Source organism: Enoplosus armatus, chromosome 16 (assembly GCF_043641665.1).
Source record: "Enoplosus armatus isolate fEnoArm2 chromosome 16, fEnoArm2.hap1, whole genome shotgun sequence".
Taxonomy (NCBI): Eukaryota; Metazoa; Chordata; class Actinopteri; order Centrarchiformes; family Enoplosidae; genus Enoplosus; species Enoplosus armatus.
In genome coordinates this window covers 2000313-2071619 of record NC_092195.1, presented here as the reverse complement: position 1 = coordinate 2071619, position 71307 = coordinate 2000313, and the positions used below count along the sequence as shown (strand labels likewise).

Here is a 71307-nt window from a genome sequence, read left to right as displayed (position 1 = left end):
GGTGGTGAATATTTTTCAGACATCATCTGATCTGAGAGTTGGGCTCAGCTTTGTGGCAGATTCACGACCCCACCCCCCAGCCGCAGCTCTGACCAGCCATGATCAGCATCCGCACTCGAACCACCACCATTATCACCATCGCAACTCTCTTGAGTTTGAGGCGCTTAGGACTCTTTTTTTTGTTTGTTTGTTTCTGTAACCAGAGCTCCTTGTCTTCCCCTCCTCTCCACACTGGCCCGAGACTTGAACCCAGATCCCCGCTGCGTCTCCTCGAGACCTTCACCGTTCTCGTCGGCTCTAAGCCTCCCTAATTCAAGCTGACATATTTTATTGCGCAGGTTTTCACCCACGGTTTGCACAAAACCACAGCCCCATCGAGCCTCCAGCGCATGAGAGTTCTCCATTCCCTCTCGGCCCCAGAAGAAATGTGTGCCTGTTTCATTACACACCAGCTACAATCGCTGAAACATTTTTCTTCTGTTGGGATTGCGAGATAGACGCGCCTCTGCCCTCTTAGGAAAATATTTACGACGCCGCGAGCACGTTGAGTGAGGGATCCTTTTGTGTGATGTTTTCTTCGTCCCTCCGTCCTCCTCCTCCCTATTTGTGGAGCGTTGAGTGGCTGAGCTGTTGGCAGCGGTGGCCGCTCGTAAAAGGTCAGGAGCAGATCTTTGGCTGCCGTGCCGGCCCGGCGTATGACCCGCCTCTTCTCTCACACTGAGGCTTTTGTTCAGCAGCTCCTTGTAGCCTTCCACTCACCCCGATCTTAACAGGCGCACCGCCGATGGTATTGGATTACCACAGTCGGCCCCTCTTCAGGGTCTTGCGGACATGCCTGTGATCACTGCAGCACCAAAAGCTCCTGAAGATTGCCCTGAACTTTGCGCCCATCATGTTGCTTGTCCTCAACCTCCAAATGTTACATTTACAGCGAGAAAAGCGGCAAATAATCAAATTTGAAAAGCTGGAAACGGAAAATAAATTAATTGATTATCTCTACCAAAAACACAAGAGGAAAAGTGTGGCTGGATTATCTGCTTTTAAAGTGGGCTACTAACGTTAGCATGCCTGGCTAACAACCTTACAGTAGCTGCATATCACTAGCTGCCTAATGCCAGCGGCACTTCCAAAGCCAAAGAGTTGGCATATGAGTCGTTAACTACATTATTATATAAAAGCTCAGGTCAAGGCTAACACATCCACTGCGTGGGAACTGGTATGCTACTATATCAGAGTTTAGGGTGACGCTAGAACTGTGGCTGGCTCTGCAGTGGATCCTGGGACGTCAATCTGACATTAGTTTGCCAAACTCATTGGTTCATTCAAATCCTCAAAGCCTTTTCGCAAACGTTAATACGAGTGCGTATAGAACCATTTGCAGATAACCGTCATATTTAACAGGTAACAAGTCATATTTAGCAAGCAATTTCAGCAATCTCGATTGGGTTTCAGGCATCTCTGTCAGCGGATGCTAGCCTGTGCCATTAGCTTCAAAGGCTATGTATTTAGGGAGTGAGCCGACTGTTTAGACCTGAATTTATCCCGAGACGAGATGTGTCTTATTTTGAGAAATTTGAACTTTTTAAACGTTTCTCCATTTAACTAAAGTAGTCAGTTAAATGTTGTTCCAATGCAAGTAGCCTTACAAGCACCTTGCATGGTTTAAATTATGAATTGAACTATATGATTTAAAGAGTAAGCCAACAACAACAACTTTCAGCTCTCGACAGTTTCCAAAACTGTGCGGACACAGTTCGGTCAGCGCTAACAAAGCACTGAGGTTTGATAAACCCGACTGAGACGCTGGATGCTGTTGTAAAGCTGCGTTTAGGAGCGTCCCTGTCTTAGACATCTTTGAAAAGGAACTGGTGAGTAAAATGTTATCGCTGATCTGAAAAGGGGATAAGAAAATAAGGTTGAAAAAGCAACTTTTCTTTCAAGTAAATGATCTGTCACCAAGCGACGTGAAAGATCTTTTAATCCCAAACGAGGAGCATCTGAAGTTATCATCATTTTTTGATATCAATGTTTATAGAGTAATAGAGTCAGTTGTCTGATTGCTTCTCGTGCCTCGGATGTCTTCGAGTACAATGGGATGGAATCTGTGCTTTTGATTTCACTCCTTTTTGTTGGAGTGGAAATTCATTCTAACTGTGGTGGTTGAAAATCTTCGTTCCCTTCTCCTCCCTTCCCATGATTCTCTGATTAGATTCCTGAAATGCAGACAGGAAAAGAATTTGGGAGGACAGAACTTCCAGCCCTGTCTGTCTCCTCCCTTTGTCTCGTGTTAACGCTTGCCTGTTTAACCCCCCCCCCCCCTTTTTTTTTTTAAAGGGAGCCATTTCCTGTACTGAAAAAAAAAGGTTTTAACTTGAAACGCGTGAAGTATGTCAGACAGCTTTTCAGAAATGGATAAACATCTGGAGATTGTGTCATTTCTTTTTTTTGCGCCTCACTCTGGCATCAGAAAGAGGATTAGAAAACAAGTACAGCGTGAAATGCATCTCTCCAGTGCACTCCCACCCACTCACCTTGGCTCTGTCTTTGTCTTTCAGGGGAATCTGGGCTGGGGAAGTCGACGCTGATCAACTCACTCTTTCTGACAGACCTGTACTCCCCTGAATACCCGGGTCCTTCGCATAGAATTAAAAAAACTGTACAGGTAATTTCTTACTTCTATATAGTGTCAGCGCTAGCCATTGGGAGCATTGACTAACTGGTGCTTTTCTATGTTCATTGCAGTCACTAATTGAATTATAATCCCATAAAGAGCCAAAAAGGCTACCCTTCACCCTGACACTGGCCGGTTAAAGTGTCAGAGCCTGGGGCTGCCGTAACACAGGTGTGCCCTAACCTCCTCCTACCCCCCCCCCCCCCCAGTGTCTCTCAGCATTGCAGCCGCCGACTTTGAAATAGTTTCTGTGTAAGATCTTGTTTTGCGAGGCTGCTCCTCCGAGCTGTTGCCACCCATGTGTTTGTGTTGCGATGGCGAAACCGGTTCATCTGCTTTGTCAAAGGCAGAGATGTGTTATCATTTCAAATTAGGCAGTGCAATTAGGTTGTTGTTCTATGTTTCAACACTTTCTTTGCATTAAGTTAAGCTTTTTATATGATTGCCTCTTTTTTAAGAAAAATATTTGTTGATTTAAATAAAGATTTATTTATAGCCTTGTTGAGTATTTTTACCCTCAAAAAACAGGACTGAGGTATTCCTGTGATCTGCACACTTGAAACTAAAGACCCACAACGTTTTGATGATTCCATCAATATGGAATTCCTAGAGATGAACCTTGGGGGAAAAAAAAAAAAAAGAAATTCACCTGGCGTCTAGTAACCATTTCCAACCCAGCGGTATTTGGATGTAAATACTGACACTAAAAAAAGCTCATGTTCACAAAGCAAAGTGTGTGTGGTTTTAAGCTATGGAGACCCAAAGTGCTAAACATTGGATAAACAGATAATTTGCGACATTATGAAATAAATAAACTTCTTAGAGAAAATATGTAATTAAACATTCAATAAACTTTTTTTTCAGATCAGCTGTCAATAATTCAATCAGCCTCTTTGTCTTGACTGACAGTTTTCAAGGAGCGAAGTATGCGCAAATTTGAATATAATGCGATGCTTCATCGACACAATCGCTCAAACCAAAAAATCTCTTTAGCTTTTTCAAATGAAATGAGCCCGCCGTCCATGTTTGTGTGTCGTCTCAGCGAGCATCAGATAATCGGGATCAAAACAAAGTTAATATGAACCGCTGGTGGAGTAAACATAGTGACACTATACGTTGGTTGCTGTGGATGTAATTGCATTTATAGTGGCAATTTAAATGTGATGGTGACGGCTTCGAGACATTTCTTTTTTTTTGGTTTAGGTACCTTGAAAAAAAAAAAAGAAGCAGCACAACATTTCATAATCATGGAGCTGGATTCTTAAAAATAAATTGGATAATTTGGATAACAATTTGATGGCTGCATGTTTTGTCTATATTCATTCATTTCATACTGTTGTGTTTATTTACTTAAATCTGAACCCTTTTGGGTCTCCATATTGAGAAGGGGTGCGTTAATACTCTCTGTGCAAATAACTGCTACGTCATATATTGTATGACCAAACTCGATGTCGATATGAAATTTCATAGTATAATTAAATACTATATCTTGTCTCAGTATATGGCGTTTAAGTATTAACTGCTCATTAATGACTGAATATAAAAAAACTGCTTTCTCTATGCAAGTCACTGCTTGTGTGTGGCTGCGGGCAAAGCTATGCTCTGTGGGGATGACTTTACACTGTCTTCTCTTTCAAAGGGTAACCCCCGAGCTGTTGGCACTGTTTGGCATAGTTAGTTATGGACCAGTTTCAGCTCTGCCCACACCTGGCATCCAAAGCAATGTGCCATAATGGTGCTAATTATGTCACCCAGCACGTTTCTCCAGGTCAGATGTCAGGCAGTGAACTGTTGAACAACAGGTATTTGGTTGCCTCACAATTACCTTAGTCAGTGAAGGGCTGTATTTAACTCAGTTAACCACCTTTGTCTCATGCGTTTGCCTTTTTAAAATAGCTAATTAATTGCACTGACACTGGTGGAGCACATGAGAGCTTACTATGAAGATGCAGTATCACTAGAGTTGTGGTCACTAAGTTTCTTTTCTTACTCTCCGCTTTAGTTACAAAGCACTCAATGCTATCACAGCTCGTGCTAACTGCTAACTGGTAGTGGTACCGAGCCGCAATGCCTTTTGGTAACGGCCAAATTGTGCCCATAACAAGAAGAAGCCAAAATTATCGAGTAATGAAAGCTTTGAAAGTGTTTGAGCCTTTTAATCAATCGGCATCCTCCTGTAGGACAAAATATGGCGGCACTTGTGGGGTCGCTCGCTCACGTTGGCAGCCCACTGTCGACAAGCTAATTTACAAGCTCAAGAAAAAAAGACAATTGACAATTAATTACAATTTTCGATATCTGTTATCTAGTCATTTCAAAGTATACCCAGCCATGCTAACTCCCCAGTCCTTGCGGAACCGATTTTCCCCTTCCTGTCTGCAATAGCAAATGTTACAGCTTCCAGGAGCCCATCATAGGTTGAGCAACTGTCGCGTTAAAACCAAGCAGCAACGGACACCAACGCTGCAGTTGAGCCAAGAACGAACCCGGAGCGGTACTGAAATGTGTGCGGCATGTGGTTCAGGCCCCCGATGTCGAGGGTTTGGCCTCACCCTCGAACGGAGCGCAGCAGCTGCATAGTTTCTCGAAGAGCGATACTGTTGGTGTTGAGGAGCTCCGACGGGCTTCTCTCTCCTGTCCCCCTCCCTGTTGCGGGGAGTTACAAGTCCTCAGGTCGGGCCTAGCGCACAGCAGATCCGCCACTGCGATGAAGAGCCTCCCTCCACCTGTTCCTTGTGATCTACTGCTTTGCTCTATAATCTCCTCTAATCCCTGGCAGCGCACGGTGGGGCTTTGTCTGCCCTCGCCCCGCTGCTGCTCCCAATTTGTTTACCTGCCTATTACACACTTGAGTGTTTGAGGACTCCTCGACGTCTCCAGCTCCAAATGAATGACTGGAGAGCCGAAATACATGCTCAAAATGCGTGTGTGGGTATCGCTTGTTGTTTACTCTCACGAAGGGCCGAGACAATGAATGTGGAGAATGGAAAGCTTCTTCTTTTTCTCCCTCCAGGAACCACAAGCTAATTGCATTTCAAATAATTGCGGCCGTCCAAGTCAGGCCAGAGAATGCAGAGGAATGCTGGGTTGTAATAGAGTCCAAAATAAAAAGAGGGAGGCGACCAGGCAGTCGGATTGAGTGGGCGCTAACTGTTTGAGGTGTTGGGCCAGGGCCCACGTCTCCGCTGCTCCTCGTCAAGAAGGCCCGGCGAGGCTGGAGAGCACACGAGGACAGGGACTTGGTGATTAGCCAGCAAAACTGCCTCGCGCACTGAGCTCAGTCTTGTCCTGCCAGCGCACAGGCATGCCTCGCTATATATATATATATATATATATATCAAGACACAAGCTCCGGCTTCTGCGGAATTTTAGAGATTAAAGATGACGCGATGAAGTAGACGTTTCACTTGAAGGACAGGGTCTGGATCGGTGGCTGTTGCTACCGATTGCAGTTTCAGTCTCGCTATGAGTAATTCGACTCCCGTTTGTGCTAGCTTTGTGTTAGCACTAGCAAAAGCCATTCTGATGATGTTTTTACTGTAATATCTTTGGCCAGGGTGCAATAGGGTTGGGTAATGTATACTATGAGACAGTATAAATTAGTTTTTATTGTCAGAATTGCATCGACGTAAAGAAGTATCCAGATTTGTTGTTGGGTATTTAATTCACTGGATCGGCCAAAAACTCCAGAAATAGTGTTTTCATTAGTTTTTCATGTTTTTTTTTCCCCCCTAATATTTACTTTATCACAGGATACCCTGGCTCACATCCGGCTGGAACTTTAGTTGCATGTCAATCCCCTTCCCTTTCTCCCCTCATTTCCTGTCTGCTATCTAATAAAGGAATAACACATGCACCTTTACTCGGTACGTCTTTTGCCACACAGTTGCTTTTGTTTTAGTGGCTGGAAAAAATGAAATCAGCCCTTTCGGCTGTAGAAATTACAGAGATATCATATATATTCAAAAAACGTGAATGTGACCCATTCTTTCATCCCGGAGCCACCAAAGTAAATATTGGACCTAACCCTAACCCAAGCCACGTATCTTTTCCCTAGCATTCTGGCAGTAAAATGCCACTTTTAAGACAGACAAACCTGTCAGATCTGGCAACACAGATATCACCTCTCGCTGCTGGTGCTGCACCGTCTGTGAATTAAAAGCTAAAACCGAAATGAGACGCGTGTTTCTTTGCTTCATAACACCGTTATCGCTATTATTTAACAGTGTGCGCCCACTTCCCCAAGGCTGACGCCCCGAAACGTCCCGGACACAGCAAAATAATCCAGAAAATCCAGGCAGAGTGGGTCATACGTGACGTTCGACATTAGCCGCGAAACTGCTCTGCGTTCAGCCTGGAAACAGGATGCAGTTAATACTGTGACCGACTGCATTCCCAAACCAAACTGGCAGATTGAAAGGTTATCTCTGACGCATTGAAACAAAAAAACATGCATTCTTAAATTTGGGCTGCAGCAAATATGCATATGAGTGTATATATATAAGACTAGTATATAAAAAACACTGTAACTGACGGCAGTATTTACGCCTTGCGTTGCTGTCCTTGTGCGACATGGCGTACCCTGGCGTTGTTGCTCCTTTTTCCCATGAGCTCACCGTCTGTGGGCAGCCCGTCTGCTTAATAGGCACGCCTGTGGCTTGACTCATCCTGTTATTCAGTAGAAGAAGAAGAGGCTGCAGGGCTCTTCAGCGTCTTCCACTCAGCAGTCCCAAAGTGTGTAGTGAGTACAGCACCTTCTCTCACCGTCCGAGACACCCAGTTTCACCCACTTATTATGTAAGTGCAACATGTTCTTATCTATATCAGCCTGTCCAGATCTGCATAGACATTTCTAGTGAGTTGACAAGCATCATGCTTTCACAGTCACATGGTTGTAAAGGTATTTAACATACTGTTGCAGTCACACAGACCCAGCATGATCCAGCGTCCCTGCAGTAGCTTTCATCAGCTGCACTCATCAGTATGTTTACTGCTGGTTTTTAAAAAGTATTTGTCAGTTGAACTTGCACTCGCAGTATGACAGTCGTTCATTGGTGGCCTAGCCTCCCAGTAGCAGCTCCAGCCAGACTGTGATAGATTCCAGTACATGACAAAAGTGTGTGTGTGTGTGTGTGTGTGTGTGTGTGTGTGGGGGGGGGGGGGTCACAGGGGTTAGGATCTGCTATAAAAGCTTTGCTGGTACCAACCAGGTGTTGTAAAAAAAAAAAAGAAAAAAAAAAAGAGGCCACACTCAATGCTGTCTGAGCTGTATAGGTCCTTTTTTCACGGCAGACATTTTGACATGTCATAGCAGGAAAAGCACAGGTGTTACTAGTGGCGTTAATAGTCAGTACATTTCATTAGGTGTCCCAGCTCCAGGATACTAGTATTAATTGGACGCCTAAATAGAACGGGGCCATCATTCATTTCTTTAGTTCCGCCTGTGCATTTATTTCTATGAGAAGTCAAAATGTATGCAGTTTAGCTTAGCTTTAGCTTTGGGTGGGTTATCTGTCTCTTTAGTATCTTATAGGCCGCTGTGGGCAGTGTTGCAGTTCAGCGAGCAGGACTGCTTTATGGATATATTAGAGTTTTATACGATTTTTGCACCAATGGTATTTCAGGTATTAAAATTCACCAAATTAGCTGAAACGGACAGTGCCGTGGTTATTTTATCCATATTAGGATATACAGTATATCGATATTGCAACATAAAACAACATATGCAATGAGAGAGAATTGTTTTAGGGCTGTACCAGAGTCAGAACTTTCCAAGTCGACTGCGAGTCACCAGTTTAGTTTACTCTGAGGCTTCTCCACTGAAGATCAGAATCACTGATGTTTAGGGGGCAGTCCCAGACTTTATCCACATCACCTAGTCCCCCAGTCTGGACAGAACTGCTTCATTTAGTCTTTCATTTAAGCTCCTATTGTACAGCTTGATCCTCGGTTGACCCTTTTTTTTTCCTCTGTTTTAGGAGGTTTGTAGAGTTGTGAGAACCTGGTTTTGGGGTTTCAGGGATGCTAGCTGCTGGTCTTGAAGTATTCAACGACCCCACTTCACGGAACTCAGTGTTCGCACTCGGGGTGAAGTCAAAGGGAGTGTTGTGGACCTGGCTTCAGTGTTTGTCAACCCCCACTCAAAGCTCTGCGTGAACGTCATACAGACGCCCACGCTGATCCAAGGCCCTTCTGGCCCTCCTGATGTGTTTCACCACACTCTTCACCTGGCTAATGGGCCAAACTAAAAATAATCAAAGTACACGTCAAATACATTTTTCCCCAAAGATGATTTCTGTCATTTCAGGTGGTTCAAATCACGTTGACGTTTGTTAAAGTGTTCATTTTTTGGGATCTGTTTGGTTTTAATTCGTAATTTGACGCTATAAAAACGGGGTGAAACGTCTTGATTGACAACTGAGATCGACTGTGGTGTGCTCGCGATTGCCCCCCCCCCTCCAATTTATTTCTACGCCTACAAATATTTTTCTACATATGTACAAGTCGAATTACTTGATGTGGAGTTCTTTCCACAGGTTTACAAATGGTGATACACAGCCACTGGCTTTGAAACATTATTCTACAAGCTTAGTATGATATCGGCCCGTATTTGAGCCCGTGCCTGAGTAGATACAGACCAGTGTGACGTACAAGTGAGCCGTCTTTGTGTTAAATAAATCAATTATTGCGAATGCTGAACAAGAAATGCCCGCAGAAAATCATGCCGTCTTCCACACCAGCGGTAGTAAACGTGAACTTTTGCTTGAATAACAACTGTTGTTCTTTCGCAGGTGGAACAGTCTAAGGTTCTGGTGAAGGAGGGAGGAGTACACCTTCTGCTCACCATCGTTGACACCCCCGGCTTCGGTGACGCAGTTGACAACAGTAACTGGTGAGCTCAGCCGCCTGTCATTGGTCAATACTAAGTTGCGCTCCTAATTGCGTCCTTGCGCCTGACATTGATGATGAGTAATGTACGGTCCTCAGCTGGCAGCCGGTCATCGACTACATCGACAGCAAGTTTGAGGATTACCTCAACGCAGAGTCCCGGGTCAACAGGCGGCAGATGCCGGACAACAGGGTGCAGTGCTGCCTGTATTTCATCGCTCCGTCTGGGCATGGGTACGTACTAAAGGTGTATTTCAAATAGGGAATTTTACACACCAACCACTTCAATAGAATACAGCAATGTAAGTTTGGCTTTGTTTCACAGATTCATTACATTACGTGGTAAACAACTGGTTTAGATTGGAAGCCGGATGATGTCGCCGGGGCTTTGAGATTGCTTGGAGGCGTTTCATGCTTAACACACCTGTTGCAGTGTTCTCCGAAACGCCATGGGGGGTGCACAAAAGAACGAGGTGTTTGAAGATTGTCATGAACAAACATGGCTGCACCCTGCACTAGCGCTTGTTGTTGCTGAGGAGGAATGTATCTGGTTTTTATCTGTTAAATGTGGTGGCAGTCCCTGTGGTCCCTCATGGAGGGGTCGAAGAGGTGCTCGTAAAGACGTACCCGCTCGGCCGGTCTAGTTTCACAGGCGTTGCCTAGTTACCAAAATTGTGAGGTGCGCGCCGTGCAAGAGTCGCAATGGCGCCATTTTTGAAGCACGGACCTTTCGTGCCAGGGACTCTGTGTCCTGATTAAATCCCGCTTTAGAGTCATTGAGGCATTCTCGAAAAGTTTTTTAAAATCATGCAAAAGTCTTGAGATCTGAGGTCTTCCTGGGCTCCCACAGCTGGCATACAATACATAACACATTACATGATTAACATAAAATATAAATATAAAAATATAAATATTCAATATAAATTAGTACATTAAAACCAATCAACACTTCGGGTACATTTACATACAATACAAATTAAAAGTCAGCATATATGGATGTAAAAAGGATTCCAATTTGTTATGGCTCTGTAATATGACAGTTTTATATGGACTTCAACGAGATATATAGTTGTGTTGATTCATCAGCTTCCAGACCAACATAGCAAATATGAGCTAGTTTAGTTGGTTTGTGACAATCAGTCAGAAATCGATCCCTTTCTGACCTCACCCCTGAGCACTCCCCCCCCCCCCCCCCCCCCCCCTCCCTGTTGACCCAGCCCACCTAAAGACACAGATATCTTCTTCAAAAATAAACATAACGGTGTGGTTCTCCTCTGTTTGAGCTGTTGCACAGAGGAACTGCCGTGCCGTGACCTTCGTCCTGGAAACGGGTCGAAAGCGATGAAGGTTCCTAGGGCGAAGGTGAAGTCGTCGCCTGACTAAAACACAGCTTCAGAAATTCCTTCTCAGCAAGCCACCGGGGGATATTGTGAAATATTCCACTTCAGCAGCAGGGACGTTGTGTACAACTGATGTGGAGTATCTGTATGTGGGCTGCTTCAGTCAGACAACTCAAACGGAAGACCCAGTCGCAGTTGAGGACGATGTCCGGACCTTTTTTGACGAAATCGAAGGCTAGGTCACAGTTCAGTATGCCGGAGGCAGGTGGCTTGACCTGGTGGTGTCTGTTGACATGAAGCAGCATCAGGTAGAAATGAACTTCCTTCACACAACGTCATTTACTCTCCCAAGACATCCTGATCGAATTGGGGGAAGACATACTGTCGGAGTCCAAATGAGATGAGCAAAGCATTGACCAGTGGCCTCAATATAAAAAGATCTTCACACCTTCACATGACATATTTCTGCTGACTTGGGCTTCCTTATTATGTCATTTCGTTCTAATTTTCTGTTTTTTAGTCGTGTTGAAATACAAATGGGAAGTAATATTTGAGGTGAAACAGAAAATCACATTTAAGTGCTGTATAGTTTTCAAGATGAGGTGAAAAAAAATCAGCTGTGTAAGAACGAGCAATATGGATATAGAACACACACTTGCGTACAAGAGGTAAGACTTGATTCTGGATATTGTTTGCAGTTGGACTAAACCAGAACTAACCACGGAATTGATTTGCTTCTCAAAGCTGAAATCGGTCTCAGAAATGACACCAAGATGTTTGGCAGCGTGTTTGCAATACTTGGCCAACTTGTTAAGCTTTTTGGATACGGCGATGGGTGAGCCTTGGGAAGCCTGTACTTTGTTCAGCTGGAGAAAGTTACCGGCCGGCCAATTCCTCATCGTGAAGACGGTCCTTTAATTCTTTGAGTCACCCGTGTTATTTGGTTTAAGCGGTGAATAGTCATGTCTACGAGGATGCGTGTATGGGGAATTTAAGAAGGGGCATAGGATGGATCCTTGAGGAGCCACACATGAGATACCAGCCAAGGAGGTTGAGAAATTGGCCTAAAAGAACCCATCAGTGACTTTCAGTATGAGGCTGTTTTTGAGGAGGTTTTCCCCTCACCTCATTGTGGAACTCGCAGGGAGAAACAAGCAGCAGAGCTGCAGATTTCAGCTGTTGTGCTTGCTCCCCTGCTGCCTCATTCTCTGCCTGTGGCCTCCTACCAGGCTACCAAGCAGGAATAACATTGGCGTAATCTGTCCTGAGCTTGCTGACCTGGAGACCCCATTCCTCCCATCTGTATCTTGGCTCTGACCGCTGCCAACACATACACACAAACACACACACACACACAGCTGGCTGCCAAACATACACACACACACACACACACACACACACACATGCTGTTGAGCCTGTTGGCCCACAGTGACCCAGTGTGTGGGTTACTGACCGCAGCCTTGTTGGCTCTCTTGGCAGAAGAAAAGCACCATATGGACCCATTCAGTTTCGACACCTGCCCTGGAGCTGTGTGTGTGTGTGTTTTAGGGTAGCACTGAAACATTAGACCAGCATTGGCCTTTTAACAAGTGTGAAATTCACAGCAAAGACTACAGGGTTGTTTGTCTAATTTTTTTTAGCCTGGTTGTGTTAATCCGGCTCTTGTGACATTTTAAACTTTTAATGAATGTATTTTTTGGTGTTGTTTTCATGTATATGGATAAGGTGCATTTCTTTCTTTGAATAAACCTTTGATAAAAAAGAAACTGCTCAGTAGTGCACAGGGGCCAGGTTTTACACAAATGAATTGTGTAAAACGGTCCTCATCTTGTTGTCAAGGACCAGGACGTGTTGACTTCAGGCTTCATACATGGCTGTGGAAAAATCAAACAGTATTGATTAGGAAACGATGTATTGGAATTCAAGTTGTTTTCTGTGTCCTCTCCCTTTTTGTCATTCAGTGCAGCCCTGTTACATGTTTGTATATCAGCAGGGTATTTTTTTTATCTGTACAGTCTCCTGTTAAGCAATCGCTACATGGTGATGGATACAGATGAAGAGTACTGAGTGGACCTCACCTTCACATACCCATATATACAGAGACAAAAAAAACAATGTGCCATTGAATGTTGGCGGTCGAGGATTGATTTAGTTATCAGTGTTCGCGTGGATTATTGTGGGAAATTGCAGTAATTATAAAACCTTACAAGACATTTTTCCATTTTTTCTGTCTTATACTCGACAGCGACAGTAAGATATTGCAGGAATTGGACACGTTTGCTAGCTCTAATGCCTCTGAATTTGCCTTGTCGTTGAAAGGTGCCGTGCAAATAAAGGGAATGTGGGCAGTGGTTGGATTTGTGTCCACTCTTGTGGTCACAAGATCTAAAATATTTGTGGGACTGAAATGCATTCTGCATCCTCTTCATTGGATTAACCCGGAAATGCTGAGTTCGAGGGCAGCCAAGCCGTGAAACATGACTGTGACGACGGCAGCTCTGTGCTCTTCTCACACCAGAGCCACACACTGACACTCCTAACCTCCACACTGTTGCCTCTCTTTGCTCCCCCCCCCCCCCCCCCCACAGACTGAAGCCCCTTGACATTGAATTCATGAAACGGTTACACGAAAAGGTAAACATCATCCCCCTCATCGCCAAAGCAGACACAATGACTCCCGAGGAGTGCCAACAGTTCAAGAAACAGGTGTGTGTGTGTGTGTGTGTCACTTCTGATTGAATGTATATATTTCTTTTCTGCTTTTTTGGTCATCTTTTGTCATGAAATAAGTGTCTGAGTGTCTTATTTTAAACTGTATTCTTTATAAATTATAATGCCGTCCAGTGCCCTCAAAACAGCCTTAATATTTTCTCAATACTGACGATGAGCCAGTGCTCATGTGATGGCTTTAATTGACACGGAACTCATTAATAAGTGCTGCCACTTGGCATTGAGCGAGATATCAAATTTCAATGCTCTCAAAATGTGTCTGTAGAAGTCTTTCCGGGGACTCAGGACTGAAAACAGCAGTGTGTTAAAAGAGAAGCATGGGACAAGGGCTGCAACCAACGATTATTTTCATTATCGATTAATCAGCCATGTATGGTCACTATTAATCGATTCATCGTCTATAAAATGTCAGAAAATTGTGAAAAATGCTCGTCACAATTTCCCAAAGTGACGCCTTCAAATAGCTTCTTTTGTCCAACCCAACAGTCCAAAACCCCAAAGACTCTTCATTTACTGTCATAAACGACAAAAAAAAAAAAAAAGCAGCAAATCCTCAACATTTAAGACGCTGGAACCAGCAAACGTTTTGCATTTTTGCTTGAAAAATGACTTATAAAATATCGATCATCAAAATAAGTTGCCAATTCATTTTTCTTTCGATCCAATAATCGAGTAATCGTTGCAGCTCTAGGTGTGACTATGACACGCAGTCCCGAAAAATCCAGTTTTAGCGACAGATCCAGGAGTTTGAAGGCTTATCAGACAGCAAAACACGGCACAGTGGCTCATAATTCTCTGAGGACGGATTTTACACAACGATATCTCATTAATTAAATCATTCAATTCAATTCAATTCAATTCAATTTTATTTATATAGCGCCAAATCACAACAAAAGTCATCTCATGACACTTTACAAAATAGAGCAGGTCTAGACCGACTCTTTACGCTATTTTTCTTTTATAAAGAAGCATTTTATGGAGCTAATTTATTCCCTTATTCTGGGAAAGATGAACTGGTGTGGGCGGAGTTGTGGTTTAGTTTTTGTTTAGTTTTTTCATCATAAAAAATAAATCATAGTCAAAGTTCTTGTACAGCTGTTTTGTGTGTCGACACAATTTAAAATGGTTACATTTCAGAAGTTTGGTTCATTTTTTTTTTATAGATAAAGATTAGTGTTTTAAAGAAAAACATGTTTATATTTCTCCAAGTTTTTGAAAACAATCCTGCTTCAGTATTGGTGCAGAAACTCAGATGTTGTGTTTGTGGCTCCCTGAGAAATCCAATCTATTTATTTAATTATACATCACAAGCCCCATAAACTCCAGTCAGAAGACTCCTCTTGTACTTTTGTGTCGTCGTGCCTTTTGCTTCCTCACCATGTTGTTTTTCAGGACCCAGTGTAAGTACAGCATCACACGCACAGATGCGGCATCAATACAGTGATGCTATCTATGTACGTGTCATGGCAGTGTTCGTGTGTGTGTGTGCGCTGAATAAACAAGGTAGCTGCCTCCTCCTGTGTGTATTGACTAACCCCCCACCCCACCCCCCTCACCCTGCTTCCTCTCTGCTGTGTTGCAGATCATGAAAGAAATCCAGGAGCACAAAATCAAAATCTACGAGTTCCCGGAGACCGATGACGAGGAGGAGATGAAGATGGTCAGGAAAATCAAGGTCTGTTCTCCTAAAGCGACCCTCCACCACATTTAAAATACAACCGCCTCCTGTGATTTACGCCATTCATACTATGTCTCCGTGTCTGTGAGGGCGCAGCCTACAGTGTATTTTTAGCCGTCGTATGTGTGTGTGTGTGAGAGAGCTATGCAACAGTTGTGTGCGTTCCCTCCCCTCTGCAGGATCGCTTACCCCTGGCTGTCGTCGGTAGCAACACCATCATCGAGGTCAACGGAAAGCGAGTGCGCGGGAGGCAGTACCCCTGGGGTGTGGCTGAAGGTAAGAGGTCGAAGATCAACTGGGCCCAGCCTGTAAATTGATCAACTAAGTGCAGTCTCACACACACACACACCAATATTTCCACTGTTTTATTGGATTATTGAGCGGGCATCATGTGTAGATGGTTTGCAAAGCTGTAACACAATCCATGTGCTCTTGTTTTGCTCTCATCCCAATATTCAGCGCACACACACACACACACACACACACACACACACACACACACTGCGATAGTAAACAAGAAAGAGATTGCATTGGCATGAGGAGCGCTGGACCAATTTATTAAAAAAAAAAAAAAAAGCTCACTTCATATTTACTGACCTAAAGACACAAAATATAAATTTCACATGCATGTAAATAAAAAAAAAATGAACTGAATGAAATATAAAGACAAATCAAGCACAAAGCATGCACAAGAAAGCTGTACAAAGGTTATACTTATTTAAAAAAGGAATGGCAATTGTATTTCAAAAATTAAATGAAACAAAAATCTAAATTGGGCCAATAATTAATTCATATGGGTTAGTTGTAGAGAATTCTTATTAAGTTCATATTTAAAGGAGGAGAAACTGGGAGCAGTCACATCAAATGTACCTTTACTGTATGAACTAACTATTCAAATAAGGAAAAACAACTTTTTATTGTTCATTTAATGTTCCTGCTGCTTCCTTAAGTAAATAAAGATAGTTCTACGTCACCAAGGTGACCAACAGTGAAACGTACTAAACAGGATTAAAGGCTTACTGGTGTTCCTTAGGGAAAAAAAAAAAAAAAAGTCGAAATGATGGCTTTATTTGCCACGTCTTTCTGCTGACGACTGTACAAACAAACCTCCATTTGTTGCGTTGTACATTTCTTCTTGATCATGAAACCAATTTTTATTAAATGGCCTGCCGTCGCCCCCTTCGCCAGGTAAAGGCGGTCTGCGTGAATGTGGAAGTCGTTCAGTCTCACTACTCTGACGTTAGTTATGGGGGTAAAAACCAGTGTGGATATGAAATTGCCATGTGGTAGTAGTAAATGAAACCCCTGCAGGGATGACGGACTTCTGTAGGCCAACCCAGAAGTTAGCTTCCATCGACAAAAAGCCAATGGCATTTTTCCATCCAGAAAATAAGCTACACCACGGTCGCATTACTTCAACTTCAACGTCACCACCACTGAGCTTAACTTTGAAGAGACTATAGATAGATATAGATATATAGACAGATAGATATAGAGTATAAACACAACAAGGCTGTGAAGGTGGACTAGTGAGTAGATAACTTTCCGTGTTTCGGCATGAAGACGTTTAATGTCCGCGACGACCTCTGTAGTCTCATTTAGCCGCTTGTTAGCAACCGTAAGACGCGTAAAAGCTTCAAAATTCACGAGTGGGGGGTATCTACTGACGTATTTTATGTCGTAGAACAAAACGTGAAAATCTCATAACCACAGACCTTATTCCAGGCATACAACCAAAAACCCACTGACTTCCAGACGAGGGAACTGGAACATGCTAACTCACTTCGGGGTTTTAGGACTCTATTCCTGCAGCACTCTCTAGTCGATTCAGAAACGTGAGGATTTAAGGGATGCATTGAACACATTCAGTCGGCCTCAAGGATACGCAACATGTTTTTGTGAGAAACACTGCCTGTAAACAGAACTGTGTTTGATCACAGGAAGATTATAAAGATTACGCCACGGGGTGCCTTTTTAATTCACGCGTATCTAATCTGTTTAACTCCTGCATGTCTGATGAAATGTCTGATAATAAAACACAATGGCAGTCCATGTAATCTTCAGTCACATTTTGTACGAACCGGCTTCTGTTTCTTCTACGCATCATGACCAAAGAACAGGAACAATTTAGAAAGAAAGAAAGAAAACACAAGCAAGCAATACTGATAATATGAAAAAAAACAAACAAAAAAAAACAAAATGGTGACATACTCAAGAAATTATAGATTTTATCTCTCCAGCACAGGATATGAGTCCTGTGTGACCTGACACAGGAAGCTGCTGTCGCACTGTGGCGAGACGACTGAAACACGACAGCACACAACCACGGCGTGACTGTGTGACTGAGCTCGGAGGTATTAACTGTAGCTGATGAATTGGAGGGGAGCGTTCCAGATCACATCGAACCTGAAACTGCCGCTAAAGAGCTGAGCGCAGTGCAGCCTAGTGGATGACTTGTGGGAGTGCTACTATGAAACTGGTTTGCCACCAGCGGGGAGTGAGTGTTGGAATACCACAAATGTTTTTGGCTCCATGTTGGCGTAAATATATACATATAGAGAGAGGGGGGGAGAGGGGGAGAGAGAGAGAGAGGGAGAGGTCCCTGAGAAGTTATGCAAGTCACTCTACCACAGCAATCCAGAGAAACCTCAGAGGACTGTGGTGAGCTTTACTAACAGCAGCCCATGATGCCACCTGCCGACAGCTTCTGGTACTACAGCCGTCCACATCGGTAGGTGCTGCTGCAGGGGTGTCTGCGGGGGCCCTGAAAAGCCTGATTGAGTCGAAAACAAATGAGCTGGAGAGCCCTAAAACCACTGAGTAAAAATCTAACTTAATGCAGCAGCAAATAATCCTAGTCAGTCAAATAAATGAAATCCTTAAGCATGAGGAGCATGCAATACATGGTGAGGATATTAAGTCATGTTGCATAGGTTAGTTAGGGGATAGATGAATGATTGAATGTGTGCTGAGACCCCAAATATAGGGAGACTACGCAAAATTAGCTAGTAAAAGACAAGTAGAAGAGTAAAATAAATCAAGTTTGAATTGATTTAATCAAGTGATTGGAGTTGAGTTAGTTTTGCCAACTAACTGGGACTTGAGGGAAAAGTCCAACGTGTTTATATTGCTTTGCTTACTTAACTTGAATTAACTCTGGATCTCCATACTTGACATTGTTTCAAAAGCAAAGGAAACTACACCTGTGTTCACTTTGGCTGCAAGGGTAAAACACCTCATTTCACTCTTGAATACACACCACATAACATAAACACATATATGCTATGCCATGTATTTGACTTTCTTTAGACCAGGAAATGAGCAAATGAAACACTTTGTTTTCACCATATTCTCATATCATCACTTATTTGTCTGTCTTGGCATTATCTCGATATTTCAAGAGACGCTTAATGCTGTAATTCAATTTAAGGAATGCTGTGGCTTATTACAACTTTGTTTTTTTTTTTCTGTAGCCTTTGGTTCTATCGGTTATGATAACTTTGCACTGTCCAAAGTGACTGCTGAATGTTGCAACGTTCAGTAAGGCAAGAAATGCGAGCAGTCGCACAATCAGACAGGTTACAAACGTGCTCGCATACGGGCTCTTTCGTTTTAAGTTTTACCTCCAAATATAGTGGTCTAGATGATCTGGCCACACTGTTGGTTTGTCTGATCATGTGACCGCCTGTGTTTGTTGGCCCAATCTGACCAATTTTTAGCAGCGTCGCCACATTCCGACCAACTTGTATATAAAGTATAGCTTTTCCTTAATATGCTGATATGATGTCTTAAAAACCATTTGCTATATTGTCTGTTGCGTTCATGTGCCACAAAGTCACTGATCTCTTTGTCTTGTTTTTTTTTCACAGTGGAAAACGGCGAGCACTGTGATTTTACAATCCTCCGGAACATGCTCATCAGGTGGGCAAAAGCACAGCAATCTCGTCTTCAGTGCAGGAAAAGTCGTGTCAGGGCTGTGTTACTCACTAGTCCGTCAGAAGCTCTGTCAAAAATTGCCGTGTTTATCCAGTTTTAAGCCACATTTTTTTTACATCCTGGTTGTTTTTATCTATATGTTTTAACATGGTCAAAAAATGTAGTAGTTGGATGTTCGGTTCAGTTTGTATTCTTAAGTTTTATGGATTTGCTGTTAGCATAACCCGGCTTGTTTTCTAGCCAACGGGGACAGCTGATAATGCATAAGGATATTGCATATTTTAAGCAAAATAAGCTTATTGGTGCTTGCAGTGACAGTAAATGTGCTGTTTTACCACACCCTCGTTCGCCAGGACCCACATGCAGGACCTGAAGGATGTGACAAACAACGTTCACTATGAAAACTACCGTAGCAGGAAACTTGCCGCGGTCACCTACAACGGTGTGGACAACAACAAGAACAAGGGACAGCTAACCAAGTAAGATCCTCCGCACAGTAGGCGCTGAAATGAACTTTAGCGGCTCGTTCACTGTGTAAACACGCAGGAAAACTACAGTTCAGAGGCCAAAGTCTGCGGCGACTGACCTGCGGATTAAAGTCGGCAAGCTGTCACTTCAGCAGTCCAAACCTTTAAAGCCATTCCTGGCCCAAACAAGGCAGCACTAACCCCCCCCCCCCCCACTAACTGGCCACCAGTGTCAGTTCTAATGTGTCTTAATCCGATGGCACTAACCGTGGCACCATCTGACTCCTAATCCACCGGCCGCAGTAATCACCAGCACACATCTCACAAGCTAATGCATGGTTCATGGCAGCATGCTAAGTGTCTGTGCGTTTGTTTGTTTGTTTGTTTGTTTGTTTTTAGACCTGAGACGGCAGACGGCATGTAAGTGTTGACTTCACTTCTCCTTTCCAAAGAATGCATTTTCACTGTCCATTCTCATTTTCCCTGCCTCATAGGATTTCTTTTTCACCTGCAATGCTTTACAATGCTTGATTGAATTAAACATTAAATGTAGTGAACCTGGGCTTCTACAGGACCTCTGTAGTATATCCAATCACTGTCATCCTCTAAGAGCCTATTAGCAATTGTGCAGCTACTGTACTAACTAATGGTTAACTACTACACAACCTTCCGGCTAATTCATCTCCCATATTTATGCCGCGTTCCTGTCATGTTGTATAAACTGTAATTATGAAGTGGGGGAGGAAAAATGTTCACGTCCACCTCCTAGTTGTCATTTCGATGTCTACGATAGCTTCGATATCCCCCGCAGCTACAGGAACTACAGAGATGTCAACAAAGTGCTCGCAGAAATGGCAGCACCATTTCTCGCAGTTATAGCTAAACAAAATCCACTAATACAAACAACTGAGATTCACTTGTTAACTAAGTTACTAACTGGAGCTACATTTTGCTTCATTTTCGTTTATCTGACTACAAGGCTAACCCTCTTGACAAAAAGGCCCAGTGGCTTTGAACTTAATGCTAATATTTGTATGCTAACACAACCACTATTGCAACGGTGGCATACTAATGTTTAGAAAGTATGATACTTAGTGTGTCTCTTCCTGTCTCACTAATTATAGATTATCCTTTTAGCATGTTAACTTTGGCTAATTAGAGCTAAACACAAAGTGAGGCTAATGGGAATATCATTCTTTGAGCCATTCTACTAATAATAACGAGGTTCATTTGTTTTAGTGGAACCGTAAACTGTGCCACCATTAGCCCTCACCTCTGCACAGCTAACGTGAGCAAATGCAGCTAGCTAACTTGCCAAAAGGCTAATTTTGCATAAACAACAATGTAAAATATGCTTCTAGCCTCTGTTAACATCGCTAATGACCTCCAATATGGCGCCTGTTCTTCTGGGAAGCCCCTGTAACCCCCCAGCCGCAGCCCTCGCTGGAAGCCGTCTATTACAGAGGGCTCCCAGGGAAGGCGAGCAAAGCCGGACCTTTCCCCTCCTTCCCTCATCCTGCCCCTTCTCCCTTTTCATCACTCTGCAGTCACAAAGACCGTTTTAAAAGTACTGCTTAACACATGACAAGTAATGTTCACCTGGGATGTCACAGACGTGTCGCCATCCACGTCCCCCGCCACTGTGTGCTGTCTGTATGAACTCTGGCTTGTGTCTCCAGGAGTCCCCTAGCCCAGATGGAGGAGGAGCGGCGGGAGCACGTGTCAAAGATGAAGAAGATGGAGCAAGAAATGGAGCAAGTGTTCGAGATGAAGGTGAAGGAGAAGCTCCAGAAGCTCAGGGACTCTGAGGCCGAGGTAAACCAATGAAGGTGGTTTCATTTTTTTGGTTCCTTTGCAAATGCTTGGTTACCCTCTGACTGTACTTCCGTGGCCCTGCAGCTCCAGAGGCGCCACGAGCAAATGAGAAAGAACCTGGAGGCCCAGCACAAAGAGCTGGAAGAGAAACGTCGCCAACACGAGGAGGAGAAGGCCAGCTGGGAGGCCCAGCAGAGGATTCTGGAGCAGCAGAAACTAGACGCCTCCAGGTAAACACACCGCCACGTATTTTGTGTCCCAAAGTATTTTCTGTAGTAATCCATGGAGTGTCACAGTGCGCATCTGTTGCAGGTCTGGAAAGGCTTTAGACAGACGATCTTGCGTGGACAAAATGCTCAAGTTGTCAGTCAACGGCAGCACTAAAGAACTGTGTCCCGTATCCCAGTCATGAGCCTTTAGCGTGAGCTGTGAGCTAAAAGCGTCCCTGTACTACACCTTTTAAGATCATCCTGTAAAGAAAAAGTGTTTAATGATGATATATATATATATATATATATATATATATATAATTAAAGAACACCTTGAGGCTACAAAACAAATTGCATTAAATGCCTTGCGTGTGCACTAGTGGAACAACACACCACCAAACCACAGAGCCCTGGTGCTATGATGCTGATTTCCCTCGTTGGTCTTGGGTCTGAATAAGTACCTTTCACATAAAGTCCCGGCCTCAGTCCGACTAGGTTGGAGCTGGTAATCTGAACCGCATGCTGTTAGATACACAGAGGGACACTGTATTACATTTATATCTCGTCAACCCTCGTGCAAATTGAAAGAGCAAAGTTGTGGAGGAGTTTCTTCTCCGATCAGTCTGTAAAAATCTATTTTTTTTTGACTGCTCTTCTGTCCTCTCATTTTCACAGGACCTTGGAAAAGAACAAAAAGAAGAAGATATTTTAATAACTCTGGAGGACATTCCTGATGTTACGGTGTATTGTGTTTTTGCCAACCTGCCAGCCTTGATTGTCAGAGCATCTGTCGATCAACTACATCCGCTGTTTGACCATATTACTGTGTAATAATCAAGTGAAAGCCAGGGAGGTGGGGCAGGGAGGGGGCAGTGTAGTCTGGACTCTGAATTTAACCAATCGCTCTCCGCTCATCGGCATGTTCCTCCTTAAGGAGCTGTTATTATCTCCGTTTTGATTCAGTGTGTCCTGTTTTTTTTTTTTTTTCACTGTTCACAAAAACAAGTATATTCACATAAAAAAAAAAAACACACACACAACTGGTGTGCTTTCTTCGTGACAAACTGGAGGGCAAAGTTCAGAGTCCAGTCATGCTGTCCTTTTTTCGTCTTCTGCTTTGGGAATGTTGGATGCTGCGCCGCTCTGTGCTGCATCCTTTTTAATGCCAAAAAACCCCCCCAAAACCAAACAAACAAAGAGGTCGGCCTTTCACTTCCTGCGCATTGGCAGACAGAGTCAGGCTGAAGCTCACCTCAGGCACTGTTTTTCGTTTTTTAAATAAATATATATATGTATCTTTCGGTTCACTTATTTAGGTATCACATTTAATTTCCTCCCAAGATGTTGAGCTCTTCCATCTCCTGTAATGTAAATTGTATAACCACGAACAGCAGCGTTTAACTTCAAGTGTAACATTTTCTTACTTTTTGTTCTTTTTTTTTTTTTTTCTCTTCTCTTTTTGTATTGGCCCTGACATAGAAGCTATGTTCATTTTGTTTCCAGCATCGTAGCTGGTGTATTTTTCCAGCCCTGTTCTTGGAAACCGAACGTGTTTTGCTGACTTCACTCATGCCGAGTGTAACAACGTAAAGAAACTGCTCTTGAAGTGCTCCTCCACGCGGGCTTCTTGTGCAGATTCGATATAAAAATGGTTTTCCGGTAGATTCAAATCTTTCCAGGGGCAGGATGTGGGAAAAGCCGGTATTGGATGTCGGTGGATGGGGGAAAGCTGGAGCTGGAGATGCTTCAGTCAAACAGCGGTCAAGTCAGTAACTGTACCAAGCTGGCTTTCCTTACATCACATATAGCACTGTTGGTGTACTGCATCTGTATTTTGTAATGTCTTGTTTTTATTGTACAAAGTCACATAATAAAATTGTGATGGGAAAAAAAACAAACACATATGATCTTGGTCACATAATGTATATTATTTGGAACATTTAGCCCAGCATGTGGATCCCTGACCATGTAATTGTTGAACATGTTATTGTAAACCCACGGGCATTAATGTGCTGCTGTAACAGCCTCCACTCCTCTGGTTTCAGGCTTTCCAAATGTTGGAGCCTGGCTGCAGGGATTTTCTCTCATTCAACCACAAGAGCGTTAGGGAGGTCCAACACCGTGTGATGTGGTGGGTGATAAGGCCTGGCTCACAGTCGGCGTTCCAGTTCCATCTCAAAAGGGTTGGATGGGGTTGAGGTCAGGGCTCTGTGCAGGCGAGTTCAAGTTCTTCCACACCACACTGGGCAAACCATTTGGGTTGAAACAGGAAAGGGCCTTCCCCAAACTGTTGCCACAAAGTGTCAAGCGCACCATTTTCTAAAATAGTATTAGATTAGCCCCTCTATTGGAACTAAAGGGTCCAAATAATGTCTGTCCCAATTCCAAACCACACACTAATTCTAAGCAGGTTTAAAGCATGTGCTGTATTCATACTGGAAAAGTGGCTGATGATTGAGTGTGCTGTTGTTGTATACTAATCTCTGACAATGCAATGCACGAAGGACTTGCTCACAGCTGGAAAAAATCTAAACTGAATGAGACTGGTGTTGAAATAGCTCCAGAATGAATGAAATGCAATGAAAAAACAACAGTACAGTATGTTAGTTTCTTGTGTACTAAGTAAGAAAATGGTGTACTATAAAGATAGGTATATAGCACATTCTGTATACAGTTAGTGGGTACTACGGTATTGGGATGCTGCATGAGAATATCAGCCCCCAGACCAAAAGGTTGTGGACTGGGATGTCCTTGTACTTTTAGCAATATCATGTAAGAGGGGAGCAGTGGTTGTTAGCAGTCGGTTGATTAAAGCACTTAGGGTTTTTGGAAGTGTTCAAAAATGCAACAGAGAGACAACTATGAATGTGATCTTTTTGGCATTAAAAATTGCAACTTCTCCGCAATCTTTTTTTCAACTGACAAATTTTGAAATGTCTGGGGGTTCAAAGCGCAGAGCTCTGAAATTTGCATCGGGACCTTGATGATGATTACTTCCAGCAGGTGGCAGTGCAAGACTGCACTGAACTTCCTCTTGTGACCGGTTCAGGAATTTGTCATGCCTTTGATCATCCTTATCAGTATCTCTGAAATGTAACCATGACCCAGCTGTTTTGTCTTGATGAACTTAAAACCCTGACTGTGCTTAGTAAAGGATTTGCTGTCAGCTTGTGTTGTCATAGCCTTTCACCGACTGAAAAGATCTTCCTTTCCAACCTCTTGCATACTGTTATTCTGCCTAAACAAGTCAGATTAGAGGCTTTATCAGGAGCACAGTGCACCTCAGTCTGAGAGTCACTGAGGTGATAGCTGCCAACTTGGCGCTGATGACACTGAAGGTTTTAGTGTAAAGTAAGCTTTATTTGATTATTTTGATGGTTTTAATTCCTTTAGATTTAAGGTGGAGGGGTTAGCTGTGGAATTCTGAGACCACTGTGGGCTCTTGAGGGGCAGCCAGCAGTCCTTCAGGAGGTTCTAGGGATTGTTGAGGGTATTCCAGGGCAATTTAAGAATGTCATGAGATCATGAGAAGATTCTGGGGTTCTTGATGTGGTTCCTTGTGAGGGTATTTCTTTATATTACTTTGAGGGGTTCCTGGGGATCTTGAGGAGGTCCGTTTTTTTGAGGATTAAAAGGATTGCATGGGTTTGGGTTTTGGGTTGTCATGGGTTTTTGACAGGAGTCCTTGAGGTGATTCTTCAGGTTTTGTCACAGGGTTATTGGGGAATTCTTGTAAGGGGGCTCTAGAAGTTTCTAAGTTCTTAAGGGGTGACTTCTTGGGTAGGTTTGGGGTCAGTGAAAAGATCCCATCAAGTTAGTTAGTTCTAAGGGGTTTTGAAGTGATTCTCTTGTGATTCTTGAGAAGGCCTTGGGGGTCACTAAAGAGATTTCAGAGCTCCTTTAGGAGGTTCTAAGGATTCTGGGGGTTCCTGTTCAGAGGATTCTTGTGAGGATCCTTGTGAGGGTACCACATGGGTAGTATGGTATTCTTGAGTTCTAGTGTTTCTTGAGGGTTTCCAGTGATTATTAAGAAGGCCAGACATCACTGTGAAGATTCCAGCAGTCCTTAATGGGGTTCTTGAGAGGTTTCCAGGTGACCTTAAAATATAACAGGGGTTCCGGAGAGACATAAACGTACATAATTTTTCTAGACCTGCCCTGACTAATGTCCTCAGTGTCACCTTACTGAACATTAAAAAGTGACTGATATTGCACATCATCAATATCTGTCAGTATGTTGCTGTTCTTGCCTAAAGATTAGAGGTATCAAGTTGCTCTTACAGTATGTTGTCCTTGTGGGGATGGAAATGTTTAACTACATTTAGACCATTTTGGGACACTCCCCTGCTGAAACCTATTTCACAGGAATCGTGTTGCTGGGAAACCGCTTGGGTCCAGGTTTACTTCCCGTTCACTTCAGCAGGCTCTGCCACAGGAGATGAGTGTAGGCCCATTTAGTGAGGCTTACCCACAGACGGCAGTAGTATCAATTAATCAACCTGTATCATATCTATATTAGATGTGGTCAACAGATTTTTCATTAAAAAAAAATAAAACAAATCTGTATAGATGTAACCTTACATGTGTCTTTCCCTCTGGCTTATTCAAACAAAAGCTGGACCCTTTGAACTCCCAGCTGTTGTGTGGAGTATAAAACACACACACACACACACACACACACACACACACACACACACACACACACACACACACTGCTGTACTACAGCATCACGCCACACAGCCTTCCCAGTCTGACAACTAGTCTGCTTCAGCCTCTCCTCTTGCTGATTGGCCGGCTGTGCCCTCGGTTCACCCAGGTGAAGACCCTCAGCCAATTACAGAGATGTTTAGTGAAACCCCATGTGTCAGCCCACATGACAAGACAGGAACTGGTCGTCGATCTAATTCCTCCTAAGACCTCTAAAAGACAGGGACCAGCCATGACTGCATTACAGTGATCTCTATCATTGTGCCTTACCTCCACCCTTGCTGCCAAATCCTCCCCCTTGTGAGGTGGATCAGAGTTTGTTCATGTTTGGTTAATTCCTGTTTTGACATTGACCTGGTTCACTGAGAGCTGCAGTGTTTCTGGGTTAGCTCCAGCCCTGGGCAAAATGATAAGACGAGGAAATGTGTCACTGAGGCCATTTTTTATACACTCCAGACAAAGTTGTATATTATTCAGGTAGGCAACAGCAAGCTCTGACTAGTTTTCTTCCAGTGCCAATGCAGCATTTTGTGCTGACATCTAAACCTATCCTACTTGTGCGAGAACAATAGTTTTGACCATTTTCATGCTAAAACCTCTCCAACTCCAAATTGTCTCTCATTGTCTCAAGCCTGTCACTAGCATGTAGACATTAAATACCGTCTTTAAAACATTGCTGCTGCATGGATATTACAACATCTATCAGTGATAATAATTAGCAGGCCAGACTAAAAATAAGGGCACGGTACCTTTTTAAATAAAAGTGTAAAATTGATCCCTCTTAAAAGATTATAGCAACTCTGTGAGGCTGCGCTTGCGCTTTTAGATAAATGCAAATGTTGGCAGACAGCTGTAGAATAAAAATCTAGGTATCACCAAAGTCCTTCGGATTCATCCTCTGGAAACCATGAATGTCTGTACCAAATGATTTATTAATTTATAGATGGGTTTAGGAGATATTTCACTGGATAAGTTAAAACGTTGACCAGCTGGTGGTGCTAGAGTCGCCAACGTCGTTAGGATTCATCGTCTGGGAACCATGAATGTTTATACAACATTGCATGGCAATCCATTGAATATTTGAAATATTTCGGTCTAGGCCAAGGCGGTAAACCGACTGACCGAATACCATTGCCATCCCAAGAGCCACTTTGCTAGTGTGGAAAAAAAAAAATGTAAAGCCACATTAGCAGCCCCTAAATGCTGCCACAATACTGTAGAAATGTTTTTGATAAAACTGTGGACTGTGCAGATGGACTGAAGAGGATACAGATTGCTATTCTTTGAGCCTTGAGTAGAAACTTCATAACAATCTGCCCATTAGATTTTCATTTGGTTTGTATATAACTGGAAACTGACTGTTGTTGACACTAGAGGAACCAATAATATCTACAGCAAATCTCACTGGGATCCGGGTATTAGGTTTTGATATCTTGTATATAGTCTCCATGGTTTGGCACCAGAAAGCTCATGAAGAGTCCAATATGGAAAGGATTGATCCTCTGGGAGCATGAATGTGCTGAGTAAATCACATGACAAACTGCTCTTTAACATTTCTTGTGTACAATTGCAGCACTCACGCTTGCAAAAGTTGGGGGTCACTAAAATCATTGGGACTCTGAGGACCAGGAATATCCACAGTAAATTTGCCCTTGATCAAAGTGCTGGACAGACAAACAAGCCTGTTCCTAGTGGAGGAAGTATTTCTGGTATTAGTAAAACCATGATACCTATGAACCCATGATATGGATCATGCTCATTTGTTTTTATGATCTCAAACCACAAGCATTCTATTATTTTACAGGAAGGTTGTCAGTTGTTCACAAGTCCATTTATTAAGCTAAATTCCACCACCTTGAGTTCTTTGTGACGATACAACAACATAAGGCATACCACCATTTATTTAACGGGGAATACAAACTAACTGGCCAGTCACAGCACAACATCTGATCTCCTCTGGCCTCGATCCATAGACTAAGAGTCTTCACTTATTGGGTCGATTGTCTAGAATCACAGGATTAGTAATATTAGACAAAAGCCATGGGATACCATCACAGAATATAAAACCAAAGCCACCATCATGTTTTACAGATTCATATCACCGTGAAATCTAAATACTCATAACTGATTTGGATGTGGATCAGACTCCAGCATCATTCCTCTTTTCCATTTGCCCTTTTTAGGGATGCTGATGCCTCCAGTTTGTAGTCCTTTCTTGGATTATTTCTTTGGATCTATCAGTGCTTGAGATCTTCTGCTTTATCCATGTTGCGTAAGAGCTGAGGTCAAGCAGAGGTGGCCATGCCCAGTATTTATGCCATGGGCCATCATGGCTGTAAATAGAGCTGTGATGTGCACTGTGGCTTATTCTTACACTACCAGAGGATCCTGGCATACAGCTGACTGTCTGTACCAAACTCTCTGTCAAGGCCAGAGATCTGTCACTGGTTACTAATTGAACATTACACCCCTTTGTAAACCATATGTGCCATGTGCCCGCATTTGCATTTATAAGATATACTTTTTCATACATAACTGTGTAGACAAGAAACAAAGCTAGCCATGAAACACTCTCTTTCTCATTGTGGAAAAGCTATGTAAGTGAACAGTTGTCAAACTAAAGTAGTCCTCATTTTGGTTTGGACTCCTTGGAACCCTCTCAAGAACCCACAAGTGTATCAAGAACTGCTGGAACCTAACCAAGGACCCCAGAACCCTAAAGACTCTTGGAAACCTTTTAAGACCCCAGCGCCAAACCACTTAAGAATCCCAGGAAGCACCTTCAAGGATACTTTAGAGCCCTGTCAAAGACACTGTAACCTCCTCGAGGACCTCCCAAAACCCTGTTATATTGCTGGAAAGAGCCCATAGAACCACTAAAGAACCTCTGGAGCAGAGCCCTATTTAAGATCACAAACTCTCTGTGCTCCATCAAGAATTCCAGTTACACCTGTGATCCTCACAATCAGAATCAGAATCAGAAATACTTTATTGATCCCCGGGGGAAATTGTATAGTACCGGTGCTCCCATTCAAGAGTAGAAAGTAGCATAATTTAGAACTAAAAGTATGTACAAAATATTAACATAAGAAATAGAAAATAAAAAATATACACATTTACAGTACAGTGAACAATGAGGTAAAAAAAATATACAATAACAATGTATATGTATGTATGTGTTGCACTGAAGTGTATGACTATATATGTATTGCACTTAAACATTTAAGAATAAATAGTGAGGACCCCTCAAACCACTTAAGAATCCTTGGAACCCTTCAAGAACAGGTGGAACCCTTTCAAACCCTCTGGAATCATCTCTTGAACCCTCACCTCAAGAACTGAAAGAATTAAACTAGTCCTCATTTTGGCTAGGAATAGATAGAGCTCTCTCAAGAACCCCTGCAAGCGTATCAAGGAGCCCCCAAAAACTCCTAGAAACCCAAAGAACCCAGTTAAGGACCACAGTAATCCTCCTAAGAACCTCTATGTGCTCCTCAAGAACCCCAGAACCCCCGTGAGGACCTCCTAAAACCCCACCACGTTGCCCCTCAAGAGCCTGCAGAATCATTCAGAAATCTCTTGGGCTCCATCAAGAAGTCATGGATTTCCTTCAGATATTCCCTTGTTACTCATTGATCTTTTCAAGGCCCCTGGAACCCCCTCAGGAACCCTTGCGACACCCATAAGAATTCTCATAATTCCTTTTAAATTACCTCTCAAAACCCCTGTCACATCCTTGGAGCCCCTCAAGAACCTAGGGGTCTCCTTATAACATCTTATAAGACTCCACCAAGAGTCCTGTTAACCCTGTGATCTCACAGGAACCCCCAGAACCCCTTCGTGAACCTTTCAAGAACCAATGGAATCCTTTCAATCTTCTTGTCAGAATCAGAAATACTTTATTGATCCCCGGGGGGAAATGCTCCCATTCGTGAGTAGAAAGTAGCATAAATTTAGAAATAAGAGTATGTACAAAAATAAGATATAGAAAATAAAAAATATACACATTTACAATATTTAAGTGAAAAATAAAAGTAAAAAATATATACAATAACAATGTATATGTTTGTATATATATGTATTGCACTGGTATAAATAGAGAATAAATAATGAGGTAGTAGTTGCTGACAAGAGGTGAAATAGGTCCAGAATCAGTCTGTTTATTCAGTGTCTGACACTGGGGGAGGAGTTGAACAGTTCGATGGCCACAAGCAGGAATGATTTCCTGTGGCACTCTGTGATGTATTTGGGAGGAATAAGTCTCCCACCGAAGGTGCTAGTGGGCCCTAGAATACTCTTAAGAGCCACTAAAACCGTCTAAAGAACCATTGGAAACTGAACATTGGAGTTCTGAATCTGGGTCTCTGAATCCCTCTTTGAAAATTGCTGGTGTGGCATATTTACTGTAGCTATTGATACATTAGCAAGAAATAATGCACTCTTAGTACTGAATCAACAACGGTGCACATATTCATTAGTCCCAGAGAGGGTGCATATATAACTGTCCCTTTATGACCATGCTTCTTATTTCCATTTGGAAAGAACACATTTCAAGCTTTTGGATTGCTTTTGGAAAGAATCATCCTTTCTATGAATGAGGAGCTTTTCAACGCCATTGCAGGAGAGAGAAAGCATAAGATCAATGGATAATCACAGGCTTTGTTGATGAAGAAGGAAACCAAAGCATGTGTCTTATCTGAAATTATAATGCTATGCTAATTCAATCAGGCAGGATCAGCGCAGAAGGAGCCAGAATGATAATTACATCCTTCCATTGATGGAGGCCACAGTCAAACAGGGAATGCTTTGACCACTTGCTTCATTTAGTTTTATAACATCTATGTTTTTATAAGACGACATCCTTGAAAGTTCCTAAAAACCAAGACCTTCAACCCTTAGGTATAACTAACACACACCACATATCACCAGGAATTCCCTTCTGCCTAACCTCGACCAAAATCCTGATTTAAATTTACAGAACAGCGCATGGCTGACCGGAGAAACATGCATGTTACGACATCTCTGTCAGTCCTACTTCCTTTAAAACTGAAAGGCTAATGTAGAATACTGTATAATGCAGCTCAGAACACTTAGGATTTAGTGTGAAAGGTCTAAGTAAACTAAATATAAAATACATTTAATTTTTATAAATACATTTTTTTAAAATGCAGATGATGGATGTTTTAAAACCTTGTTATCCTGGTTATTCTGTAGACATTCTGAAGACTAGCCATCAATGTTGAGCGATTAATTATTAACCGAAATTAGAACCATATCTGACTTTGGATATAGCCTCTATATGAGTTTACATGTATATAATCAGCTCCTCTTCCCCAGCGACAGAAAACATTTGGCAGCCATGCCTCCCGTTACTGATAATGGAGGAAGCATTAAACCACACATGGCAGAAGAGGTGTTTGGTTAGGGTTTTACTTATTTAAAGAATTGATCAACACTAGACTTAGTTGTCCATTATGGGGACCCAAATTGGACATTATAAATAAATAAATATACAAATGTAAAAAACAAAAATGCGAGAGATAAATTGAAAAAAAAGAAAAAGTAAATAAATTCATAATGTCATTTGCTCCATTTATTGTAGGAATAGACTAAAAGTGTAGAAATAAATGTGGGGAGAGGATGGTTGTGGAAATAAGTAAATGTGGAGATAAATAGCAGAAATATACAGCATTCTTCATTTTTATTTATTTTTTTATAAATTCACTTTAAATGAACACGCACATTTGATTTCGTGTATTCATTCACGTCCTGTGTCCTTCTCAGGCTCCCGTAGTGTGCGAGAAGACTACACCTGTATTGAACGCTATGCAACGCACTGATTGTATTGTGGCGTGAGGTGTTTACGTAAACCTTCTCACTTGGGCTACTTTTATTTTGAAGCCTAGAGCCGAGGCTTCCGGTGTGTGCCCGTCTGAGCCTGCGCGACTTCACGCACGTCGGGCGCGATGGTGTATGTCGATGTGAGCGCTGGCGTCTCCCTGTCAGACGAGCGTGTGTGGAGGCCGACCCGTGACAGCGCGACTGTTGGAGGGCAAAGTTTACCTCGGAGCCTGTATATCCAGCTCTTACCTCCCGCGGAGGGGACACACGGGCGGGCTGCGGCTGCACGGGGAGCAGTGAGACGCTGAGCCGGTGCGCGGGGGTGATACGTATGCAGCATGTAGCCCGGACCGGGGGACGACCGCTGTGTGGTGCGTATGTCTAATATCGGAATCCGGTGAACCAGTGTGTTGCGCAAGGGGAGAAGGGTCGCGTTAATCTGAGTGACTGTCACCCTTTTCTGGTCTCCATGGTGGTTGCGTTGCAGCTCGTGGACCGCCGTCTGCCGCACTGATCCGAGCCCCCGGTGACCCGCCGGAGCCATGGGTGGGAGTCTGGGCTGCCACCGCTCCATCCCCAAGGACCCCACGGACTTCAGCTGCGGCAAGCGCAAATTCAGCGCCGCGTGCAACTTCGGCCACATCCTGGTGAACCAGGAGCGGCTGAACATCAACACGGCCACCGAGGAGGAGCTCATGACCCTGCCGGGAGTCAACCGCACTGTTGCGCAGAACATCGTGGAATACCGGGACTGCATCGGGGGGTTTAAAAAGGTGGAGGACCTGGCTCTGGTCAGCGGGATCGGGGCCACCAAGCTGGAGGTGATCAAACTGGAAATATGCGTCTCCAGCAGGACCAGCTCGTCCCAGCACTCCCCGTCCTCCCTGCGCAAAGATCTAGATCACCAGTCCTGCACCGGGATGAACATTAACACGGCCACGCTGGCGCAGCTCATGAGCATCCGAGGCATCACGGAGAAGATAGCCAAGAACATCGCGGCGTACCGGGCGGAGCACGGCCCGTTCAAAACCATCGAGGACCTGGTGCGGGTCAACCACATCAACAGCTCCCTGCTTGACAAAATCCGCTTCCAAGTGTTTGTGGAGCGCTCCAGGGCGCCGTCCACCAACACCAACGGAGGGCTCACCTGCACCACCAAGTCCCACCCGAGCCCGACTTCATTCAGTCTCATGAGCGACGACCTGGACCTGCCGCCCGGTGGGCCGACCCAGATCATCTCCGTGCGGCCCAACGTGGAGCCCCCGCCCGGCCTGCGCGACGGGAAGCCCGTGGTGCGCCTGGCCACCTGGAGCCTGCAGGGCTGCTCCTGCGATAAGGCCAACAACCCCGGGGTCAAGGAGGTGGTGTGCATGACCCTGCTGGAGAACGAGTGAGTAAAACTTCCAGGGCTCACCTGCACTCAGATGTATTATTAAATCACGTATTATTGATGAATAGAAGAAAGTATTAAACACAACAACTCAATAAATATTCTAATAATAATATCCTAATATTAGGAAGAATACTTTAAGGAACTGAGGAATGTAAATCTGGTTGTCAGCCCATGTTGAGCTTGCCGTCTTTAATACTGTGCCGTCAGTCAGGGCCAGTCTTGGTCCCAGTCTTGGTCCAAGTCTCTGCACGGATGCCTTATGCCAGTGCAGACTGTGCCACAGCAGTGCCGTCCAGAAGCCACACCTGGGCCAGATCCGGCTTGTAGAGTATTCCCGAGTATTAGAGTGGACTCACAAATAAAGCACAACATTGACCTGAAGTTCCTGGATTGTTACCTCACCTCAGGAGGGGCCCCCAAAAACACATTTATTTACCCTGGGACCCACTACCAGGTTTTATTCTACAATGTCTTCACAGACTTAAAAATTAACTTTGCAGTTAAGCATTGAAGTTAGAAGGCTCAGCTAAAACTAGCTTTAATAGAAAAAGTGCAAATATGAAAAAAAAAGACAGAGTACATATTACTTAATAATATACTTAATTTTAATGGCAAAAAAATGGTCAGACTGAGCAGTATTCAATTTTGCGTGTTCGGGGGCCCACCTCCTTTTTTTTTTTTTATACCCAGTAAGCTCCAGCCTGCACATGACGCAGCTGTTTCGTTTTGCTTCGAGTTTGACGCCACGTCTCCGACTCTTTGATTCACGGCATTGCTGTCTGACAAGGTCTCGCCGGTAAAGAAAATGGACGAAGGGCAGAGAGTCGTGACGTTGTTGTCCCTTTTGCCCCGAGTGCAACATTTGCACAGATAGCAGGGAAACAGGGCCCCTGTGAATCCGGGTTGATCTGCCCAGATAAACTCCCCGGAGTCGTGGTTCAGTGTCAGGTCCCAAAGTCAATGAATAACGAGATTAATTCAGTGGGACTCTACGTGCGTTTGCGTGACAACAAGCTGCTCAGCTCACCTTGTCTGAAAGCTCTTTTAGCTTTAGGCCTGAGATGGCTCAGCATGGAATGACAAACCACATATTTACTTTGTTCTGATCACATGGCTGCTCAAATGGTCACGGTGTTCCTCAGTTTTTCTTTGTTTACACTGCTGGAGCAGGGTGTGACCAGACTTTCTCAATGTCTGTTGGCACCAGGTTACACTGGCTGGGTTTGCCAGATGAAGTGCCTGGAGCTGACCTGCTTGGGGGGGGGGGGGGCGTGGAGGGCATTCCTGCAGTGCATGTTCTTCCATCTGAAACTGTCGCTGCCAGTAAAAATAGTATCTTCTGTAATGCAGCCATCATATGATCCATCCTAGCATCTAAACAATCTTTTCTCTGTGAATGGAAAGGCCGCCACACCAAACTCTGTTTGAAAATCTGCCATTTTACTTTGCTTAAAAGAAAACATTCATTGAACATGACCGCCTCTGTTCATCAGTTCATCACCAATTCATATGTCTGAGACACCAAGCAGACCTTATTGTGATTTCAATTTGTATACCTGCGTTTCATATAATCCCGACAACCTGAACTGTCATGGGCTGTAGAAAAGATTGAAATTATAAGCCTTATTGGTCAGGTTCTACACGGTGGCAGAGTTGGCCCAGCAGCGTGAAACTGGTTGGCTTTCTTTGTGTCTCTGCTATGTCCTTTGCAGTAAAACGGAACGTAGATGCATGTTGACGTCCAGGTAGCCTTTGGTTGTAGTCTTTGCCGTTTGTTTACATGCAACTTTAACAGAAGGCTCGAGGCAACGAGCGGTGATATGAGGCGACCTGAAGCCTTGTTTCTGGCGGCGGTATCGTAACCTCCCGAACCAGACAATCCAACACCCATGCCCCACTTTATGCGGCATTTGGTCCGGTGTTGGAAGCATACTGAGGCCTTAAGACGATGCCGTTTTGGGGGGCTTTTGTTGGTGTTAGTTTTTTAAAGCTGACTTGGTGTGTCAGGACCCTCAAAGTTTCAGTATGCTCCAGTAGGCGATCGCATTACATACCATTTCTTCCTCTCCGCCATGACTCGTTCTTGCTGCAAGTTTCCAGCAGCGTCGTCACATGAGTTTGGCGTCATTGTTTTGCAATACACAGCTGTCCGAAAAACATGCCGGCATCGATATAAGGAATTTATAAGCTTGGAGGCATGCAATTCCAACGGATCGGACAATTTGGAACCGGTTTTCGATTCCCATCCCGAGCTTGTACACGTGACAAGCGATGGAAGTAGTTGTGTGAAGAATAAAAAAAAAAAAAAACACACCTGGACGTAATTGATGAGTTGCAAAAATTGCTGGTTGCTGTTGCTTTGAAGCATACTGAGGCCTTTACGACTCTAGCTAGCCACAGGCTCGCTGATAAAGAACGAACACACAAAGTGTTCCATTTATTGAAAAGAGTGTGTGACATTTTTTTGTTTGTTGTTTTTCATATAAGAGGATTGCGATCATCCGTGTTTATCAAGCCACCCACAAAGCTCCAGCCCACCCATTGCAAACTGCCTTAGGTAAAGCCAGGAGCCTCACATGACAGGTCCATTTGAACAAGGCGCGTCTATGTTTTGAATAGAGCTGTCTGATTACCTTTAGCGCCATCATATCTGCCTCCCCTTCCCTCCCCTTCCTCTCCTACCAAACCCACCCGCCGTCTTCCAAGTCTCCACCATTTCCCTCGCGCATGCCTCCCACTTCCTGTGTTCCCAGGCCGTGGGTAACAACCCTAATGGCGATATTGTAGGGATCATTGTTATGGAGGAGGAGGCTGCAGGGTAGATACGGCATGTTTGCACAGCGCCTGGGCTCCGCTGTGTGAGCAATCACAAGATCCAGGCTGAGTTTACGCACTTCCTGGCTCTCCTCCAGGCACAAGCAGAGAGCTACTAGAGTTCAGTGAACTCCCGCTTACCAAAGGTGACACAGCAAATTGCGCTCAGCCGCCGCAGCCTCCCGGGCCTGCTGATGTTAGTAATCAGCCAGCCGTTCGTCAGCCTCGCACACTGAAGGGAAGTGAAAGAGGCGCCACTAGCTCTTAACAGCAGGGTTAATATGGATCAAGGTGTAGATGTGAGCTGGCGGAGGCTCACTTGATTGTTGTCAGGACCCTTCTGTTTCTTGTTCAGTCAGGTTTTTAATTTGTGCGATCTGCGTGAAGGAAGATTTTGGTTAGCCTTTCTCTGTCTAAACACAGATACCAAAATCTCCAAAGCTGACTTATTAACAGGTTGCCAGGTATGGTGTCATCGTGGCGTTACCTGCAGCTGGCTATAGAGAGTACTGGGCGGTCGGATAAACTCTTAGTCCACCACATAGCCGTCCCCAGCACCATAAACTGTTGCTTTTATGTTTTTGCTTTCTGTACAGATGAAACATTTCAGAGGTGTTGTGATTTCATACAAGGTCAGTGGAAAGAAGCAATTGGGGCGAAACAAATTCCCTCGTGTCCCGGGGCTTTGTGAAGTCTCTGGTGAGGTTCAAGGTTCTTTATTTGTCCCATGGGTAACACGACTTGGCTGCCGTAGTGCCCTTTATGTTGGTGTCAGCCAGGCCTCCCTCTCACATTTCCAACCCCCCCCCCCCCCCCCGCGCTGGCCTCCCTTCACTGGCTCCCTATACGTTTTTAGAATTGATTGTAAGGTTTGCCTATAAATCATTAAGCGGGGTAGCTCCGACCTATCTCCCTGACCTTTTGCAAACACACATGTTTCGGCAAAGGTTGCTGGGGTCCTCTGACAAGTTGCTTCTGGTTGTTCCAAATATTTCAGTTTGAAACAGAGGAGTTACCTCTGTTACAGTTACCATAATCTACTAGTATTTACAGCTAAATACTCTCTGAGTTCAGTCAGAGGCTGAGGTGAACACACACACACACACACACACACACACACACACACAGTCGGCACATTTGTTGCTAGCTAGCTTTGGGTGGGGGGGCAACATGCTGCACTTGTCTGAAATCACAACCGTTTGAATTTTTGAATCTCCTGTGTTTGCTTTCGGTCGAGAGTGGACTGATTCCTGTAAAACTTTTCTTTGGAAGCTTCAGCTTTTTTTTTTTTTTTTTAAAGGATTCCATGATTCCGATTATGAGACCCCAGTTAAAAAAAGAAATACCAGAAGGAGGCCCCTGGCAAGTATGATGAAGTCATAAATGTGACCTCTCATTACTGTGTCTGTGTCTCTCCCCATTAGAACAGGAGTCAACTTTGTATTGAGAGACCATGCGGGCGGAGTGTGCGTTTCCTGACCTGAACAAGCTGAACCTTGAAGCTAAGGTTAAACAAGGTTGTTCGAGAGTTTGTTTTTTGCGGTGGTGCTGCGACAACCCCCCCCCCCTTCCCACCCTGGTGATGATAGGGGACGGACATCAACACACAGAATGGAGAGTTCCTACTGAAGACCTCATCGAGCAGTCTCGCAGCTGATGGTGTTTTCTTTGGGTGTTTGCGGACTATCTTACCGTCCCGCCTTTCACATTTTCACCATTCCGTCACGTTGTCAGCAGGGGTGGCTTGCTGTGTTTACACTGCAGCCAGTAAAGCCAATTATATGCTAATGAGTTGCTGGTGATATTCCTGGTTCCTTTTGAGTGACGGGCGTACAGATGGCAGCTGCTGTCGTCGCTCTCTAGCTGATTACATTACCGTCTAATCAGATCTGCCTCTGCCCCTTGTTTAGCTCATCATCACTGAGAACCACAAGCTTATAAAAACCACCGGAGAGAGTCCATGAATGGCCGCATTCACGCACAGCATGTCATGCTCTTAATATTCAGAATCATAACCTGTTTCTCAGTTTCGCCCGTTTGAGTTAAAGTCCAACTGAAATTCGATTGCATGTTTTTCTGCTACAGAATAAATGTGTGTGTGTGTGTGTATATATTATATATAAACATATACAGTATATGTGTATGTATATATATATATATATATGTATATATATAAATATAATGGATTTCATCACCATGCTATCATAGGCAGACGGTCACACCAACAGCCATAACACAACAAGAGCCACAGATTTTGAACAACCCAAAATGAGCCTTCCACCTCATGTCTCCTTCTTACAAAGACTCGTCTTGTGTGGCACGTCGGCGTCAACTGGTTGGAAAGTGCACTGCTAACGTCAAAAGAAGCATTTCCAATTGATCCAGCAAAGAACTTTTACTTCTTTTACTTTTATTGAACGATTCCAAGAAATTTGGAAAAATCACATTGGCGTTATTGTTGGCTGTTGGGCTGAGCGGCGAATCACGCGGCAGCATCTCCTGATTGGACCGCTTTCTTCAGTAACGATGGCGGTCAACGCGGAACATGTTTGCTTCCACTCAGAAATGAAAAGCATCATTTGCACAGTTGAGTTTTAGATTTTTCAGTTTGGTTACTTGGCATTTTTATGTTTTTTTCGGTCTGATGGTATTCGTCATAAACCCTGTACTTGGCGGGTGGTGCTGTGCCTGGAGCAGATGCCCTGCTGGGGGCGTGGCTGTATAGTTGTGACATCACAACCTTATTTCCCAACATGTTGAACTTTGTCTTTAACCATGAGGAAAAACTAGCGCTGAGAATGCTGCTGGCATTCCATAATGGCCGCTATTCATTAACCGTGATCTCACTTGTTTACAGTAATTACAAGGAAGCACAAAGCGCCTTCCATTCTTTAGTACCGCAAATTGCATTTCATGCCACTCCCAGACTTAGTAAGTGGCAGAGACTGTGCACATCTGGGCTTACATGTGTGAGGCTGCAAATCTGCCTGTTGACTGCAACGCGCCCAGTGCAGCTGTTGAGACGATGTGTACCCTAACATCTGCGGTCTGTACAGTAGGCCCGGATTATGAGATAGGTCAGGCAGAGTGTTTGGCAGCAGCGCCACACACACACACACACACACACACACACACACTCTTTTTAATCCTTCCGCAGACTATCAGAAACACACACGCATGAAGGTGCCAGGCAGTCACATTTTCAGAGATGTCAGCGTGTAACGTTCAGGCCTCGCCGAGACGGGCGCTGAGGTCACGAGGACGGGGGCGCTGCAAAAGGAGGTCTGTGCTGAGCTGCAGCGGGGTGCCAGGTGCTCATGTGGAAATTTCCACCGGCGCAGCATTTTATTGTGGGTGGACAGTGAGTTAGGGGCATCGCCCAGGAAGCCCTGCCAGCCCCGGAGTCACTTGGGCCAAACACAGAGCTCCCAGCCCCGTTTCTTTTGCTAAACAGCAGCTGATCCGGGCTCGTTTGCCTCCTGCAGCAGCAAATCAAACGGACTCACCGTTAAAGCTAAATGCAACTCCTCTTTAATCAGTGAGATGGGAACAAAAGATACATTACCTTTATAGAAGCACTGGAGAGAGCGAGGAGAACTGTGGGTCGGTGTAAAACACAAAGATTGCTCAGCTGAATACTTCTGATCTGAGAAGTAAACCTTGTGTATCCAACACTCACCCTGTGTAGGCTTTAAAAGGTGGCCCTAAAAAAAATATTTGATATACTGAATCTTTTTTTATTTTGTTGCCTTTTGCATGTCATTAGAGACACGTTCCACCAGTTTAACTGTGTCCTCCGACAGAAAACAAATCACGTTACGCACAATAATGTCAAATACGTGCTTTCACAACATTTTCATCAAGTTTAGGTGGATGTTGGCAAGCTGGAACCTTTCCTCGTTCTAGGGCTTGAAAATCCTCAGAGGCATTATTTATGTCCAAGGTCGTCTCCACTGCTGCCGCTCGTCCCTTCTGATTATGCAACCTTGTGTCTGCCCCCAGATTTGCCTTAATCTGGCAAACGGCGAAGCAGACGCTGCCTTTTTTTGCTCCGCCGTGTTCTGTTTGTGTCTGCACAGCAGCAGCAGCAGCAGCAGCAGCAGCAGACGTGGGGCCCGAGAAATTCACTGCTTTGGGCGACAGGCCCTGTTGTCACGGTGACACAGAAGGATTAGGCTCGATGTCACCGAGTGTGTCTGCAGCCTCTGCTTGTGTTGTTGCACTCGGGCTTGTTTCATTTGTTAAATGCATCATTTGCGTCAGGATTGTACCCTATAGACACAGCACATTATATTGCCCTCTGAAGGCCTGAGGCATCCCTGACTCAGCATTATCCTTCATGCCCTGATGACACTGCTGAACCTCAGGTCAGCTCGGGGCTGCGCTGGAGTTGAATCCCTGCCAGTGGTAGCGGGAGGATCAGGATCTTAGCCAGCGGGAGTGAAGCAGGGTTTCTCTGAGAGTTTCTTTCATTGTGCCGGGGGGGGGGGAATCACACCTACGGGAGAGGAAAGGGGGGCATTGTCTCTGTGACTGCAGGCCTGTTTGTTCTGAAAACAGGATCTGTGGACTCGCTGATCGCGAAGGCGACAACGTTTCTGCCTGTGATCTCGCGGGCTCTCTGTGTTATGTAACGCAAAGGCTGTTTAGTCGGGTGGGGCGGGACGGTCGAGCAGTAGAATCAGATGGTTGATACTGGTGGTTCATGTGCAAATAGGGTTTTAATGGTATTGTTATGTAAGGAGTTGCTGTACCATTTTTTTTTGTTTTGCTCGAGATAATCTAGTCTGAATGTATATTAGGCCAGCATTACAAACTGAACCCAAACACAGGGTTTAGCAGCATATTGCATTGGCTTCCTGCGACACCAAACTTTTGAAAACACAATCAAAGTTACAGCAGTTCAAGCAGCACATGCAGCAATGTGCGGCTGAAACGCAGCGCAAACAAAATCCACATGGCTCCCAGAGGATCAACTGTTTGGACGATTAATAAGCTTTCTTTCTAGCTGCCGTCCTTTTGGCCAGAATGTCCACATTGCAAACAAGATGTCCCCTGGTCTTCGTACCAGAATTTCTAAATGAACTGCTCCCCATGGGACGAATCCTTGTGATTTTATTGATCAAAATCTGTCAGTACGTCATTTGTCCCGTCTGTCACTCCAGCATCTATAACAAATTCAAACAAATTGGAATTTATGACCCCGTCGAAGTTGTTGCTTTTAAAAGTTGTTCTGCTGGACATTCCCTGAGCTTTCCACACATCTACCTCCATTTTCACCTCCGAGCGTCTTTACCCTTCACCTGCTGCACTGGCTGCGGCCTGCTGAATATGCATCAGCAACTGTTTTAATTGATTGTAATTCCAGTCACAGTGAATGGGTGGAGTGGACGAGTTAAGGATTGAGATTTACACACCTAGAACTGGTCCAACATGAGGTCACTTCAGTGTGGTCAACTTAAGTGTATATAATGCCCCTTGATGATATGTCAAGGACTCTCTCCTCAGGCCTTAACTTGTTCAGTACCACTCAAACAACCTCTGGTGTGTTTCCCCGTTTGGCTCGGTTCATTTAGGTTGGCAGAAGCAAACAACCGGACCAGGTCTCGGTACAGAAATCCAAAGGGTTTCTGGCCGTGTTTCCATAAAGGTATTTTTATGCACATTTTGAAATATCACACAAGACATTGAGGTGTTTTTTTGCCTTCGCCGTTAAAGGGTTGATGCTCCAGATGGGAATATGGAAACACCTTTGCCGAATAAGTTCTGATGTAGCGAACCTTTAACTCACACGACTGACCAGCTGCCTTCCGCCGAACCAAATCTGCACTAGCATGAAACATGGCCAATACTAGCGATTCAAACTTGCCCAATAGAAACACATTAGGACAGTTAGATGGCCAAGGCGACTTGTGTTGTTTCCGGTCCCCAACCTCGACTTCTTCTCCTCTTTTTACTGGTGGATTTACAGTCCTGCGTAAAGTATAGCCTCCGACGCGCAGAAGGTGGTCTCCCCGTGGCTGAAGTTTGCCCTTGGATTTGTGTTCCACCTCCTTTTTATGTTCTCCCTCGCAAGTGCTGACTGCTTTACATCACACATGCTGCTGGTTGCTGGTCTCTGAGGCCTCAGTGGAACACCCAGCTAAGTGAATGTGAGTCTGCCCGGAGTGGTAACAGAGCTCCTATAATGCCCGACAGCAGCAGCACTTCACTAATAGCAAAGACTGTTACGCAATGTCATTTTCTGTGTGGCTTATTTCGGATTAGTAGGTTAGAGGTGAATGAGGTCAAAGCATTGCCACCAACTTCGTTTCATTGTGTTGCACCACAGTGAATCAGTCCAGCGTATGGTGCTGCACAGTCGGGGCTGTGTGTGTATTAGCATAATTGTGTAACTCAGTGAAGCAGCAAGTTTTTTTTTTTAGTTTTTTTTCCTTCCCCTGGCTCTAATATAATAAATGGCTGAGATTGAGCTCTGGAAGATTGCGGGTGTCAACTAGCAGGATTTTGGGGGGGAACTTATTTGATTGCCCTCTTATTGCCATGTGAGACCTTCCTTTGCGCGCGGAGGCCATTCGTAAAAAAGACGTTAATCCAAATGAAATAACCGAGGAGTGCTCTCCCCACTTCTGTCACAAACTGCGTTGCAAAGCAGTTCCTCTCCGGAGCCCGGTGAAGGCCGGTGCCCCTCTCGGAGATGTGCTGCTTTTTTTTCTTTGTGCTGACTGCTGGTCTGGCAAAAAATGATTTTAAAGGCAAACAGATAAATGTTTATAGTCTGCCGGCAAAGGCCCCTCCCTCACAGCGCAATAACGTGTTGGCAGATGGAATTTAGGACACCGATCCAAACACTCTCAGAAAGAGTTGAGTTAGAAAGAGTTTAGATCTGCCTCGGGGGAATGTGCTGCAATGTTGTGCTGAGGATCCAGTTTTGGGTTGTGCCACTTCTGTTGCGTCAACACTGTCTTGACTCTCTCTGCGACATGGTATCTCATTACTAAGTGCTGGTTTTAGCATTAGGAAACATTACAGCATATGTCAAACATTGTCTCAACATGCGTAAGGTACGGCAAACCTTTGGGATTGATTTTAAAGGTGTCACTAAAAGCTTTTCTATTCACCTCCATTGCATTGGGGCAAAGGCAGAAATCTCAAATAACCAAATAACGCCGAACCCACCACATCTCCATGGCAGCTGGTCGGCGCTGTTTCTGGTCTCCATGTTTGATGCTCATTTGCTGTTGCGCCTCGGCTCTGCGTGTCCCAGAAAACCATCTATGAATCAAGCAGGCTGGGTAGCACTGACACGTCTTCTCCTTGAATTGTAATGCAATTTGAATGAGTTTATGTGGGTAATGTGATTTTCTGGTCCTTTGTGTTGGTCGAAACTAAAGGCTGAAGGACAGGTTTTTCAGTTTGTTCAAAAAAAACAAAGACATTTCAGGTAATTCAGTGGGTTATTAATGGACTGATTTAAGCATGTCCAAACACGAATAACGCAAATACACTACTCAACCGTCCTTTTTTAAAAAAACTGAAAAGCTGAATTGAATGAAACAAAACAACTGCTCATTTCAGTGCACTCAAGGGTTTCGCGGCTATGGCCTCTCTCTGGCTGTGGTATGACAGGTAGCTCCTGGTGGCTAAAGTTAGCTAACGTTAGCAAACTTGTGCTCGGGTTTGCCGTCACAGTACGCTTTTAAAACACACTTCACCGGGAGTCATGCTTGTTGTTTCCCGCTTGTGGTTTAATTCCTCTCACTCTCAGTCAGGTCACCTAGTAATGATGTCTTTAACCCTTTGAACTTGCATAAAGTCTTATTTTAAAGCAACTATATGAAGCTTTAGAAATTTCTGGCTTTGGCTCCCCCCAGTGGTAGTACCAAAGAAGACAGCGTGGTAGCCCGCACACACACACACACACACACACTGCGGCAATTTTCAGCAGGACTGGATCATTTTTCTACGAACAAAAACGCCACCAGATGCTATAATTTACACAAAGTGGCTTTAAACAGTTTTAATAATGAAAACTCTCCCTCTCTTTCTGTTTCCAGCATCAAGTTACTGGCAGTGCAGGACCTGCTGGAGCGGGAGGCTCTTGATAAGGTAAAGTGGGGCCGGGCACCCCGCCGCTCTATGCCCGGGCCACGCTGGCTTGATTGGGAGGACTTCTGCTGCTGAATTCTGCCTTGATTTGCAGCATCGCAAATGAGATGACTCACCACTCAGGGAAATGCACTCAGAAACTCTCGCTCTGTGTTTCCCATTTATTTAATGTGTTGCTGTTATGCAAATTCTCCCCCCTTTCCTTTCCACTCTGCCTCTCTCTCTCTCTCTCTCTCTCTGTGTGTGTGTGTGTGTGTGTGTGTGTGTGTGTGTCTCCGTCTCCCGAGTGTAAATGTCTTCTATTTCTAGGGTTTAAACTGTGTTAGCGCTCTCTTATGCTTTCATTACTATAAATACAACCAGCGGTTGCTAGGGGCTGCGGGGTGTCCTATTCAGCAGTGATATTCAGGATTCATCTTTGATTCACGTTCTTTTTTTTTTCCTTTTTCTTTTTCTTTTTTTTTAAAGTAAGAAAAAAACAATTGAGCAAACAAAGATGCTGGCACAGTTTGGCTGACAGCTGGGATCTGCGACGGCCAGATTTCTCCAAAGACAAATTACACCGAAACATAAATCAGGACGGAAGCTGTAGCTTTCCAAGTTATTCAGCGTTAAGAGGACGTTTGCACTCTACTGCCTTCTAGTTCGCCATGTTAATCCTGTTCACTCCATTATACGTGCACTGATCTGACGAGAAGAAAATATGAACAGTGAACAAAGATTCTTTTGCACCTGCTAACGTCGTATTTAGAGAGATCTGCCTTGAAATATTAAGCGATTACATTTTACTCTGCTAATCTGGTGGGGCAGTGTTCAGAATTCCAGTATTAAATCTTGTTCAATGTTAAATTTAAAGTTAAAGTAAAGGGGGGGGGGGGAAATCTGTTTTATAAAAACCAGGTTTTATTGTGAGAGCTCTTTTTGGTTAGCATGACATTGCACTCGCCACTATCATTGGAAATGGGAGCCTCAGAAGAACTAGCTCAACTTTTCGGGAAATATGTTCATTCGGCTCTCTTTCTGAGAGTGCAATAAGAAGATTAATATCAATTTCATGTCCGTGTTTCACTCTAAGTCTGGAGCTTTGGGATGCCGTTAACCTAGCTTAGCATAAAGACTGGAAGCAGGGGGAAACAGCTGGGCTGGCTCCGCCCAAAATTCAAGAGATCATCTACCACCTCTCCTCTAACTAATTAACATGTTGTATCTTATTTGTTTAATCTCTGTGAAACTTTGTGGTTTTAGAGGGAGTTAAGCGCTGTAAGAGTTTCTTGACAAACAAGGACCCGAGGCGCCCACTTCTTCGCAGCATCTCCGTTTAGATAGTGATTGCCAGACAGGTTTTGGCCTGTTGGTACTAAACCTGGCAACCTCACTGTGACAACAACATTGTTCTGGCACGCAATACTCCCGATGACCACGAATTGCTTTGGACTGAACCAGGCTGGCTGTTTCCCCCTGTTTCCAGTCTTCATGCCAAGCTAGGCTAACCACGTCCTGAGTTTAATACAGCCTAGGATATAGAGATACTTATCTCTATAAACAAATAATTGCACATGAATGCAGAATCCATAGGCAAAGGGACAAGACTTTGGCATTGGAAGCGTTCTGGTTTCCGTTTTGTAGTCCAAGTAGTATCGCCCAATCACGCTTGTGCGGGCTTCGGTTGCATGCAGGTAAAAAGAGAGCTAAAGAGGCGGAACGCATTAGCCGAAATGCCAATCAACATCAATCTCGGAACCCTAGAGGTTAGCTTTTTATTATTGGCTCATCAGACCGTAAGAAATGATCGGTGCTTGGACGAGGAGGTCTCGGCACCGGGTTTCCGTTATCAAGATGTACACTGGCTATGCCGGAAGCCCCGAGTATTGGCTGTCGCCCCCCCAGAGGTTAAACCGTTGCCAGACGATAGCCGATGGGTTCCGACGTTGGCTAGTTGGTAACTGTCAGTTAACAACCTTGTTAGCTCTGTTGCTAATGACACAATAAATTCACAAAATGTGTCAACAAACCACACCTCTCTTGGGGAGCAGGTTATTCTCCGGCAGAGGAGATCGAATGCAAGTGGATAACACAACAGATATTACATTACAATGGCTCTTTGCCCCCCACCCCCAGAGCAAATACTCCAATTGCAGCGATTCTCTTAAACTGATTTTACCGCGAAGTCTCGTCGTATTAAATGCTGCTGTGGCCGAGAATTAAGACATCAAATTTTGGGACCCCAGTCTGTCGGTATGGGAAAACACTGGATAAAGCCACAAGCAAATCCATGAAGTGTACTTGTACAGTCCGATCGCCCACTCCCTCGCTGAGCAGAGATGTAGGGCGACCGCATTAATAGATGTCAGTGTATCCTTTCAAATGCCAGAGTTCGGCGGTCCGCTCTGAGCAGCGCGATATGTTCCTGTTCAGCCTACACACTTGTTTGCACCCGCGAAATGTCACTTTCTGCGTTGGCTGCCGGAGAGTTCCTCAGCGGAGAAATCAGAGCTCCGTGGAAAGGGAAGTAGGTCTGCGGCAGAGTATTTTGGACGGAGAGAGGGAGGCGGTGGGAGGACGGGTTACCTCTGGACAAGTGGCAGCCCACATTGCAGTGTTTTCACTCCTGCCAGCCTCCCACGCTGATTTTGGGCCTGTTTTTTTTTGTTTTTTTGTTTTTTTTTCCCGTCTCTTCCGTCTTGTCTTAGTCATTAGCGCCCTCTCTTTTCATCCTCCATCCCCGCAGTGTCTCCTCCTGCATGAGGAATGGTTTCCGCTCTCTCTTTCACCTCACTCTACGTTTTATGCCTCATTTTAACATCAGAGGATTTCTTTTTCAGGGCGTGAAAAGGCATAGCGTGAATCAAAGTCTTTAAACAGCTGCATGACTTTGGGTGACAGTAGGTACTTGATTGCTGCAGTGTCTTGCTTGCAGTGTATTAGCTTCCCCCTTCACCTACACATCTATGGAAGAAAAAGCGTGCAAATATATTTTCTACACACTGTAGTTATAAATGACATTATTCAAGAATGTTTGTGCTAAATCTCCATTTGACAGTAGTAAAGCCATCACTTACTCACCAGCATGCTACTACTAAAGAGCTGCCAACCGTACAAGAATGTCATGAGTCAGTTTTTATTAGTGACACATGATGATCTAAACTACATTTCACGGGACTTTATCCCCTACAAGAATAACATTCTTGGCAAACTCTAAATATACATTTGTTGGCACTAAAAATGTCGGATTTATTTTAATGTCAATAAAGAAATAATGTTGCCGATAATTTCATATTAACATTTACCAACATTTAGTGTAATCATATTTTGATAATATAGTAAAGAAAATATACACAATTATATGTATATTGTATATAATGCAAAATTCTTGTTTTACATATAGGAGTTTGGTTTTGGAAACAGTGGAAGGGCATTTTATTGCATTGACCATCAGTTTGACCATTTTATATGCTTCTGCATTTATTTGCAGTACTGATATGGGAAAATATCTTAATCAATATTGTGATTTCAGCCATATTGCCCAGCCTAACTGCATCTTTCGCATGTGCATATATATATATATATATGTCGGTGCAATCTCAAAGACCAGTGATTTCACATCTTAGACCTCCCACTGAAATTATACTAAAAAGGGGGGGGGGGGGGGCTCGTGAGCAGTAAGATGCTCATCTGAAGAGCAGATTCCTCTGGAAAGAGCACAGGGTTACGCTGGGCTATAGTTAGACACTGCGCTCTGTTCTAGGTCGCATTAACTCCTGGAATCTTTGAAGTCCCACACAATGGACTATTGCTAAGTCCGCAGAATAACACAAGACTATCACCCGTGGTCTTTTGAAGGCTGGATATCAGTCAAATATCCAAATCTGGGGAAGATGTAGTGGAGCTAAGCTGCACATTGTGGCAATAACTTACTAATATAGGTGGATATACCCTGCACTCCACTTTGGTGGACATGTTTCCTGGACATCTTGCGATTAGTCACACAGAGAGAAGAGAGAGCGTGCCGGTTTTAGATTGTTGTCCTCTGTCTGTCTGTTCCGTCGCTAAGGAACCCTCTCGCCTGTGGTTAGGTTTCAAACCCACGATTAGTCATACTGTAAAAGGCCTCACCGGTTACTATCAAACAGCCTCTGTGTACATACGATCACTAACATGCAATAAGAAGCCGCAACGATAAGACGTGGCTTAGCTTCCCACCTTATAAATACTTCTATAAAACACACACACACACTCTTCTCCTTGTTGTTGTGTTGTGTTGTGTGGATACTGGCAAACCCCCAGAGACACAGTTATCTGGCAGTCCTCTGAAGGTTCAGTGAGTTCACAGCCGTTTGCTCCTGAATGTCTTCATTTGTCCATCATCCTGCTTTGAAGAAGCAGTTCAGGGTTTTGTTTTGTGTTGTTTTGTTTTGCTCGTTTCTCTTCCGAGTGACCGTGAGCGGTTTTCACCTGGGGAAGTGAAACAAGCTCCAATCACATGATGGATTTATTATTTTTTTTTTGCCTTTTTATTCAAGCCAACTTCACGAGATGCGAGGACAAAACGTACTCGCAACTGTATAGACGCACAAAAACAGGATGGAACATACGGAGACGTCCTGTACTTTATGACCACAAGTCCTCAATTGTCCCCGCTCGCCGCTCCTGTGTTCATCACAGCCACAAAACAAGCAAAGCGATCAATTCAAGCTGGACTAATCAAATTAAGTGAATATAACCAAAGACTCATATTTGGTTCTACTTTGTGTCCTACATAAGAGAAGAACGGTGAGGAGGTTTTACTCGGTCTGTCTGTGCCGTTGATCAACATTCAGTCGAGTAATCACATCATTAAATCCTTGGCAGTGAGAAATGAGCCTGTGCTTCCCCCCCCACTTGTACCTGGTCTAGTCCAGGTGTCACAGTGGGACTCTCCAGCTCTGCCAGGCCCGGGCTCCTTGCCAGGGCCCCGACCGCCTGCTGTCCCCGCACTTTGGTCCTCACAGGCTGAATTATGAGGGTGTTTTTGTGTTTTGGCAAAAGCCGCACTTGGGAGCAATTCATCCTTGTACACTTTACAGGCTGAATGGCCCCCGGGGACTGCAACCGAAAGTAAATCCTGCTTGGGGTTTCCGAACCTCCTGGCAGCCTGAAAATTGCTTTATTATTAATATTATTGGGCCAGGAACAGAATGCAGTCGGCTGTAGTTGATTGTAGCACTGCGAGGTGACCTCGTAGACTTTGTAACAGCGTTAATTAGCGTTATCTAGCTTCGCGCTGCTCTTGGTAAACCGTCATGGGTTCGTGTTTCAGTCCCCATGAGGACAAGATGCACTAACTGGCCGCAGCTAAAGTTGGCCAGTTTTAGCTAAAACAATGTCAAATATATTTGTAGGCACCTCAAAATCGCTATCGTTAGCTCCTCCGTAACTAACTGGAGTAGCCCGACTTCGCTTCGCTTCGCTTGCACTTCCACTTGACGTTGACTTTTTAACATTAACGTGAACAGTGAAAGTTGTCAGGCCAAGGGCAAATGTAAGGACCATGAGACACGCAGGTATTCCTCAGATTCAGATTTCGCCCGTGGAACAACGTATTGTGTTTTCTTTGACATCCCTTCAAACATATGTTCAAATGTCAACAGTGACGTTTAAAGCTACGTTCATATTTGGTCTTTGACACCGACCAGGCTCCGTACGTTTGCTTCCCGAGTGTCTGGAAAAAAATAATAAAACTGCTATGTTTAGTTTGCTCTGCACACCGTGCTTGACGGGGTATTTTTGTCCCGGGGGCACCCTAACCTGACCGTGCGCAACATACTGCGTGTGTTTTATCGCCCATATTCATGATATTCGAGGATTTATATTTGTAATTCTACGAAGCTGCATGGCCAGCAGCTAGACATTTATTATTATATGTATTATTCAAATGTAGCAGATTGTCACTTTAAATATTAATAGGTGTCATGTCAGTGTGGGGCCTCTCATGGTGTTGGGGGGGGGGGGTCATGTATGCATGTGCGTGCGTGCACTAGGTGGGCTTCCTCCGACTCTCCCGGTGTCCTGCGGGGGGAGCCTCTCCGGTTAAATTTAGAGCCAGCGGCGGGGTCAGCCAGAGCAGCAACCTGAGCCGCCACGAGCACGTTCTTCTGCGCAGCCCCCCTCCCCCCCCCCTCGATTTCCTTCCCCTTCTCCAACTTCTCTTATTTCCACACCAACTTACCTTTGCCTGTTCTCCAGTACGTTACGCCACCGCTGCTTTAGCCCTCCCTCGGTGATGTTGACAGGAGAGGCTTCCTCTTTTCTCGCTGTGTTTCCTCTGTGAGGCGAGATGAGGCTATTTGAGTTCACCGAACTCTGTATTGTTTCTCGGCGACTGTTGGGACGATTAAGCAAAACATGTTTTCGCTGACGGCCGATTCGTCTGCCCTCAAGCTTAACAATAAAGCACAACCCTCCGTGTGAACTGGACTTTGTCATATCAGACAGATTAGAAGTGTCCTTGGCACTTGTGGTGCAGTTCTGAATTTTAGCCATACAACAACATTGTTGCTAAAAGAAAAGTCCTTTGGTTAACATTTCACATCATTGAGATGTTTTAGCCCATTGTTGCTGTTTATTACCCCATTACAGAAAACAACCCTAATTTTACCAAGATATTCTCATTGTTAATACCAAGAAATTACTTCCTATTACCGACCTGTAATGTAAAACATGACTGTCTTTTCACTCAAATCTGGTGCCTTATATAGATAAAATAATATCAAATATATATACAGTGCTTAACAAATGTATTAGACCACCTGTCTAATGAGAAAACACAAATATTTTAGAAATCTGTCAAAAACTTGTTTCAAACTAAAAATTGTATTGTTATTTATTAGGCAAATAACAAACTGGAACAACTAAATAGTCCTTATTCACATATATTAACCAAAAAATCTTAATATTCTGTACGACCTCCTTTGGCCCTGATAACAGCTTGCATTCTTTGCAACCACAAAACAAATGTTTCTGTTCAGGAATGCAAGTAAATAACTGTGATTCGGCATCTCAATCAAAAAATAATAATGTGCTTTACTACTTTTTTGTAAAACAGTAAATTTGAGAATTCATGGATAACAACAATAATTCTATTTCAGCATTAAAGATATCATTTTGATTAAAGAGCTTGGCTTGCACATCCTGGTGGATTAACCATTACAGAGACATCAGCAATACTGTTCATTTAACATTACACTGGGTGGTGGTCTAATAATTTTGTTAAGCACTGTATATATATTGATATATACATTATAAATATTCAAATGCAATGTAAATTGAAATGGGTTTGTAAAAAGGAGCTAGCATCTATAGAAGCTAGTGAATTTTAAGTCGGTTAGGCGGCCAATTATTTTTACTGTGCATGTTGCACTGTGAGTGGTGTACACATGGACCGAGTGTCAGGTTCAAATTATTTGCAGTTTTGAATAATCTCTGGTTTACTGAAGATCTAGCTCAAGTCTGAGTAAGTTAAAAGCCTGGAATACACCCATAGGAGCCTATATACCCACCTCCGGGCTAGCTTCTGCTCCGCTAGGCATTGCAATTATAGCAACTAGCATTAGCATTTTTGACATAGTGCTGCCAAAACCTAGTTGACTGTAAGAGAAAGTGCTAACAGAATTGTTGGCTAAACAAATCTCAACTCAAGGACCACTAGCTTTAGCTAACGAAATAATTGTTATATTTTTGTTAAAATTACAAGGTCTTATTTTTTAGTATCTACAGTAGTCATTTAATTTAGATAATAATTTTACCAGAATATCCCAGTATTACATTTTATATTGTAGTATTATATTATATTTTAAGATTTGGACGGTGTAGCTAGGTTATGCTAACGCTACTTTGGATAACTTCTTCACCATTTTAACTGCTAGCTACAATTCATGCGTTTAGTTTAACCCGAATTACAAGTGATTTCTTTACCAGGTTCAATACTTAGCTAAGATCAAAAGAAATGGTGGATCGTCCTCCAAGAGGAGCGAGCGGAACTAAAATTAGCATTTGCATCACTGTCAAATAATGAAGTGCAGCTAACGACAAATCTGTTATCTGTGCATAGTGCTGACAAAATGTCCTCTCTCTGTTTTGTGTTTCAGTTCTGCGTGGAGTTAAACCAAGGAACGCTGTCCAGCGTGCGGAAGTGGAAATGGCCGCGAGGGCTGTGGAAAAGTATTGTGTCTGAAAAACCCACTGGACACTCCAGCAAGGTACGGCATCCGTCACTAACGGCACAGATATGCCTCTTTAGTTGCTTTGGTTTGGACAGAGAACTGCTGCCTTGCTGCTTCAAGTAATTGGTATCATCAGTCCTCGAGTACCCAAATCTGTCAAACCCCAAACTTTTGCCAAGTAGTCCCAAAATGCTAGATATCGATCCTCATAGCAGGTTTATTCTTGCATCAAGAAGTTCGGCGCTTCAGTGTTTCAAAAGGTATCCAGCCCTCCTGGATTTATTTAGCTCAGCACTGCACGTAGATCCCTTAAGGTTCATCTTCACCTTGTCTCAGTGGATATTTTCAGTAGCCAAACAAAAAAAAAAAGTAGCAGTTTGATAGCTGTGACTTAGCCTTGTCACCCGATCTTTCATCTGTAACACATCCCTACGTCTGAAATCAGGCCTTGTGACACGGTGCGCCGCCGTTACCCAGCCGAGAACGACCTCGGGGCTCACACAGCGCTGTAGAAAATAGTCCAATTAAGCCACGATCGAGGAATTCCAGTGAACGGGCTCCTCGCTCACCTCTGTGGTGGGCCGGTAGATGGTCATGTGCAGGATAGCCCCTTTTCACCCTTGACAGGAAGGCAGGTGGGCAGGTGAGGAGATAAATCAGACTCACCTGTGAGCTGGGGGAAGTGGGGGGGGGGGGGGGGAACTAACAAAAGCAGCGTGGTGGAGACAAAGGAGTGAGAGCGGCTGAAGGAGGAGACAGCTGGAGGTTAATCCACAAGTTTCTGGACGCCTCCACTCAAACGAAAGAAAAAAACTTGCTTTTCTAGCGAGCTCCCCGGGTTTTCTCTGCTATTTGATCAGAACTATTTGAAAGTGACAGGTTAGAGTTGTGATTGTTCTTCTTGTCTTCTTGCTTTGGACATTTGGGGCTCTAACCCTACGCTGCATTATACCATGATGAACATTCATGGTTGCTGCTTGAGGTGATGGCCTTGTATATACGTATTAATAAGTGGTAAAATAGCCATTAATAATGGCGTTGAGGCGATTTAAGTAGGGCAGTGCGATAATCTTTAAAAGATATCCGAGTCCATCTCCCATGATCCTCTTTTCCCAGGGAGCGAGCTACTCTGGCTTTCTGTGGGACAGTTCGTCTGGTATTGACGTGAAGGACGCTGCCGTCCTGGAGGCTCCCGTTGTCAATGGCAACGGGAGTCATACCTACCCTGGACTCTACCTGGCTCACTTTTCTGTAAGTAATGTAGCGTTCAGATGAGGTGTGTTTGCTAAAAAACAAACGTATTCACTAATAAAATCAGTTTCTTTTTTTTTTTGATGTTACGTTGAAATAAAGGAAATCATGTGCAGACTGCGTTATATAGGTTGAATGGGCTTTCTCTGCACACGAGACAAAGTCCAAGCATCAGGCTTTTAAAGAATAATTCCAGTTTATTGCAACTTGGATCTTATTTCTTCATCGTTTTGGCCATCATTTCTATTAGTTGTAATAACATTGAACTCACCAAAGATATGGGAATACAGAAGCGAAGTCAGACGGGGCAAGAAAGGCTGTAAACAATGGTTTGACTATTGATAGGAATGGACGGCCCAAACTATGAAAATAAGACCCAAGTTGTAAGAATGTGGACTCATCGCACATCGCTTCATGTATATCCCTGCGTTTTGTTGCTAAAACAGAATCAAATACCTGACCTTTTCCCCCCATTAGGTTGGTTCATATGAGCTGACAGTGGTCAACGTCCACATGCAGGCCACAGCTGCATCAGAAGAGTCCAATGGCAAGAACCACAACACAGACGAAGCCAAGTGCCAGCGCCTCTCCCCCTGCATCCAGGAAACACTCAAAGGTCAGGTTAGACCCGTAACAGTCGCCTCTTCTACACGTCGGTTCCGCGCAACTTGCCCTTAAAGGGACTGATGGATCAAAACTCAAGTGGCCGCGGACAGCAAGTCCCGCGCGTCCTCCGTCTCTGCATGAAGGTGAATTATGAGAGTTTCGTCCTGTTCTCATTGGACTCCTTCCTATCTTTCTCTGCAGGTGAGAAGGAGTTGGTGGTGCTGGGAGACTTTGGCTCCCCTCCTCAGAGCTGCGAGCTGGACATCCTGAGAAAGGAGAAGCTCTGTGCCCTGGTACCATCCGCCCAGTACACCAACATCAGCACCCGCTCACCACAGGGCACCCGCTGTCTGGACAACATCTGGGTGAGCCGCTCCCTCAAGAAGATCTATTCTGGTAGGTACACTGTGTGGTTGTCCTCGGGACAGTGCTAGAATTTGAAGTCATTCACAACAAGTCGAGTCAGACAATCGAGACGAATCGTGTCTCAAGTTATTTGAGACAAATCTACATCAGGTTATTATTCAAGCTCAAGAAAATGCTGGAATGAAAACGAGTCTCCGTGAGGTCTCAAGTTATTCAAGACGAGTCCAAATCCGCTCTGAAGTCAATGAAAACGAGTCTTGGTATTGGTCCATTGGTCCAAGTCTTAAGTCATTCAAGACGAGTCCAAGTCTTAAGTCGTTTAAGATTGTTCAAAGTCAAGTGTCGAGTCAAAGTCATACAAGACAAGGGAAGACTCAAGTCGAGTCACAAGTCTGTAAAAAGCAAATTGCGTGTCAAGATATGAGTCTTGCAGGACTGAAGATGTGGTACCCTCAATGCATAGGCCTGATAATTAAATATCAAGGCCTGCTAGTTGCTGTCCACTTATCGCCTCCTTGTGTCCTTTCCACCGACAGGCCACTGCCTGGTAGTGCGAGAGGGCTTGACCAACCCGTGGATCCCCGACAACTGGTCGTGGGGCGGCGTGGCGTCGGACCACTGCCCCGTGGTGGCCGAGTTCTACGCGGACGTGTCCCCCAAGGAGCTGAGCAGGCCTGGCATGGCAGTGGTGGACAGAGGAGACATCATGCCCAAACACGAGCGGTGACGACATCCGCAGTCACGCCAAAGGACAGCGGTGGGCGTCACCAGACTTTGTCCCGCCTGGATCCTGCTTCGTCTTGTCTTCAGCGTTCAAGAGTCTCCTGATGAATGTGAAGAAGTGCCAAGATTGCCTTTTGGGTTTCAAATGTATCAGTGTATGATAGTAACTGGTAAGTCCTAGAGCCATAACAATGTCCAGACAAAAAAAACAAAACAAAACATATAATGTTCTTTCAAAAGAAATGTGCCAAACATTTTCTATATGTATATAGAATAAAGAGAAATTATTCCAGCTGCGTCTGAGCTCTCATTAATGCAAATAAGCGCCGTATCTAATCAGCATCATCCGTCGCGTCAGTCGGGAGGATGATGCCCTCCCAGCTGAAGAGCTCGTGAAGGCTGCGCTGTTCAATTATGTAAGCCAGGCCTCGGTGTGCTCGTGCGAGCTTCCATCTTCCTCTGTGATGGAAATGAGGTGCCGGGGCAGAGTGCCATCAGAGGACAATGCTGCTGCCTCAACTGCTCATTAAGCCGCTCCACGGCGGCAGAAAAAAACGAAAAACTGAACTCATCGCTCTATCAGTGATTGTAGTGATATGATTAGATCACACATTACAACACAAACAACCTATGGGAAAGACGATATACAGATTTTTTTTTTGGGCCATTTTGAATTCTGAAAGTAGAGAACTGAGATATTCCCGGCTGGCTGGACCGTTTGCTGCATGTCATTCCTATACTCTCTTTCCCCACATTTCCTGTCTTTCTCTGCTACCACGGTCAAATAAAGGCAGAAAATGCCCCCAAAACTGTTTTTTTTTTAATCAGTCTTTAAAAAAAAGAAAACAAAAACAGAAAGTGGTTAAAATGAACTGTGCACAGGTGACTTCACATTTGGTTGAAAGAGAGCATTCTAAAGCCTAATGTAGCAAAGCTAACGTTACCTAAAGCCTAATGTAGCCAAGCTAATGTTACCTAAAGCCTAACCTCGCCAAGCTAACGTTACCTAAAGCTGAATGTAGCCAAGCTAATGTTACCTAAAGCCTAACCTCGCCAAGCTAACGTTACCTAAAGCTGAATGTAGCCAAGCTAATGTTACCTAAAGCCTAACCTCGCCAAGCTAACGTTACCTAAAGCCTAATGTAGCCAAGCTAATGTTACCTAAAGCCTAACCTAGCCTAGCTAATGTTACCTAAAGCCTAATGTAGCCAAGCTAATGTTACCTAAAGCTGAATGTAGCCAGGCTAATGTTACCTAAAGCTGAATGTAGCCAAGCTAATGTTACCTAAAGCCTAACCTAGCCAAGCTAACGTTACCTAAAGCCTAACCTCGCCAAGCTAATGTTACCTAAAGCCTAACGTGGCCAAGCTAACGTTACCTAAAGCCTAATGTAGCCAAGCTAATGTTACCTAAAGCTGAATGTAGCCAAGCTAACGTCACCTAAAGCCTAACCTAGCCTAGCCTCTCAACTGTGTACAAAGTGCTGTCGATCGCCTGGTGCATGTTGGCCATCACGCTCATGATCACGGAGAGCTTTGTGGTGCAGGGAAATGTAAACATAGGCTCTTCGTGGGGAATCGGACCCGGTGATAGGCATTAACAATATATATATATATATATATATAGATAAATAGATAGATAGATAGATAGATAGATAGCCACTCTTCTCGCTGATGGTCTCGTTTGCTTTTGTAGGTCACATCTATTCAATTTCATAACCAGTTATGTTGCTTTAAAGTTGCATTTATTGATTTTTGTGGGTCACTTGTGGGCAGATGAAATCATATTAAAACAATATAGCTTAGTGCAGATTTAAAGTCAGGATTATTTTTTACCGTGGTGACACCTCCCCCCCCCCTTCTCTCTTTCCTCCTCCCTCTAGTCCCCGTATTCTTAGTGTCCTCTGACACTTCCCATCTCTCCGCCGGATGCCCTCAGAGTTTCCCGCCCTTTACCGGTCACCTAATCCTGCTCCTCCCTGCACACCCCGTCCCTCACTGGGAACCCCACATATCCATTGGTCCCTTATTTACCCAGTACCAGTACATATACCTGCTCTCAGCCCGAGTACCTCAGGTCAGGGCCATCATCTACGCTGCTTCCTTGCCCCAAGCTCAAGGGGCCCCCTGGTGGTTGAATCCAGCTATGCTCATTCTGGTAGCCTGGGAGCATTACAGGCACTGTTTAGAGATCATAACTGTACACTGATACTGTTTTATGTTCTGCATTTGGATAAAAACACAAAAGTGTTTCCAGGGGACGGAGAAGGGATATTCTGACATATTTTCAAATACACAATATGTTTAATAAATGTACCACAGAGAATGTATTCATGAATTTATTCATTCGTTTTACAGAAAAAGCTTATATCATGCTTATAAACCAGAACATGTTGAAATACACGTCAAAGTGTATAGTAGATGATTGGATGGATGATGCCACACACTCCCAACGAGGGCTCGTGCCGCTCCTGCGTGGGTGGGGTTTTTTAAATTCAAGAGAGGGATCTTTAAATCAAATGGAAGCTTATTTCAAGTGCCAGACGCATCGGAAACCAGACACGTAGTAACAACATCATGGTTGCCTCCTTCCATTTCCTGCCGCCTTCTTGGCGAGGTTCAGGGTGGCAGTTGCCACTGGTCCATTTGTTCCGCAGTTGGTGAGCGGTGACCAGTGTGAAGATCATTTCTTCCGCACATTCGTAGAACAGCAAGTTCCTGAGTAACACACACGGCTACTTTTGATGATCAAAACCAAACCTGAGTCGGAAAAACAGCAGATTTCAGGGCGCGGGTTGCTTCCATTTCATGTAAGAGAGCATGTAGCAGAACCATCATGCTTCCTGCGCTATTCTACATCACGCCTGCAGATATTTTCTGGAGGCGCAGAGCACCCCCCTTCGTCGGCCTCCCGGTCGAGCCTTCTCCTCTTCCTCTCTGGGCTTCAGTGCAGAAGAGAAATGTTATGAATGTTTAAAATCTTAAATCCTCAGTGGGAGTCTGCAACAGGGAAGTGATGTAGCACCCACCTGCTGCCGTGCACTGCAGCAACAGCGTCCAAATTCCTTTTGTTGGGACGCTGCCTTTGGGCCTCCGGTGGATTCACAGCTGACTCACCAGCAACGGCCCCGGGGCGTTTTGGAGAGGGCAGGGCCCTCTAGGGCTTCCCTTGATGCAGTGCACTAGTGGGTGTCCGACAAGCTAGAAACGTATTTGACTTCTACCTCCTCTAAATGGTTAAATAGCTCATAGCTCCCTGTGTGTTTTTATGACAAGAGGTGTAGCAGCATTAGTAGCATTTGTAGTCCATTATTTCATATATACCCCCCCCCCGTGCCCTGCTTCCAGCTGGCAGTGGCATGTCATCTGCTGGATCTCACGACTGTCAGTGACCCGTGGGGTTTCAGGATTTCTCTGAGTCGTTTCTGCGGCCGTCGGTCGCCTCTTGAAAAATGCATTGTGCGCTGCTGCCCTCTAGTGGTGGAGCGCGGCTGTTTTATCAGAATTGGCAATATAGATTTTGAATTTGACATACTGAGATCCGCTTATATAAGTGAATCAGTGCGCTGGGGGCGAGCATGTCTGATCGAAGTCCTTAGGGGACTGCATGTTCATGTTCACCACACCAGAGCCGAGTGTGAGGAGGTGGAGGGGTGAGGCCTGCCTCTGTGCTGTCGACTGATACCTTATTGTCCAGCGTGTCACTGCTTGTAGCTGTCAGTCACCACCAATGGTTTCCAGTTTCCCAGTGAAACCGGACGCCGATGAATGGGAGGTGTGACACCTCCGGACAGGGTTTCGGAGAGGCCAGCAGCGTGTGTCGTGACAAATTTGGGTCACTGCGGTCAACTCTCCTTACTGATCCCTGACACTGAGAAGAGCTCCGGATACTTAGCCTATATTCAGTTAGCATTATACGCTTTGTAGCTCAGTGACAGCCGCTAGCATTAGGCTAATCCTTTTTTTTTTTTTTCATCCATTTGGTAATATACTCACATGTAATCCTTCAGAAATGTGTATCCAGCCCAAGCACCAACCTGCATTCTTTCTAATGGCCAGCAGGGAGCGACTCCACGAAAAGAAGTCCGATTGTGTAGAAGTCTATGAGAAAATGACCCCACTTCTCACTTGATTCGTTACCTCAGTAAACATTTTCCTCATGGTTTACGGTCTCAATCGCTAGCTTCAAGTCTTCTTCAACACAGCATGATGTCCATTTAGTAAATTACGGTCCCACTTTAGAGCGGGGGGGCTATCTTGAGTAGTAATCAGGATAGAGGCGTTCGGTTGTACTAAAAGACACTCTACAAGCAGGTTGTCCATTTTTTCCCTCTCACCCCAAACATGAAACATCACTTCTGCTTCCAAAAAAAACAAGATGGCTACATCCACTTCTTTTATACAGCCTACGATCCTGCCCCAACATTGGATAGATACATAGAGTACACTGGTACAAATGGGTGGGGTTTTTAAAGGCCCCGCTGGTACTTTTAGACGGGAACAATAACAAAAAAAATGACCTGTCAACAAATGTCCCATCTTTGCATGTTAAGACTCTCATGCATGGAATCCAAATGGCTTATCATAAGCGACCAGCATGGTACCGCGTGGTCATTCCTTGACGTACAAAAATATATATAACCAAACAAAAGTCCCATCCGGCTGCTGTGAACGGAATTGCGACATTCTGTTTTAAAGAAAGAAAGAAAGAAAGAAAGAAAAAGACGTTAGGACACAACGCATTTTCAGGGAGTCAACTTTATTTGATATATTTTTACGAATATCACCCAAAAAAAAAATGTTAAATAGAAAACATCACGTAGATACTCTATGTTACTGAACTGTACCATTCGAGGGGTGTTCGAGGGAGCGCACGTGCCTCCCGACGTTAGGTCATTCTTGGTATTAACGACACAACAAAAAAAAAGACTCATCCGGTATCACAGTAAAACCACGAGGCGCTGTGGTTTGCTTTGTAAAACATAAACACATCAGTTTTGTCCAAATGACACCAACGCGGTAACTGCCCGCCTGCTGTGCAGTCGGAAAAAGGTAGATCGAAGGTAACAAAGTGCAAATAGTCGAACAGGGCGAACGGGGGGGGGGGAGAGAAAGTGCAAGTGTTCGTCTTCACTAAAGGGACGGATATAAAACACTCGGTAAGTACACTTAGATCGTAGGTGCGTGAGAGAAAGACAAAGAACGTTAGAACTAGATGTATGTCTATGTATGTGTACATAACCATTAACCATATTCATGCACAGGTTTCCACAACAACAACAAAAATGAAGCGTTCAGATATATTCTCCGAGAATTCCCTTCTCTGCATTTAGATTAGATACACTGTCGCATCCGATTTCACCGGACACCAGCTTGCCACAGATGTATCGGTATTAGGGCCGTCACTTCTTTAAAAAAAAAAAAAAGGGAATAAATAAATAAATTCAAATTTAGCACATCATGCTACCCACTTTAAATTCCTCACAGCACCTCCCAGACGGTTTGGCGTGATGATCGTGCTGATTAGCCTTTCAGCGTGGCTCGCTAGTTTTTCCGCCATTTTACGTCAGCAAAGAGAGCAAAAATAGCCTAGTTAACCCAAGGTGAGACACTAGTACAAGACACCGTCTGTCCCCCCCCCCCCCCATATTCGAAGGGTGGTTTGAATTTTTCTCCACTCTCCATGGCCCCTTCAGTGTTATTCTTTACCTGTCCACCTGATGCCCGCAGACTTGTTTGTTCTCCTTCCAATACAGATTCCTGCTTTATCCCAGTATCTACTTCTACTGCTCCATTTTCCTTTGTGCCTCTGTAAGTTCGTCCTAGTTGCTATGCTATGTTGCTTCTGTAACCTGAACCTTAACCTGGACCTTAATCTGCCTGCCTGCCTCGACCTGCCTGTGAGCTATTTTGGTCATTCAACCACTGATGTCACCATCCCGCCGTCTCAGCTGTCATTTGGGTCCTTTCCCCCGCTGCCACTCTCCTGCTCCCACTTCTTAATGCTGCTAAGGCTCTAATTTAGGTTCATTCAAGGTCCGATTCACGATCTTGTGTCAGGAACTGTTAAGTAAGAGAAAAACGTTGGCACTAAGTACTTGGTAAAAAGAAAGTTAAGGTATGGTAAAGTAGCATTTTTGTATGGATACAGCGGTCCAGGTATTGTATTGGCACTGGTTCAGACCTAAACACACTGAGCTCATTCTCTGGGTGATGTCTTCTGTATCAGCGGAGAAACGTCTGGGTAGTAACAGATATTTAATGAAAAGCCACTATCAGATGAAACTTAGGAAATCCTGTCTAACACAACTCTATACACTACATGCAATACAGTACGCTGCACAAGTCACGCACTCTGCCGCCATGCGTCGTGATGGATGTCGGTGTCGAGGCATGCGGGCCGCGGCTGGCAGTGGCGTGGTCGTCGTTCGGGTTTGTGCGGCGAGCGCGGAGCCGGCTCAGATAATGGCCTTGAGCTCCTCGTCGGTCAGCTGGTTGACCGCCATGATTTTCGTGAGCTGCTCGCCGTACCTCGCCTGGTCCTGCATGAAGTGTGGGATGCGGACGCTCTCCATCTGAGCCAGCGCTTTCAGGCGGTCCACGTCTTCAAATGACACCTGAGCCCGCGGAAAAATAAAAGAGACGGAGTTAGCAACCTGAGCTTAATGCTAATGCTAACATGCTGATGTTTAGCAGGCACTGATTACTACGGATCCCATTTTAGTTCATGTTATGTTAGCATGTTAACATTAGCACACACAACGTAAACAAAGCACAGCTGAGGCTGATGGGAGTGTCATTAGTTAGCAGGTACTTGGTCATGAGCCAAAGCGTTAGACAAACAAACATTTTGACCTGATGATGGCGCTAGAGGAAAAGTCAAAGTGAGCGATTGTCACACTTGGCTCACGAGCAGGTTTTTGATTCACTTCACCATTTGATGACGTGCCATTTTCTCAACACGTCACTTCACTACAGCTGGGATTGAGCACCTCGTGTCGCCGTCAGCGCCTCCGGCTCCTGTGAAGCAGAACGCGGCCTGTTCCCTCCTTAGAGAGCTTATTATAATAGCCTCATTCAGCCTTGCTTTCCATTTCACCCTCTATCTGAACTGTGGCCATCTCCTGTGTAGTTAAACGTTCATTCCATGCGACTGAGTGTCACAAACGATATCGTTCTGCTGTTTCGCTCTACTGTAGCGGCGTCGTAGAAGCACTGGCAGAGAGGAGACACCGTTAGAAACAAGACGCTGCTGACAGGAAAACCGAGCAGTAGCTTTTAATGGGAACGTGACTGACTGGGAAGTCAGATGATGAATGTATTCACCTTCAACGCTGAGGCCTGGTCTGCTACTCTGATACAAAGAACCCATCATCGCTGCTGCATGTCGCAGCTGAGGACACTCAAAAGGACGGCGTACAACTATCAGCCTCTTTTACCGAGTGCATCCAGAGAGGATGGGGAGAGAGAGAGAGAGAAGTGCCTGGCAGTGGAGGGTATCAAGGGAACAAGTTCACTGCTAGTAACCGCTGTTTCATGTCACGATGCCGGACCAGAAGCAGTCAAGTGTGGGTGGATTCAAAGGTCTGGACCCAGGCAGGTCTCAGAAAGGGGGAATGACAGGTGGATTGATGCAGGCGGTCAGGAGTTACTGCGTCGGACTGTTGTGGTAAAGAAGAAGCTAAATCTGAAGGTGAGGTTCTTTATTTAGCTGTCGATTTATTCCCTTCTCTGACCTCGTGACTCCAGCTGCCTCGCAAGGTGAGCCACCTGGCACAGGCCTCTAATAAAAAGACTAGCAGCTACTTATTGAATCAATAAATTGACTGATGCCGCCAGTCAAGAGAGTCGAGCTGCCTCACCTTTCCAAGAGCCATCAGCAGTGGGAAGTTGATCTTGTCTCTGTATCTCAGGATCTTCAGGATACCATCCAGGTAGACCTGGTCTTTACTGAAGCAGCCTGCAATGTGAGAGGTCAGAAAAAAAGTTTGGCTTCACATATCAGCAAACTCTCTTTTGAATCTTAAAACGCTGCCTAGCGACATAGTGACCTGGCTGTGCGGTATCGGTCTGGCCTCTCTTGGCTCGGACGCAGTAGTCCCAGCGGGTACCGGGGTCCTGGACGAAGCGCCCCAGATTGTGGAAGAGCTGAGAGAAGGACATGTGGCTGGCCTGGTAGACGGTGTAGTACAGCAGGGCGGCGCGCCACAGCGTGGGGTCTTTCCGGAACAGGACGCTGTGGATGCTGGCCAGGCCCTCCTCTGTGGGGTTCAGGGGCTTCAGGTTGTGCCTTCTCCGGCCCACGCTGCTGCTCCATGGCTGGTGGCAGTTGTTGATACCACGGAAATAATGTGTGCCTGGTGGACAGAGACAAGGACTACTTATATAGTTCAAATTCCTAGTAATTACTTGTAGCAACATCAACGCAGTGGTCTACCGATAGAGCTGGTGACCTCCTGTAGTCCTGCAAGAGAGCTACTGTACCCACCAATCTCATGCCTCAGCATGCCTTCCAGCCAGTGCTCTCGGGCAGTGGAGATGTTGATGGTCAGTGTGGGTCTGCTGTTCACCACCGTCATGGAGGCTCTGGACAGGAGGTCGTCTGTCACCTGGACTACGATCTATATCGACACAGATAGACAGTGTTGCTTACTTTTGGTTTGCCAACATTGGTGGTATATCGGTATTAGTGACATCAGACAGCAAAAACACTTTAAGATGAGCTAACTATTGCATGTTAGCTTGCATTAGATTCTGTTCATTACTTGGAACCGGGCTGCATTTGGACGTCTGCAAACGTGGCAAACCCTGTGGCTACGTAGACTCTGAAAGTATCACTCGCTTTACTCCAAAACCACTGATCCAGAAGTGCAAGTGCCACAGAGGTTTTGGGTGGATTCCTCCTTTAATGCTATTCATTGTCTAAACCCATTAGGACTTTACCAGGCATGCGCAAGGTGCGTGTATATGTGGTGTAAAGCGTTCGGTGGAACATTATTAACCTGGTGATGTAACGTGTATCTGCTGATGGTTACATAAACACAGCTCGGCACAAGCAAGCCGCAGGATGACTTCAGCGAAGTGGAGGCTTTTTGCGGGGTCTCGCTTTTCCCCGGAGCTCATTCCCTGTGATGCCCGGCTGTCTGCCGCTCTGAAATGGGGATGTACATATCCGCCACAACGCAGAGCACAGCCACAGACAAAAATACCAGGCTCCGGATGACCTCTTCAGTGTGTGTAAAGCGCTACACAGTGGTAACTGTCAGACCTGTGCTGTGTTTTTATGCCCAGGTTGCTTTCCCCCTTACCTCGCCCACGCAGCCTTCCTTCTCCATGTATTTCTTGACGTTGTGACAGATGCGGCTCTTGGTGAGGAGGTTGCCGGCGGTGGCCTGTTCAAACTTCTCATAGCTGCCATATCGCTGCAGAGCGTCCTCCATGATGTGCACTGCCTGCAAGGGGTGAAAAAAACTTGTGAGATGTAAAAGCCGCCCGCGACTCGTGACTGCCGTTGGACAGGCAGGACTTGCACAGCACTTACTTGCTCCAAAGCAGCGGTGAGAGAGAACTGCCACAACAAGAAACAGTCAAGACAATAACACAGACGACCATTGAGTCAAACAAACAAAAAACAATATCCCTCTTAATAACCCTCTTTTCACTGATAACACCCAACTTACTGATATAGATTACTCTGTTGAGTATCAGTGTCCTCCATTTTCCTGCTGTAAGGCAAAAGTAATTCAAGTGACAGTCCACTTTAAAAGTTCAACACAGAGAGAGAGAGAGAGAGAGAGAGAGAGAAAACAAAACATGACGAAATAGGCCAAAACACGAGCACCCTCCGCAGGATCATTTTTGCTGCATTTCCGGTTGAGCTCACTCACTCTGTCCTCATCTTACTATCTGTGTACTTTGTGTTACTGGGAAAAAAAAAAAAAGAGGCGACAACAGAACACCACGGGGCTATTTTCCTGTTCACTGGGAACACGTTTTGAATTTGAATCCTTCTGTGTGTGTGTGTGTGTGTGTGTGTGTGTGTGTGATGCTCAGGGGACACGTACATCATAATGTTGATTTAAGGCACCCACTGAGGCCGTTTTTAAACGAATCCTCCAGTGCCAAACTAAGTCTTGCGCGTTTGTTTCCTGAACTAATTCATCCCGGCCACTTCCCACTTTCACTTGGACAACAGACTCGCCACTGCGTCAGCTCCGATCGGCCCTGACGCTGAACAGCTTTGGCAGCGAGTCTCCGTGGCCGCAGCATCTGACTTGACTGCCGGCATGTTGAGGTTGCTGATCTCGAACCAGCCAGCTCAGCACCAACACCCCCCCCCCCGCATGCGCACTAGGGACATTGTTGCAGATGTGATGAATGACTTGCCACTGCCTGTGGGCCAGAAATTGGTGGAATCTTGCACTTACTGGCTGAGTGTACTTTCTTTCTCTTTTTTTTCAAGCGAGCAACTTTCAGGTTTTCAAGTTTCTCTATTTTTTTTACCTCGATGTACCTTCAAGTAAGCCTGTATTTGAGATAGTTTATGCAGGTCCAAGTCCCCCAGCACCCACTGTCCCAACCAGCTCAGGAAATTTTGAACAGACACTTAGAGGAAGGTTTTTTAAAACGATTTAAGTATTTGGATTTGTCATGTTGTATCTATTTAGTGAGCTGTTCCGTTATATTTTCTGCACCAAAAAGTTTAGTGGCGCATTAGCTGCTTAATGCGCCACTATTTTCACCAGCTTCGAACTTGGTCTGCCTGCTCGCTGGAAACTACGCTCACAATTGCATGAGAAAAACAAAACGACGAGCTGGAAGACACTAAAATGAGAGGGATTGCAGAGTTCACGGCAGTTCTCTGTGGGTTCATCGCTATGAGCCCCTTCTTTTCACATTTCATGTTGTCATTTGATCCAATGTTACCGGGAAAAGTATTGGTTATTAGTGCAGCTTTGAATTCAAAATAGGAGATACTTTCATGTTGTTATCTTAGAAATAGTCTAACTTTAAATGTACTATGTCTACAAAATACTAGAATCAGCCTATAAAATAACCACCATCATGCTTTGAGGATGTTTGCTATAGTTGCTTGGGACTTTGTTCACAGCCCCCAAACACAGCTGCTTGTTCGGGAGCCGGCGAAGGAAGACATTATTCAGCATTTCAATAAAGCTTATTTGTTGCAGATGTTATTGCTCTCACCTGACCAAATGGAGCAAACACAAACACTCCCTTACCTTTGTCAGGAAGCGATCCGAGGCGTTGTTGTGCCGTGCCAGGACAAGCGGAGAAACGGGGTTGCTGTACTCAAACTGTGGATTGTAGTTGAAGTCAGACTTGAAGAACTTGGCCTTCTCTTTCTCGACGTTGTGCGGCTTGATGGCTGTGAGGATGCAAAGCTTCTTGGCGTTGTCCGAGTCCCGCGGGATCGCCGCTTTGTGCAGCGAGGGGAGCTTAGTGCGTGGGGAACCGGGGACGCACGCCTTCCTGCTGAGCTGTGGAACTGTGCGGGGGGTCAGGCCCATGGTGCTGCCCACAACTGCGATGTTGCGCGCCGGCTTGGGGAGATTGGAGTTGCTTCCTGAGAGGACGCGGTTCGCCTGCGCAGGCCTACCGCCACCTTCTGGAGCGCGCACCTTTTTGGGAGCCATGCCCGGGCGGTTTCTTTTACTGAACGTAGCGCCACATTTCGCTAATGTTTTTGGCCTCTTGTACGGGGACCGCTTCGGGCTATTCTTCTCCTCCTCCTGCAGCAGGACGTTGTAGCTGCTGGAGCCAGAGCTGAAGAGGTCTTTGAGGACACCTGAGGAAATCTTCTCCAGGTACACTTGGCTTGAACTCAGTGCCCTGTCAGTGGAGTTTAAAATGTACTTTTTGGACATTTCTACTTCTGGCCAGTGGAGTCTTTCTGAAAGAAGTGAGATCAAAGAGACCAGTAAGACAGGACAGTGTTTGCTGCTTACTTTAGAATCTCCTTCACGTGCAGACCTTTTATAGATAGCTTGATAGACAAATCCTGTTATCAAGGCAGGATAAAATTAGATCTATTCCAATGCCAAGCTAAAAAAAAAACAAGGTACTAAATAAATAAATACCCTACCTTGTAATCTGCATGATGATAACACCTCTGTAAGCACAGTAACAACTGTCTTCTCCCACTTTTTTTTTTGCTTTTTTTCTACAATCATAATGATGTGATCTGACTCAAATAAACCTGATGTGACTTGTGTCCTGTACTTCTGTTATGTCAGCAGTCCGTGGCTATGAGCCATTCAGTTCCTCTGCAGTTTCCAGTAAGGTGACCGGGAACATCATCACAGTAAGAGCAGGCTCTCTGTTCGGACAGGAGCGCTGAGGCGGAATCCATGCAACCACAGGCAGCACAAACTAATGGCCTCAGCAGCCCAGTAATGACTGGAAGAGGGAAAAGTGACAAAGTGGAGAGCTTCACTGCCTTGCTCATCCACCCGATCAAATACCATTACCTAACACATTAGCTGGGCATCTCGTCATTCACTTTCAACTGATGTGATCAGCTACTATCGCGTCATACTGTAGGGAAAATAAAGAAGAAAAAAAAAGTACACCAACCCAGCATTCCAATCGAGTGGACTCTGGTGTGTGGAAGTTTTACAAAGTTAGTTTAAAGTCCCCCCTCCACTCAGAAACATGTTTCTCACCTGGTTCCAGCTGTTGGATGTTTGAGCTTCACTGTGCAGAATGATGCATGTGCACAGTCTGACACTAGACGCAGGGTTTGTACAGCTTTTTAAGAGTAGAATTCAAGCACTTTCAAGGCACTTCAACCAAAACACTTCAGACTCTCAAAGCCTTTACCATCACACCTAAGTTTGTTACTATAAATGCAATTGGGAAAAATAAAGTTCCTTTATACCTACAGCAATGTATATTGTCACTTTGTTTACTTCGGCAGCTGTTCATATTAACTTTGATATGTTTTGATCATGATTATTTAATGGCGGCGAACAAATATGACGACAGGACTGTTTCGTTTCAAGCATTAAAAGATTTTTTGGTGTACATGAGTGATTTGTGTCGACGAAAATATCAGATTATGTTGAAAATCAGTACATTTGAATTCAAGCATATGGATGTACACACTTTGGGAATGGCCTTTACAGTGAAGTAAGGAGACATATCGTGCCCAGCAAGGAAAACTTTACCAAAAATTACCAAAAGTTGGCATATTCATACATTTTTAATAAGATAGAAGGATTTTAATGTGGAAATTATACTTTTTTTTGCGTAAAAAAACCCCCCACATCAGACACCTGTAATTGTTCGAAGCAGACTACTATGTCCGGAGGGGATCTTAAAGACCATTTCAAACCAGTGACAGCAAAACACAGTCCTGAAACCTGAACGCAGTGCAGCTGCACAGCAATCAGGAATCACTGCTCAGAGCATCGCGAGTCCCATCCATCACATCAATCAAAGCGCTAATGTTCATTTAAAGCACGTGATTAGTAATGATCAGCATGATTCCCAATAATCGGCATGATTCAGCACTTGAGTGAGGCTCGCCGGAAAGCCTCTCACTCGTGAGCTTCTTCAGTCTGCCGCGAGTCTTTCCGACACAAATGCGTAGGACACAGTAAATTAAGCCGAATGAAAATACAACGTAGCGTATGTATAATTCAGTATAAACGGAGAGTTATAAATGAATTCATGCTTTCCCACAATACACTGGCGTTTTATTCATGTTCCTTTAGGTTTCCCTGGTAATTACAAGTTAATTAATAGCTAACTGGGGCTCATATTCCAACCTACCCACCTTTAACCGAGCTAGCTTAAATTACCACTTCGGATAACTAATGCCACATCAGTTAGTTTTAAGAAAAGTTGCCGTTATTATTATAGTTATTATTATGGTATTACATTTGCTTCCTGATATGTTATTAATCCGCTAAGTAGACGAATATCTAGAGTCACTGGAAAACAACAGAAACACAAGACAAAAGCCACTTTACCTGTTACTTTTATCGATTCCAGCATCTCTCTCTCTCTCTGTAACGTTTGGCGTTCACCTAAAACACCACCGTGCCGTGCGAGGAATACAAACGTTACTTAGCGAGTTAACCTGGCTAAATTAGCCCCCGGCTAATGTTTGCCCAAATGGAGAGCCGACGGTGAAAGCGGGGTCACCTGGAGTGGTTGCTGCGCATTGAACGACACGCAAGAAATATTTTTGAAAACATTTTTACACGGCTGGGCTGACACGAAGCGAGCCCGCCCACACGGAGCCCCGGCCAGACTGGCGAGGAAGCGCCGGGCAGTCTTCTGTGAGGTGCGGACGCTGCATTGACTGATCTGTTTCCATGGTTTCGTGGGGAAATGCGCAACACGCGCGGACGCTCATGGGAAATGAAGTCCCCTCTAAGAATAGGTTCGACAAAACACCAACCAACGCCTGGTGTCAGGCGGACGTCGATGCATACGTAGTTTGTAGTTTCAGCGCTAATCAGACTCAGACGTTTGGTACTATTGGACGCCATGATTGTAGTTTTCCATGGAAAACTTTAATTCAAAACCCTCCCATAAACATTAAAGAAGCCATGTTTCACAGCAATTCAATAACAATAAACTGACAATCTGGCCAGTAGTTTTGTCTTGCGGGCACTGGAAAAAATTTTTATGATAATCCAGATAACTCCTTTTATTTATTTGAATGCACATGGCGCATGGGCACTACTTATAATTAAGATGTGTGAAAACTTAAGGTAGCATAAACCAAAGGGAATAGATGTATTTAAGAAAAAAAATAAATTTAAGCATCAGAGGTCGATGAGGCTGAAGAATGTAACGTGGGCTAATGAGATCCCAGTGACACGTAACTTTTGCCCCACTTTAACACTGCAACTGGCCCCTTTACAAAACCCACAATAAAAGGCCAGAACGTTATATTTCTTTACATTGCAGGGACTAGCAAAGCACTAAATTCATACTGAGATTTAATATGAGTGCCCATGTTAGTCGTCTCCATGTCTGACTTTTTTTTTTTTTTTTAATAAAAAATATAGCTCTTTTATGTGGCATGTCTGCAAGTCTGATTTGGTTGCTCTTTTGTTTTAACATCCTGTAGGGGACGACTCGTTTCACGAAAAGTGAATGTGTTAAACCATGGATGGTACTACATATGCTTCCTCCAAGTGATCTTTGTAAGCATCTACTTCATCGACTACATGATTGAGTGCGCATGCGCCTACCGTGCATGCAGCCTGTTACAGTCGCCCCTGTTTGTTTTTCTTATTTTTCTTACTTTTCTCCTTTATTCCTTTGTAAAAACGTATCCCCGGGGATCAATAAAGTATTTCTGATCCTATAAATTATTTATCAATATTTTCTTTTGGGGGGGGGGGGGCTGTTGTGTTATTTCTGGAATGAAGATGAAACTGGTGAAACATGTCTTTTATGTTTATGTTGTTTGCAGTTAAATGGGTGAAAATATAAAACATATTTGAATGTCAATTCAAATGTTATATGAAAAGCGTGTGTTTTATCGTTAGCCGTTTGTTTTTCAGCATTTGAATCCACAGATGAC

At 44.5% G+C, this 71307-nt stretch overlaps 3 protein-coding genes across 4 annotated transcripts in view; 2 read left to right on the top strand and 1 right to left on the bottom strand.

Moving 5' to 3' along the window:
- septin7a (septin 7a) overlaps window positions 1–23639 on the top strand; it is a 26386-nt gene extending 2747 nt beyond the window's left edge. Inside the window, exons 2-12 of one of the 2 annotated variants that reach the window (XM_070922034.1) lie at window positions 2556–2662; window positions 9463–9563; window positions 9659–9793; window positions 13488–13605; window positions 15212–15304; window positions 15487–15583; window positions 19177–19228; window positions 19597–19722; window positions 21390–21525; window positions 21610–21755; window positions 22410–23639. In XM_070922034.1, coding sequence (XP_070778135.1) covers window positions 2556–2662; window positions 9463–9563; window positions 9659–9793; window positions 13488–13605; window positions 15212–15304; window positions 15487–15583; window positions 19177–19228; window positions 19597–19722; window positions 21390–21525; window positions 21610–21755; window positions 22410–22446 — 1148 coding nt within the window. In that variant the 3' untranslated portion in view covers window positions 22447–23639. Of the gene's footprint in view, window positions 1–2555; window positions 2663–9462; window positions 9564–9658; window positions 9794–13487; window positions 13606–15211; window positions 15305–15486; window positions 15584–19176; window positions 19229–19596; window positions 19723–20109; window positions 20131–21389; window positions 21526–21609; window positions 21760–22409 lie in introns of those variants that run through there. The other variant, XM_070922035.1, reaches the window with a different exon arrangement.
- An 8826-nt stretch (window positions 23640–32465) lies between these two features.
- Window positions 32466–55988, top strand: eepd1 (endonuclease/exonuclease/phosphatase family domain containing 1). The gene is made up of 7 exons (XM_070921919.1): window positions 32466–33673; window positions 44548–44599; window positions 52723–52833; window positions 53914–54048; window positions 54526–54664; window positions 54856–55050; window positions 55557–55988. Exons 1-7 carry the CDS (start codon window positions 32826–32828, stop codon window positions 55745–55747), a joined length of 1671 nt encoding a protein of 556 aa, XP_070778020.1. The 5' UTR covers window positions 32466–32825; the 3' UTR covers window positions 55748–55988.
- A 6055-nt stretch (window positions 55989–62043) lies between these two features.
- On the bottom strand, window positions 62044–69917 carry matcap2 (microtubule associated tyrosine carboxypeptidase 2). The gene is made up of 7 exons (XM_070921995.1): window positions 69737–69917; window positions 66983–67653; window positions 65051–65194; window positions 64231–64363; window positions 63794–64099; window positions 63605–63702; window positions 62044–62359 (listed from the first exon to the last, which is right to left on the bottom strand). Exons 1-7 carry the CDS (start codon window positions 69759–69761, stop codon window positions 62201–62203), a joined length of 1536 nt encoding a protein of 511 aa, XP_070778096.1. The 5' UTR covers window positions 69762–69917; the 3' UTR covers window positions 62044–62200.
- Between the last annotated feature and the right edge of the window lie 1390 nt (window positions 69918–71307).

Excerpts from the sequence above, each read along its gene's own strand:
- eepd1 (XM_070921919.1), top strand. The coding sequence starts at position 32,826 with ATGGGTGGGAGTCTGGGCTGCCACCGCTCCATCCCCAAGGACCCCACG. Across the intron at positions 52,834-53,913 it reads CCACTGGACACTCCAGCAAG|GGAGCGAGCTACTCTGGCTT; the intron begins GTACGGCATCCG and ends CTCTTTTCCCAG. Across the intron at positions 54,665-54,855 it reads CATCCAGGAAACACTCAAAG|GTGAGAAGGAGTTGGTGGTG; the intron begins GTCAGGTTAGAC and ends CTTTCTCTGCAG.
- matcap2 (XM_070921995.1), bottom strand. The coding sequence starts at position 69,761 with ATGCTGGAATCGATAAAAGTAACAG. Across the intron at positions 63,703-63,793 it reads GACCGATACCGCACAGCCAG|GCTGCTTCAGTAAAGACCAG; the intron begins GTCACTATGTCG and ends CTCACATTGCAG. Across the intron at positions 62,360-63,604 it reads TGCTGATGGCTCTTGGAAAG|GTGTCATTTGAAGACGTGGA; the intron begins GTGAGGCAGCTC and ends CCGCGGGCTCAG.